The sequence below is a fragment of the Erythrolamprus reginae genome, chromosome 1 (genome assembly GCF_031021105.1).
Source record: "Erythrolamprus reginae isolate rEryReg1 chromosome 1, rEryReg1.hap1, whole genome shotgun sequence".
Classification (NCBI taxonomy): Eukaryota; Metazoa; Chordata; class Lepidosauria; order Squamata; family Dipsadidae; genus Erythrolamprus; species Erythrolamprus reginae.
The window spans coordinates 263684761-263756849 of record NC_091950.1 but is presented as its reverse complement, the minus strand read 5'-3'; the positions used below and the strand labels follow the sequence as shown (position 1 = coordinate 263756849).

General features: G+C 40.3%; 1 protein-coding gene across 1 annotated transcript; it reads right to left on the bottom strand.

Annotated features, from left to right (window-relative positions):
* Positions 1–13988: 13988 nt before the first annotated feature.
* On the bottom strand, positions 13989–70437 carry TPO (thyroid peroxidase). Its single transcript, XM_070762172.1, is given in 11 exon segments — positions 13989–14215; positions 17244–17452; positions 18527–18764; positions 23282–23452; positions 25196–25454; positions 46970–47482; positions 51694–51900; positions 54074–54203; positions 61394–61526; positions 64265–64422; positions 70364–70437. Coding segments are annotated over 11 exon segments (2319 nt in total).
* Between the last annotated feature and the right edge of the window lie 1652 nt (positions 70438–72089).

Below are 72089 nucleotides of genomic sequence, written 5' to 3'. Positions count from 1 at the left end.
CAGGTAAGTGTGTTATTTTATTGGAGATGGGCGGCCGGCCGGGTGGAGGAGTGCTTTATTTTTTATTTTCCTATCTGGTCGCCAGCCACCTGGCTGAGAAGATGGAGGGAAGCTGCTCTTCCTCCATTCTCCCCTATTGTTGCAGCCCCGTGTGGTGCCCCCATGAATTTCTTTTTATTTTCCCACCCCGTGTTGTGTCCCGTGAATTTCTTTTTATTTTCCCACCATTGCCAGCCATGTGGCTGAGAAGATTGGGGGGAAGCAACTTCCCCCCAATCTTCTCAGCCACGTGGCTGGCAATGGCGGGAAAATAAAAAGAAATGGGGCTGCGAAAATGGGAAGCGGGTGGGTTAGTTGAGGCCGGGAGACGAGGTGCCCCCACCTCCTCTGGCTTTTGCAGGATGGCAGTGGCTCACCAAGCCCCCTCAGCAGCCAAACTGCCCTCAGTGGAAGAGGCAGAGCGTACTGAATGAGGCAGTGAAAGAGAGTCACTGCTGGTGCTGGCACTGAAGAGGCTGAGGCCGGGATGGGTTGTGGCAGGATGGGCTGCAGTGGGCCACAGGAGCAACACAGATGCCGAGCCTAAGGAGCAGCCATTGCCCACTGCAGGCCTGGAGAGTGCCAATGCTCCAGCCTCAGGAAGAGCCCCGGTGAGTCAGGAAAGCACCGGGCTGGAGGAAGACCCGAAAATCTGCTCTGCTCAGCTGCCGCCCCATGGCGGCAGGATGGCCCTCCAGCCCAGAGAGCGCCACTGCCGATGCTGGCCTCAACAAGAGCACCTGTGAGTTGGGAAAGTGCCGGGCTGGAGGGCCACCCTGCCACTGTGGTGTGGCCACCAAACAGAGTGGATTTTGGGGTCTTCCTCAGGCTCTTTTTGAGGCCGGGGCATTGGCTCTCTCCGGGCCAGCAACAGGATGTGGGAACAATACGGATGCCGAGCCTTAAAAGCAGCCATTGCCTGCCGCCGGCCTGGAGAGCACCAATGCCACGGCCTCAAGAAGAGCCCCAGTGAGTCAGGAAAGCATCGCACTGGAGGGCCTCCCTGCCACCGAGTGGAGCAGATTTTCAGGTCTTCCTCAAGTCCCGCGCTTTCCCAACTCACCGGGGCTCTTCATGAGGCCGGGGCATTGGCACTCTGGGCCGGTGGCGGGCAACAGCTGCTGTGGAGGCTCAGCATCTGTGTTGCTCCCGCGACCGCCGCAGCCCATCCCAGCTTCAGCCTCTTCAGCGCCAGCACCAGCAGATGCTCCCTTTTGCCGCCTCCTTTGGCGCGTTCTTCCTCCCCCACCCTGCCGCCCCATTGCCTCAATCGGAGCTAACTTAAGGAGCCAATTTGTTGTTATACTTGGATCCTTTAAAATAAAAAAAAAAGATTGTGCCATTAAGCACTGTCATTTGGAATTCCATATTATAAACAAGGATTACTGTATAGATCTGCCATTGGACCTAGGTAAAAACCCCTACCTTTGGTAAGCCATTTATCAACAATATGGGTCTATCAGCTTTTGAGGATTTGTTCAAGGAAACAAGTGGAAACATCCAGTAGGATTAAACATATCGTAGTTATTATTATCACAGTGTATAACAGCAGGGATTAAGTTTGATTGGAGTCAAAACTTTGTGGGACTGTTGTGAAAATCCTCCTGATGTGGTACCAGGAGATGTTTTTGTCTCCTCTAACTGGAGTTTGATCATTTATAATAACATTTGTATTATTTTCATTGACTTCCGGTGGACTTTTCAGTGAGAACAAAGCCAAAATAAATAGTTTGAAATTGCAGTTTTATAGCATTTACACTAAAGTCCTTTATTAAAGTAGTGGTCAACCTGAAGTCAATATGACAAATTGGTTTAATATAGTAAGCTCTTTCTATGACCCACACGCTTACTTTGGACTGAAACTCCACTCTACAGTTGTGCCTGTAAACATTGTGATTCCCTGCGTTCTTTGGAAAGATGACCAGCTTGTTAAAGACAGTGTTTTTCTTTGAAATAGCTCCAGAAAGTTAGGCAGTTATATTCCTGTGTTCTATCTTAGAGTAAAACCCACAAATACAGGTAGTCCTCGACTTACAACCAAAATTAAGTCCAAAATTTATGTCACTAAGTGAAAATATTTATTAAATGAGTTTTGCCCCACTTTATGACATGTCTTGCCACAGTTGTTAAGTTGAATCATTATAGTTGTTAACTTGCTGACACTGTTGTTAAGTGAATTGCAAAAGGCAATCACATGACCCTGGGATACTACAACCATCATAAATATGAGTCAGTTGTCAAGCATCTGAATTTTGATCACCTGACTATGGGGATGCTGCAATGGTTGTAAGTGTGAAAAACAATCATGTCATTTTTTTCAGTGTTGTTGTAACAGTAACTAAATTAACTGGTATAAGGCAAGGACTAGCTGTATTTAGTTTAGACCAGAGCTGTCAAACTTGCAGCCGGAGGGCGAGATGAGTCACGTGCTGGCTACGCCTACCTCTAGTTTAGCAAAGGGAGAAAAACTCATGATATGTCACATGATGACAATATGATGCTGGAAGTTTGACACGCCTGGTTTAGAAGATCAACATGCTGAAATGTAACCTACGTACTTGTGAATGTTCTTGGAATGCAGCCTGTGCAATCTATAGTTGGTTCCTCTGCATTATTCCACCACCAACCTGAGTCACATGGCAGTTGTGTGATCCATGGAAAAAAGTTGTAGATGGGATCCATTTTTGCATGCACCGTTTGATCTTTGAATCTTATCAGAAATCAACAGTGTGAAATCTAAACCCTAATCCTTAAAGATTGCTCCAAAATATATTTGGATTCATAAACAACAATAAATTGGGTTGGTATAATCCACCTCTGCCGCCAGGCATGGAGGAATTGAGATACTCTTTCCCCCTAGGCCTTTATAATTTTATGCATGGTATGTCTATATGTATGTTTGGTTTTTATAATAATGGGTATTTTAACTGTTTTTAGTATTGGATTATTATTATATGCTGTTTTGTTATTGCTGTTAGCCGCCCCGAGTCACCGGAGTGGGGCGGCATACAAATCCAATAAATGAATGAATGAATGAACGAACAAACAAACAAACAAACAAACAAACAAACAAACAAACATTAGCTTGATTGGGAGCAGGGAACCAGGAACCTGATATCACATAAACTTTTATTTTCCATTTCTGGTTTGTTTTATTCATACATATAAAGACTCAGCTATTTGTACTAGGAAACCATGATAATCCAACAATCCTGAATTGTTATGCAGGGAAAAGGAAAAGGCTTTGCAGAATTATGTATAGCAATATTTCTCCCAGCAAAAAGCTCCCCCATTAGTCTGGCTGTTATGTATATTAGGCATTGATCCCCTTTAATTTTACTTTATGGATTAGAAGTACTGTGACCATTTGTCATGTCTAGTTGGTTCTAAAATAGTAGCGCTTTAGAGTATGTAAGAATAAATAGCTGTTGATTGATTGAAACAGAAAGGTTTAATGAAACACAAACAAATTTATAGGTTGTGGAAAAATATAAATGAGTCCTAAGGAAGATGGTTTGGTATAACCATTAATGAATGAAGTTTTATTAAGAATTTCATTCATACATGACTCACACATCACATACTTTTTTGGGGGGATTGTATAAATTTTTTATTGTTTTTCCACACCTTACAGAGATACAAATTCACATATCTTCAAATTAAAGTACAATACAATATAATATCAATTGCCAAATTCTTAATCAATTTTTTAATCTGTTTAATTTTGGTATACATCATTCATTTTGTGCTACCTCCTTTTCTAATTTTATGATCCGGATTTCAAAGATTGTTTTCTGCTTTCATTCGTGTTTAAAATGATGGATCTAGAAAGCAAAGTGACTGAGATTTTAAAATTTTAAAGGGAAATACAAATAATGAACGAAGATAATGATCTGGGTAACTTTTTCCTCTTGAATTTACAAAAGAAGCTTATTAAAGCCTCAAATAACTGGTGGCAATGGAACAAAGAAAAAAAATGAAAACAACAACATTGGAAGTAAAAGAAGGAGTATAACATTGGTTTATTTAATTAAAGTTAAAACAAGATATGTTGTTTTATGGCAACTTCTGGAAGCTTTATTGACTTTCTGCTGACATTAGGACTAAAATCTTATGGGGGATTTTTATAGATAAGAGATGGGATATGGGATGAAGAGATAAATATTGATAACCTCAGAGAGAATGAATTTTGTTTATACTGTGATAAACGTTAGAAGTCTCTTATTTTTATTATATTTCCCCTCTTCTTTCCTTTTCCTTTTTATTCCTTTCTATTCTCTTTTCTTTCTTTAAGTTTAATTTATATTATATTTTACTATAATAAAAATATTAATTAAAAACAGTATTGTGTTCCTGCAAGTTTAAATTAAACTTTTATTTTTAAAAGGGAAAATTAACATTGAACTTTATATTTTTAAAAATCCCTGGATATTGGTTATAATATACTGGAGATTAGTTTTCTTCTCCCATTCCATTTGATTTAAAACTTTTTTTTCAAAGTTTGTTCAGCCGTGTAGGTGTTCCTAATTTGTTTCTATCATAATGTTGCTTCACTGTGTGATTAGATTGTTTTCAAGGCATATAGTTTATGCTTTTAAAGTACTATTAGTATTTAAAAGAACTTTTATTCTTCAGAAAATAGATAGATATCTGTTCTATACCTTTAAATTATATCAAGAGATAGGAGAAATCTAGCAAATAAGATGTGCATTTGTAGTGCAGACCTTGGAATGGACAAATTTAGTTTACATTTCCATTCACCAAATATATTTACCAGGTGGCTTTGAACTGGCCACTGTCCTTCAACTAAGCTACTCATAAACATTTATTTTCTTTCTGATGCACCTTAAGTTATCACACAGCTCTCTATAACCATAAAATACAAAATGTTAAAGACAGTGAAACTAAGCATTTGTAACTTGTGTGAAATTTCCAAGGAACTTTGTAGTGCAACCTCTTAATTGAAAAAGCAGTGGAGCCATCTTACCTCTCTGCATGTTGCCATGTTCTGGATAGTGCCTTTGATGTTCATGCATTTAACCAGAGTGACATGTGAGATTGGCTTGGTTGTCACATCCATTGATGCCTTCAGTAACACGTAACAATGCCATTATAAAAATAAATTGAAGTCTTGAAATTTTACCCCAAAATGCCTTGAAGAAGCCCGCAAGAAGTAGTGAGAGCAGTTGAAGAGCAATAAGGGCAAGCTGTTTTGGGGGCATGTTGCGGAGTTATGGAGATGTAACTACTCCTCAATACCATAGTGGGAATTCTGAAAAGGCAGCCATAACATGTGGAGGAAGACATGCTGTGGTTTGTAGTAGGGCATCTATAGCTAGCAGTTCCTCTCACCCCTTATGTCATAGTCTCCCCCTAGAGCCCAGACTTGGACATCTTTTCACAAAATAATTACAACAAAGACACAATATTTTTCTTGTATTGTGAGCCATCCAGGGTAATGCCTGAACTGAATTAAATTAAATATTGGTTGACATTGGTAGCTATGGGAATTATTTACCCATACCTTTATTCCATTTACTCATGAACTTTCCTTCCATTGATTTTTTTTCAATTGCTCTTTACTTTTCTTTTATTGTAGGTTGGTTTTGTGTTTTATTGTTATGAACTGTCATGAATCAACAAGTATACGCATTTGCCAAGTCAGAAAGGGTAGGAAGAACCACTGCTTTTTAGTTGTAGTGATTCTGGGTAAGAATCAAATGCAACTGGGCAAAAGGCTACTTTACTAATCTGAACTTGCTTAAATCAGTTAGGTCATATAGGTTTTTAAAATGATCCTGTATTCCTTTGCTTCGGTGTGGGGTCGGGGTGGCTGAATGGACCTGAATGCTTACTGGCCAGATGCCCTTCCTGATGCCTATGTGCAGTTTGCAGATGTTTTCTCTTTGTGCCTTGATAAACATGTGTTGCTGCCTGGGATTGAACTCTGAACCTTCTGAGTGGGAAGCGAGCATCTTCACCTCTAGATCACTCATAGTTACTATGCTCTCTAAATTAATAATTTAGAAATGCAGAAAGGGAAGATCACCTGGAGACTGGGATTATTGGCTGAAGTAAATCTTAGGATAAGGTGACTAGATGTCCCGCTTATGGCGGGACAATCCCGATTTTTAATAATTTGTAATGTGTCCCACGGAATTTTAAAAAGTCCCAATTTTCCTTTCTCTGGACTGCTCAGAGTAAATAAAACGTTTCCTTTCTCTGAGCGCTGGGAGAAGCTTCTTCCTCCTGGTGCCCAGAGATCTGACCATTTGTGATATGCATGGTTTTTAACTGTTTTAAGTGTTTTTAATTGTTGGCTTTAAACTGTTTTAGATTGTTTTTAAGTGGTTTCAACATTACATTGTATATTTTATTTTTGGTTTTGGTTGTGAGTGACCCAGATTTCCTTGGGAGTTGGGTGGCATACAAATTCAAATAAATAAACTGAGATTGATTTCTATTCTGTCTAAAAAGATAAAAATGAATTCATGAAATGGAATGGACTTTTCAAAGTTTGTGAACTTTTACCTCAGGATGAGGATTACAGTAGAAATTCTGGAGCTTCAGATTTTTCAGGACGATTTATTTCAGTTTGACTAATTCTGGGCCAGTGGCCTATTAAGTATTTAATGTTATTCCCCTACAGACATATCTTTCTATATGATTCTGAATATGAGGGAAAAAATAGAATATCTGCACAGAACAACATCCCAGGTCAATGTAAATGGAGAAGGGACTGTTGGTTTCTCTGAGCTTCCCGTAATTTCAGAAAATATCTGCTCAGCTGATATTTATTTCTTGATTTGTTTTTTCCTCTGCCTGATTGTGTATGGAAGATGGAGAATAGGCTGTACAGGGAAGACGTCGAGGCTTCCTACTGTATAAATTAAACTATGATCTTTACCGACAGTCTTTGATGGTTGTTTTTCTTCTTATTTTGTCAAGTCCCATTATGCGGCTTCATTTTTATACAGGAGACACACTGCAGCTTATTTTGTTTGGACATAAACAATGTCTCGGAGAATAAATTACAGCTTTATGCAACTTGCCCATTCAGTTTGTTGTCAGAATATTACTCTGCTGAGAGGCAGAGAGAATGATATTATAAGACTATTAATGCTTCTGTATTTTGCCTGGCATTTTGGTAGACAGAATTTAGGGGGATATATACGATGTGAATAAAAGAGTCCCATCCCCTCCCCCCCAAATAATTTAAATCCCTCGGCAAACAGATCAAGACACAACAATATCCCATGTGTCACAAATTACATAATGAAGTATATGATGCCATTTGCTCCCTTTCCTGTCGTGTTATCTGAATCACTTTCTCCTCTCAGAAATGTTGATAAGGCAGCTTAATAGAGAATCTACTGACTCATGCATGCTAATGAATTCATCATCTAGCAAGGTATCTTCTTGAATGCTGTGGCTTATTAGAGAGTAATGTGAAGAGATGCAGCCACTCCAAGTCCTCGGAGTGGGGTGGCATACAAATCTAATTAATAATAATAATAATAATAATAATAATAATAATAATAATAATAATAATAGAAGAAGAATCACTTCTTCTTTAAATAAACTTTAAATTTCCTTAACTATTCCAGTTGGATATCAATACAGTAGTACCTCTAGATACGAGCTGCTCCACATGCGAGTATTCCAAGTTATGAGCCTCGACACGAGTGAAATTTCTGTTCGACACCCGAGCTCAAATTCGGGATATGAGCCGAGCTTCCACTAGGTGGCGCAAGAATCCTTGCTTCTGGTTATCTCGGCGCGAAAAACAAAGTCTAAAGGCATTCGTTCGAGATGCGAGTTGATCAACTTGCATCTCGGGTCAGGAACGAATTAAACTTGTATGTCAAGATACCACTGTACACTATCTTTCCTTACCTATATTCTTCTTTACTCATTTTTCCTTTTCACAAATCACTTTCTACTAACCAATATATATATATATATATACGTATTAGAAATTGGAAATTAAATGTATGAATTACAAATATAACATAAGATATAAACTGTAACAATAAGGATATCTTTTACTTACATAGAGAAATACATTATTGATACAAAAAATTGTATGTATTACTATGTATAATACTATCATTTCCCTAAATTATTTGATTTTGTATCCTTTCCCCTTCCCCTTTTTTTCTTCCTGTTTATACTCCCCTTCTTTTTTTATTAATTTAATAAATAAACTATTTAAATAATAATAATAATAATAATAATAATAATAATAATAATAATAATAGTATTGAAATAAAGGTGTACAAGTTTGTCTTTTGTGCAATTGAGGATAAGTTACCAGGCTAGAAACCAGGAGACTATGAGTTCTAATCCTGCTTTAAGCATGAAAGCCAGCTGGCTGATTCCCTTCTCTCAGCCAACCTCACAGAGTTGTTGCTGGGGGGGGGGGGAATAGGAGGAAGGAGGAGCATTAGGTATGTTTTCCGATTAAATTATTTCTAAAATTAATACAGGTGGGAGAAAATAAATTTTAAAAATTAAATTAAATCAAGTATTGAGGAACAAGTATGGTCTGCACTAATAGTTTCAGCATACAAAGGAAGAGATATTAGCCAAACACCTCTGGCTTTCTTAAGAAATGAATTGACTTAGCATTATGCAAATCCAAGTCCAACTCTTCCATCTGTCTTATGACCAAAAATCATTACAGATTGTCCCAATAATGAACTTGATCCAAACTGTCCATGGGATTCTTTCCTCCCTTTAAGGATGGGTAATCCTCCCACCACCTTTTCTCCACAGAAATCATTCTGACTACACCTTGGCCAGAAAAGGCACTGCCACTGTTTTCTGTTATTTTGGAAATGCCTGTTAATTATTTCAAGAAATTTGTCTCTGATTCACCCCCCCCTCTCTCTCCATCCATCCATCCATCCATCCATTCATCCATCCATCCATCTCTATCTGTCCATCTGTCTTTCTGTCTGTCTGTCTGTCTATCTGTTTGTTTGTCTATCTGTCTATCATTATCTTCCTTCCTTCCACCTTCCCTCCCTCCCTCCCTTCCTTCCTTTTTTAAAATCATCTAGTTATTTAATTTATCATCTAGTTCTTTAACATATCTATCTTTTAAATCTATCATCTATCTATCCATTTATTCAAGATATAGGGATCATAAATCTCACCCACTCTGTATTCAATCACCCCACAGCATTATGTGAGAGATTGATGTTTGAGGAGTTGTGATCTTATCAGCTAAATGCCTTGTTCCATCCAAGTGTAATTGTTTGGGCATTTGACCACCTAAAGCTAAAAGAAAAGTTCTGTTTGTATTTCCAATACAATCAACCTTAAAAACATAAGATGGATGCTCTTGTTTTCATCTTAAAAGAATGCGGGGGTGCTGTTCTCTGGCCATATGCTTTAAAGCTTCTTGGTTGCTATAGTATTGTGATTTGTTGCACAGTCAGCCAGATGTTCAGATTGGATTTGACACTTTTGTCTGCCTCTCGAGTGCTTCAGAAGGACCTGGGATAGGCAAATGTGGATGTATGGTGGTGATAATAATTATTATTAGTAGTATTGACATTATTGTTTTACCCAACATTTCTTTTCTTAGGGAACATGGTAAGTGGTAGTGGGCCCTATCTGGAAGCTGAATCAAGGTGGATAGAAACATGGGCCTACAATGATGATCAGGAGAGTGAGACTTTTCCACCCATCTACCCAACTTAGCTCCACAATCAATCTTTGTGTTTCTTGTTTTTCCTCACCTGTTTGAAATCTTTTCACTGCATACTCTTTCTATAATTCCATCATCTCATGACTGCAATAGCCTATAAAATGCTTTAGCTCTTAAGAATTGCTAGAAAAGAACTCTCTGCTTTTTGAAGATAGTTGTTTTTATGAATGGGTAGGGTTTGTTTTTAAAGTTTTAGGTAAGTAAAAAAAATCCTCCTCCCCTCCTCCACTTTACATCATTCAGTAGAGAAAATGAGTTTAGTATAAACTGACATGGATCCAATCTGGCAATTATCTTTAAGATTATTAATGAGAAATTGATGGACAAATCTGCAAGATTAGAATTCTCTCTCCTTTCAAGGAAACAGCTAAATAAAGTGATCTTTCCCAGGATCACTCTTCTCTGTGGTACCTATGTGTTTGAAATCTACATTTAGCATTGACAAATTTCTGAATCTATCTGAAAGCGAGGCTCTCTTTCTAATTTATGGCAAGTGAAGTTTAATTATAATAATGGCAGGGCACACAAAGGCAAATGGCTACCAGTACTGTAGTGATATAATTACTTGTGTGAAACAGGTTGTGGACAAATCCAACAATTCTACACCTTCTCCCTTTCATATAGCTTCCAATGGCAGATCTGTAGCTTTTCAATGGGACATTCTTTGTGGACATTTCTGTGAATGGAATATTTTCCCAATCCCATTTCAGCGAGCACCACTGTAGCAGAACAAGAACGACTTGTTGCCAATAAGGGAGCAGGTTGGTCATTCTGCATTAATTTAAAAAATAGCTTTGTGCCCATATACCCAGACGTGGGAAAATATGTAGCCTAGTGACTGAGAATTATATGATATTCCACTTTCTAATCACTAGTAGTCTTTCACAATTTATTGTTCATCTTAAGTCATATCTCTAGTGGACATTTAAATATGAGCCAGAAATGTCTAGCAGCTACCCAAAAAACCAACACAGTGCTAGGCTGCATAAACATAAAGTGATCAGATTTTAAGACTGGGAAAGAGGGACAACATTGGGGGGGGGGGCTAAAAAGTTCGCAAAAAAATTTCATAAAATAATATTTTTCTCTGTTGCTCTCTCTCTCTCTCTCTGTCTCTCTCTCTCTCTTTCTCTTTCTCTCCTTCTCTCTCTTGCTATCTCTTTCTTTCTCTCTTCCTTCCTCTTTTTTCTCTCTCTTCCTTCCTCCCTTTCTCTCTTTCTCTTCCCCCTCTCTTTTTCTCTCTTCCTCTCTCTCTCTTGCTCTCTGTCTCTCTCTCTCTCTCTTTCTTTCTCTCTCTCTCTCTCTCTCTTTCTCTCTCGTACACCATTTACAGGGGTTGAAGTAGGAGCGGGAGAATGCTGGCAGCAGTGGCACCAGGCAGTAGCCGTAGGGCGGCGGTGGGGTGGTCAGCTGTGAGCGGAAGCTCCAGGGCAGAGGCACGGATGGCAGCAGCTGAACATGTTACTGGACGCCGTACATGTGCTGGGCATGGGCGCGGGGCTGGCACTGGTCCACTGGCAGGGCCGGGACTAAGTTTTGTTTTGTTTACCACAATGTAAAAAGGATGTTGAGACTCTTGAAATAGTGCAGAGAAGAGCAGCAAAGATGATTAGAGGACTGGAGGCTAAAACATATGAAGAACTGGGTATGTATAGTTTAATGGAAAGAAGGACTGGGGAGACATGATAGCAGTGTTCCAATATCTCAGGGGTTTCCACAAAGAAGGAGTCAAAGTGTTCTCCAAAGCACCTGAGGGTAGAACAAGAAGCAATGGGTGAAAACTAAACAAGGAGAGAATCAACTTAGAACTAAGGAGAAATTTCCTGACAGAACCATTAATCAGTGGAACAGTTTGCCTCCAAAAGTTGTGAATGCTCCAACACTGGAAGTTTTTTAGAAGATGTTGGATAATCTTTGGTCTGAAATAGTGTACATTTTCCTGCCTAAGCAGGGGGTTGGACTAGAAGACTTCCAAGGTTTCTTACAACTCTGTTGTTGTTGTTGGTTTTGTTGTTGTTATTATTGTTGTTATTGTTATTATTATTATTGTTATTATTATTATTATTATTATTATTATTATTATTATTATTATTATTATGTCAGTACAACACAGCAAACGAGATCACTATGCTGGATTTCGTATTTCATCAGCAGTTGGGCGCTTCCCAAGCACCTAGGACTGCTTGATGTAGCGGCAAATTATGTTTGCCAATCCCAGTAAAGTGGCCTTTTGCAATTGACAGATGGAGATTTTGTCAATTCCAATGGTTTTCAAATGTCCGCTGAGATCCTTTGGTACTGCGCCCAGCGTGCCAAGTACCACTGGGACCACTTTCACTGGCTTATTCCAGAGTTGTTGCAGCTCGATTTTTAGATCTTCATATTTCACTAATTTCTCTAGCTGCTTCTCCTCAATTCTGCTGTCTCCTGGGATTGCGATGTCGATGATCCATACTTTCTTTTTCTCCACGATCACAATGTCTGGTGTGTTGTTATTGTTATTGTTATTGTTACTGTTACTGTTACTGTTACTGTTACTGTTACTGTTACTGTTACTGTTATTGTTATTATTAAAATGGAGCTTCTCCCTGAACCAGTGTGAATGAGGACACACCGTTACTTTGAACTTCAGGGAGGTTTAGTGAAAAAGAGATTCTGTTAATAAGTTATGTACGTTCACCCAAAGAACTTTATAAAGCATACTTTATTCAAACTTAAAATAAAGATAGCTATATAGGTCATCATGCCCTTAATCTACACAATTAAAAAGCAGCAAGAATATTTTCAGAAGTATGTGAGGCCATTTCAGGTCTACTCGGGAGCTAATTTTTTTAATGGTTGCAGTCTGTCCAGCCTGAGCTTGAACACAGAGAACCAGGTTAAATTCTGTTACCATGACCCTTCCTACTACAGGCAGTCCTCGACTGAAGTTAAAAAAGCACTGAAAAATGTGACTTATAACCAGAGGGGGGCTACTGCTTGGACGGTGGGGGGAATGCAGTGGGGCATAGTTCCCTCTAAGCTGAGCAGTGAGCAATCGCTCACTTAAAAATCATCATCAACTCAGAGTTTTCCAAACCTGCCCAGAAGCCGAGAGGGAAAGAGTGAGAGGGAAGGAGAGAGAGAGGAAGAGAGGAAGAGAGAGAAACAGATAGAAAAAAGAGAGGAAGGAAAAGAGAAAGAAAAAGAATGGGAGTAAGGAAGAGAGAAAGAAAATCAAAATCTAGTTTGAAACTAGCTCAACTATTTAAGTGGCATTTTGATATTGATAGAGTTGCCCTATTATGAGCTCACTGTTATAGACACACAGTACAGTATTTTATTTTGAAATTCTCTGAGGCAAAACAGGGTGGGTTTTTTGTTTGTTTGTTTGTTTGTTTGTTTGTTTGTCTGTTTATTTATTCATTCATTCATTCATTCATTCATTCATTCATTCATTCATTTATTTATTTATTTATTTATTTATTTATTTATTTATTTATTTATTATTTCTGTGCCGCCCAGTCCCAAAGGGACTGCCGCTTAGACACTATACTTTTCCGCCCACCCCCCCAAAAAAATTAGAGGGAACACTGCAGTGGGGTAGCAAAAATTGAGCTCCACCCCAGAGCACCCAATTTGCGCTGAAAGGCGTTGAAAGAAAATCAGGGCGTCCTGCATAAGCCACGCCCACAATGTGGTAGTAAAAATTTTGGTAGCCCTTCACTGCTTATAAAACACATTCACGCTTACAACCGTTGCACAATCCCCATGGTCACATGATCAAAAGTCAGACTGGTTTATTATTCCTGATGGTTGCAGTGTCCTGAGGTCATGTAACCACCTTTTGTGTCCTTCTGACAAGCTAAATCAAAGGAGAAGCCAGATTCGCTTAACATCATGTTATTATCCTAACAACTGCATGAATTCACTTAATAATGGTGGCGAGAGTGGTTGTAAACGGGGGGGGGGGGGGGGCAACAGAAATTTTGGACACTATTGAAGTAGTAAGTCAAGGACTACTTATAATTAAATCTGCCAAAGATTTCTTAAACTAAATTATATTTTCTCGAACAGCATGAAGGCTTCATATGAATCTTACTGCAACCTTTGATCCACGTTTATATTTATTTGTATAGTTTACGACACCGTTCTGTATCTTTTCCTTAACTTTTCCTTTACATATGTTCTTATATTTTGCTTTTGTTCATATAATTCTTTAAATAAAAGTATGTAAATAAAAACAAAAGGGCTATGTTGAAATATTTAATTGTGAGGAAAATATTAGGTTTTTAAAAAGAGAAGCATCTTGACAGACTGGCACTTCTGAATTCCATTTCCCTTTAGTGCAGAATAATTGTTTTTGTCCAAGTAGCTTATATCTTTGGTAGTAGGAGAGGGTCACTGAAGATTTTCCACCTTCTAAGCAATGGATGAAATCCTCATGTCCCTCTTTGATTGGAGAACCAGGTTGCAACTCTTAAAGTAAAGAAATGGAACATGAGGTGAAAACCAGGCACAGACTAGATTCAATGTATGAAGTCAAGATTACATGTTAGTGGTGTCAACTTATATCTGCAATTAGGAAACAGAAAAACTGTTTCTTCCCCCAGCTTTGGAAATACCAGGGCTACTACAGTAATCCATAACAGAGCATATACAGAACATATACAAAATACAAAAATATAAATATATATTTAAAATATGTATATATCCCTGTTATATATGCAATAAAGAAATTATTATTAGGTTGCAATAAGTCCTTTTAAACTCACAATATTGTTTTGTTTTTTGTACTGTATATATTTGTCAACTTTGATGGCTGGAACAGTCTGCGGAGAGGGGCGGCATACAAATCCAACAAATTATTAAATTATTATTAATTATTAAATTTGATTTCTTGATTTTCACGATTTCCTCTTAACTTTTTCAGCACTTTTGGTAACCCACTACCTACATCAAAGAGAATTCTGGAGAACCTGGAAAATTTGCATATTTTTTTACTGTTTTATTTAGCCATGATTAATGTATTATTAATTGGTGGCACAGTGGTTAAAGGTAAAGGTTCCCCACACACATATGTGCTAGTCATTCCCGACTCTAGTGGCCCAGTGGTTAACAATATTATAGGCAAATTCTGCCAATAGTTTAGAATTTGATCTTGACAGGCTTAAGGTTGACTCAGCCTTGCATACATCTGAGGTCAGTAAAAAGAGGACCCAGGGTGTTCGGAGCAATAGGCTGATGTTAGTAAACTGCTCAGAGAGTGCTGTAAAGCACTATGGAGCAATATAATATAAGTCCAAGTGCTATTACTATTATATATCTTTAGTTCTTTATCCTTAATCAATTTACCAAGAAGTCTAGCTTACCAGCAGCTACTAATTCTTTTGTTATTTACCCACTGCCTAATAAAATATAACAAATGATTTTATCTCCCAATGAATCTTCCATCATGATAATTATTTTAAAAGTTAGACAACACTTTTCCAGAGTTAGTATACTTGTTACATATACCTCAAAATATTCTTCACCATAACTTTGGGTATTTCTTTTGCAATATGTGTTTTTGTACAATTTGTGTTGAAATACTGTTTTTCTTAATTGCCTCATTCAGGTGCTCACATAATGATACATGATTTTACTTTATGAATGTCTTTTATGCAGACAACTTCTAAAGCTGTTCTAAAGAAAGCATGCTTTTAGTTGTTATTCTAACCATGTAATGTCTAAATTTGATGCTCACCATTGTAATTTAAATTTGCCCATATTTTTACAAGGGAAAAAGCACACAAATATATTATCTTCTAGCTATATCCTTATAAGCTATTTGCTGCTTTGTGGTTTATTCCAGAGAATGGATTAAGTCTTTTTTCTGAGCAAGGCCATAAGGAATCACATTTTTCCATAAAAGATCTTAAAACGTCCAGATAAGGAAATCTATATCTATAAATAATATTAAGAAACCAACTTTTTATTCACCTTGAACCCTAAATGTATGTCTATTGTATCAGAGTCTGCCTCTCACTGAAATTACTTTGGTTAACACATTGGTCCAAGCCATACAAAGTTTGTTTCATTTAAAGGAAGCGAGAACTTTGCTATTATGCTTTGTAAACCATGGTTTTGGCTTAACTTGTGTGAATCCAATTTTGATTTCTTAAATAAGCCATAATTAAACCAATTATGACCTATTGTGACTTGTAAAACCAACTCTGACCTATTTACGAAGTCATCCCATCATATTTATTTATTAAATTAATATATCCTGGATATTCTATCCAGGCTGTGTTGCAGCTGGAATAATGATGCCTTCTGAATAATTGTTATATATGGAGTGTTGTCTACTGCTATTTACTAACTGTCCATTTACCAGAGTTCTGCACTTCAGATCCAGTAGCCTTTGTTTCTGCTGCATTGTTCCAATAGCACCAGTGATGGGTTGCTACCAATTTGCACCAGTTTTGCGAACTGGTAGCCGCAGTGGTAGGAGGCTTTGCCCCCCTGCCCAGACATCATAAAAATGCTCTGCACATGTGCAGAAGCATTGCAGATGTGCAAAGTGCATGGGGGCACCCACAAACTCCCATTCCCGAAACAGTAACAAAGGTAAGTGGAACCAACTACTGAATAACACTTAGACTTATATTCTGCTTCACAGTGCTTTATAGCCCTCCCTAAGCAGTTTACAGAATCAGTATATTGCCACCAACAATCTGGGTTCTCATTTTACCGACCTTGGATGGATGGAAGGATGAGTTAACCTTAACCCTGGTAAGATTTGAACTGCCAAATTGCAGGCAGCCCACAATCAGTAGAAGTAGCCTGCAATACTACATTCTAACCATTCCACCACCACAGCTCCTATAGCTGGTTGTCGGCATGAATATATATACAATATTTTCTCCTTGCCAATATATTCACTCATTGGATTAATTGGCTTTGATTCCATTGTAGTGCCCCTGATTTTCTTTAAATTTGGCAGGTATATAAATGCTGCATTGGCAATCTTTTTAGAGATTCCACAACGTAATTAAAAGGCAGCTCTTGGTTTTAATCTAATCCTGTCCCATGCCTATACGTGAAAGAAAATTCAATTTGCTAGGTCTAATTTAGATTCTTAATAAGGAAAGTTTCACAAAAAGGTTAATTCTAAACCAGTAGCATTTGTAGGGAATCCACAGTTTCAGTGTGTGTACATTAAAAAGGGTGGCACTCTGTTAGTAGCACCACAGCTATTGGTAGTATTTTGAGCAATATTTCTGGCATAATTTCATCATCCTTTCATGCAATGGAAGAAGATATAATGGGTGGAAGAAGAAATTATGACATGTTGCTTCTGTCCTTCAAAACATTCAGTATACTTTTTGTTTGAAATATCTCTAAGTGGGAGATATTAAGGCAGCAATTCTATGTTTATTCAACTGGGATTACGCTCCAGAAATGCAATAGAATGTATTTATCAATAAACACTCATAGATGAATCTTTTATTAGTTTTGAAGTTACCTGGTCAAAGTACTTCATGCCAAGGTTCTAAATTAATGCTAGGTAGATTTTCACATGACACAAAATCCTTAGGAAATTTTGCAAGTAGGAAAGGATCAGGGGGTACTTCCATCAAGCCTGTGTTATCACAAATAAGTCTGGATAAAGAATATTTTCCAAGCTCCTGCCTTTGAGCGTCGGTAAAAATGTTGATGCTCTCCCACCAAAATCTGCACAGAAAGAAGACCCCAATACAATTACAATCTGTCAGTGTACATCCCAATTTCGTAGAACTAAATTTGATAAAATATGTATCCAAAGAAATGGTTAAAATTTGTGTAGAGAGTAGAGTATTGCAAAATATAATCTCATGAATTACTAAGGATTATACATTGCATCGAAGGATATGGAATAAAAGTAATATAATGGATTTAAAGAATACTGAATGCAATTCTATTTCACCATGTGGGGGAAATGCAGAGCTCTGAGCATGGAGTGCTCGTCAAGATTGCTCCAATGATATTTTTCTACTGCAAATTATGTGCATTCAGCGTGAACACTGAGAAGATGTTTGTCCTGTAATTGTATCCAGTTTGGCTTTGACCAAGCAACAGTTTCCTAGTAAAGCATGCTCCTGGTTCAAATGGACAGCATTATAGGTATAGTTGTAGATCTTTGTGCTCCCCCATCTTGTTCATGTCAAGCCCAGAGTATTTTTAAGACACTTCCAGGTTGAAAAGATTAGCTAGTGACATTACCATTGTCCAGGGGAGATGCCCAGGGGAGCTCCTATCATGTCATGGCCAAGGAGCTGGAGCGAATGACAGCAGCTCACCCCGTCATTTAGGTCTTGAACGTCGGCTTGTTTACCTCCAGCCCAGCAATCTTTGCAGTGATTTGTGAATAGCTGCCGAGAGATTCCCTAGTGCTATATTGGCAGAGGATGTTAGCTATGTACTGGGGCAATTAATTCTTGAGTTCTATTGGGTATCCTCAGTCTAATTTAGGTCACTCTCTAGCAGTTACTATACAATTCCTCAGTCCAATGAAGGAAGGGAGGGAGGAATCAAGGGAGGAAGGAATCAAGGGAAGAATGAGGGAGGGAGGAAAGAAGGAAGGAAGGAAGGGAGGGAGGTATCAAGGGAGGAAGGAATCAAGGGAAGAATGAAGGAGGGAGGGAGGGAGGAAGGAAGGAAAGGGTTCATTGTGCTCACCAACCTATTTAGTCCAGATATCTAAATGGCTCACTCTACCTGTTCTGTCAAAGCAAGTATAATCCAATAATGCAGGTACAGTAAACTTACCGATCACCATCTCTCAATGCTTTCATTTGCTTTCCAATGATACATGCAAACAAGGGACCTGTTCTGGCATCAGGATTAATATTTTCTACTATTCCCCCCAGCCAGACATCAATATTGTTGGGGCTTCTGTAGAGTTCCATAATCCTTTGAACAACGGTTTTATTCTCAATTGCTGTCATCAACTCCTGTTCTGTCCTTAGTCTTGGCAAGTCACAGAATTCTCGCCAGTCATTGTAACCTACAGATATTGCATACACAATAAGATTCAAAAGCATTTATGTAAGGGTATACAAAAGGATATACAAAAATACCCTTACTATGTTAGCAGTGCATTAGTTCTAAAGAACCTGAACCCCTGCCTCCATGAAATAATAATTTTTGTAGAAAAAGTTTTTTGTAGAGTGAAAATCCTTGGGACTACATGGATACAACTGTGTAGTTTTTGTGACAATGGTATGCAAGTGATATGGCAGTACTGACTTGTGGGATTTTTTTCAATTTCCCTGTCAAGCCTATATCCACATGGCTCCCAATCCATGTGTAAACTGAGCTTAGAGCAACAGTGGACTTTTTCTAGTATTTAAAAAATACTAGAAAAAGTCATTGCTTTCTCTTGGCATAAATAATATATTTGTCACATTGGAATCCCATCTGCTCACTCAAAAAATTACATTGGCTGTGTAGCCCACCTATCCAATGTAATTTTAGGGCCAAAAATTGAGCTAGTTTTGACTGAAACTAGCCCAAGAATCAGAGGGAAAAAAGCTTTCAGAGGGCATTTGAGATGCAGTAGGCTTGCCAATTCAAATCCACAACCCAAAGAAGACAAACACAGACTTCAATGGACAAATATAACTGCAGAAAAGAACAATTGCTACCAACCTTCCTTCCATTGAGGACCTGTATACTGTACAAGCCAACAAAAGGGCTCTGAAAATATCTACAGATCCCTCGCATCCTGAGCACAAATCGTTTCAACAAAGACCTTGATCATGTAGCAGAATGGTCAAACAACTGGCAACTTCAAATCTCAACCAGTAAATGTTCTGTATTATACATCGGCAAAAAGAATCAAAACACAAAATACAAACGTGGAGGATACAACTTTATAGATGACCATCACTCTGTCAAGGACCTTGGAGTACTCATATTTAATGACCTACGTGCTAGAGCCTACTGTAACAACATTGCCAAAAAGGCACTAAGGGTTATTAATCTAAATCCTGTGTAGCTTCTTCTGTGGCAATATTAATCTACTAACCAGAGCATACAAAACATTTGTTAGACCAATAAGAATAAGACCAATAAGAATACAGCTCACCTGTCTGGAACCAGCACTGCATATCAGATATCTATATAATTGTGAGAGTCCAAAAATATTGTACAAGAAGAGTTCTCCACTCCTCTGCTCACAACAGAATACCTTATTCCTCCAGACTTGAAATTTTGGGCTTAGCTAGCCTAGAACTTTATCCCCTTGATCTGACCTAAATGTAGTTCACAAAATCATTTACCACAATGTCCTACCTATCAATGATTTCTTCAGCTTCAACTGCAACAATACATGAGCACACAATCATTTCAAACTTAATCTAAACCACTCCAAACTCAACTGCAGAAAATACAACTTCAGCAACAAAGTAATCAATGCCTGGAATGCACTACCCGACTCTGGTTTCTTCCCCAAACCCCCAAAACGTTAACCTTAGACTATCTACAATCAACCTCACCCCATTCTTAAGAGGTGTGTAAGGAGCATGAATAAGTGCACCGTTGTGCCTATCTTCCATGTCCTACTGTCCTTTTGCCTAATTTAACTGTACCTACAGTACCTTGCTAATGTTTATGTTTATACCAATACCTACTACCTTGTACATGCTTGACAAAATGAATGAATGAATGAATAAAATCTACCCTCAAAGTGATGCTATAGGGCATTGTACACCAGAACAACTAAACACAAGGACAGATATTTTCTGAATGCCATCACTCTAATTCTCACAACACTGTCAAATAATTTACTAAGACTGTATTACCATTATTCTTTGCTTTCTTATTAGTATCTGTGTCTTCCCACTTATTATTATAATCATGTTGCTTATATCTTTCAATTGATATTGTTTGTATTTGTTTCCCAGTACAATTTGATAGCTTATTACTAATCTTGACTATCACTAAGTGTTGTATCTTTTTATTCTTGATGAATGTATTTTATTGTCCATATATACACTGAGACATTATGCACCGAAGGCAAATTCCTTGTGTGTCCAATCACACTTGGCCAATAAAGAATTCTATTCTATTCTATTCTATTCTATTCTAGCCTAGCCTAGCCTAGCCTAGCCTAGCCTAGTTTAATAAATCTGTGGGACAGTAAATATAGCCTTCATCTTACATTGCATCAATACAACCTTCAGACTCTCTCTGATTCATCAGATTTGTATATGTATATATAGATGCCATTTTCCTGCAAAATACGTTTGTGGAAATGTTAATGGCTGTGGTACAAAACTATAACTGGATTTGTTAATAAATCCCAGTTCACTTTGGCCCTGCTTATCACAATGGCAAACCAATCACTAATTTGATTTAGGGCTTTTCAGGAGTAAGAGGCTCAAAGATGTCAAGCTCACTATTAACAGCTAATCTTCAGGGTCAGAGTATTACGGCAGCTATATTCTATTAATTAAAACAGAGGAACATGTATTGAAGTGAATTATATAAAACATTGGAGAGAGAATTGTAAATTGATGGTAACAGATTGAAAAACTAGAGCCCTGAAAGCATGAACAGAATGTTTCATCTGATATTGAAAGTTTTAGTTAAGTAGGAAAATGAATAGTGTATGAAAGAGAGAACTCTACCCAGAGCAGATTAGGCCTGCATAGATTTTAGGACAAAGTTTGGAAAAGATGCATTAGAATGTGCAGGGGAGGTAGAACAGTCCTTGTCTGCAGTTCTTTAAAGCAGCCACACTTTTCATGTGTTCACATAGGTACTCGCTACACCCACTAGGTAAACTTTAAAGACTTACAGTCACATGATATACAGTACTTGCATACCTTTTTTAAAAATAGAATTTGGAAAGTAAATACAGGTAGTCCTCAACTAATGACTGTAATTGAGCCCAACATTTCTATTGTTATAAGTGAGACATTTGTTAAGTGAGTTTGCCCAATTTTATGAATTAATGCAGTTGGTAACTTAAAAACCCAGTTCTTAAATGAATTTGGTTTCCCCATTGATTTTGCTTGTCAAAAGGTTGCAAAAAGTGATCACATGACCTTGGGACACAGCAACAGTCATAAGTATGAACCAGTTGCCAAGCATCTGAATTTTGACCATGGAAACATGGAGATGCTATAAAGGTTGTAATTGTGAAAAATGGTCATGAATCATTTTTTTCCAGTGCCGTTGTAACTTTGAGTGGTCACTAAATGAACTGCTGTAAGTTGAGGGAATGACTAAAAATCATGCCTTGAAATCTATTCCTGTAAACCTTGGTTACTCCTGCACAATATACATCATGATGTTAGAAACAATGCATAGAAACTAATCAAGGAGACAAGCCACCTGGAATTGAACATACACTTCCTAACATGAGGACAATTAACCAATGGAACAGCCTCCCTCCAGGATGTTTTTAAGAAGACAGTAACTTGTCTGTAATGGTATAGGATGGTGATGGTGAACCTATGCCACACAAGCCATTGCCCTAGCTCATCTCCAATGTACATGCATGTGCTGGTCAGCTGATTTTTGGCTCACACAGAGACTCTGGGAGGGTGTTTTTGGCTTCCAGAGAAAAATTTTACCCTCCCCCAGGTCCAGGGATGCCTTTGCAGCCAGGGGAGGGAAAACATGAGACTACTGGGCCTACCAGAAGTCGGGTAACAGGCCATTTCTGGCCTCCAGAGGGCCTCCAGGGGGTGGGGGAAGCTGTTTTCGCCCACTCCAGATTGAATTATGGGTGTGGGCACTTGCGCATGCGTGAAAGAGCACACACTCACTCTTTTGACACCCGAGGAAAAAAAAGTTCACCATCACTGCTTGATCTGCTTGAGCAGGGGGTTGGACTAGAAGACCTCCAAAGTCCCTTCCAGCTCTATTCTGATTCTGAACTGCCACAGGCAAGAACTAGAATCTTATGACTTTTTTGCAGCAGAATCTATCAATCAACTTGCGGTGAAGGTGGCTGGGAAAAAAATGTTAAATTTTCTCCATTATATCCTTTGATTATCTTCTTAATCAAAGAAGGCTCTTCCTCATGAACAGAGCCATAGTTATGGTCATTTCTTGTAATTTTGCACTCCATTTCTCTGCTATCACTGGCTGTTGGTAGCATACATTGTGGTATCATCTACTTGATCCATCCCCAAGTTTGAACAATTCTGCAATAACGGAAGCCAGCATTGCGTGAAACTCATTTTACCAACCCCCTCAGGAAAAGAATAGCTCTAAATAATCATAACTGATATTCAAGTCATAGAGGAAATATACACTGTGTTCCATTCTAATGTTGACATAGAACATCTTTTTTAAAAACCCACAAATATACTAGTAGTGGGTTTCAAATTCAGTCACTACCAGTTCACTATTGGGAGCACAAGCATGCATGGGGCACTTCTGCGCATTCACAGAAGCTTCTGAATATTTGCAGAGACATCTGGGCAAGTGAGTGGACCCACCCGCTGCTGCTGCTACTAGTTTTCCCGATCTGGAATGAACCAGCCGCAACCCACCACTGCAATATACCTGGGAGCCCATGATCACGTCCCCGTTGTAAATCAAGTGATGATAAATCCAAGGAAGCATTGTTAGACAATACAAAGAGCTTCTTTGTTAATTCTTCATTCATCAGTTGGTCCTGGACCTGAAGTTTTGCTGCAGTTGTTAGTGTTCCTCTTAGCAAGGGATCCAAACCACCTTTGACCACAAAAAATAAGTAGCATTTATAAAAAGCTAAATTATTTGGGATGAGTGCTTACACGTAAGATTTCATCAACTATCCAAGAAAAATAAATTACCTGCATTATAACTTTTTCTTTAATGTCATTAAGCCAGTTATATCTATTTATGCATAATCTTTTATTTATAAATTGTATACTAAGCTCTTGATTTAACAGGCTGAGGAGGAAAAGGCTATGTGTTAAGACCAAAAGTTCACTACATCCAAAGGAATGCCTAAAGTGGCAAATTAGAATTCATGCCTGCACAGACATGTGTAGTATATGGATAGACTTTGTCCCTTGCATTCAAAGTCTTCTAAGTTAAGTTCCATTGAGCTGAGAAGTTACTATATAAAGTAGCAAAGGATGGTGGAGGCACCTATTCCACTGTTGTGGCCCACCAGCAGCCAATGGAGCTGGTGGCAGACTCGAACAGTGAGAAGGTTGGGGAGGATCATGGGTCAATCCTGGAGTCTGAAGAAATCTTGAATGAGTGCTCTGTGTCAGAGGCATAGATGGGGCCAGGGCCGTGCAACAGTTATCAGCTACCTTCGGAGTCAGAGATAAGTGTGGCAGAAGAATAGCTGGAGCCTGTTCCTGATGTGTGCATGCACAGTGCTGTCAGGAGCAGGGAAGAATTAAAGAACAGAGGTCAACTTGGGAGTAAAGGCACAAGTGGACACTGAATGGCCACTCCCATAGGGAACAAATAGGAGCAAAAAGAGAGTGGTGTTTGCAGGAGACAATTAGTTCATTTATTAGTGTGAAAATTTGCTTATTCTGAGTCCTTGCCAAGTATTTCATTGTACACTGTTGCACCTAGACATTATCAGCAATTATCCAAGGACTGATAAAGTCTGTTGTTGCAATTCACCCTTGAAAGGCTTATTGCTGGGACTTTTTTTTTGTGAATGATAGGAATTCACACTAGCCAAATAAAAAGGGTTTTTTTTTTTAGGACAAGGAGTCTTATTTCATGACTTTATGAAGCCTATGTTAGAACACTCACAGCGTTATACCATCCTATATGAAAGGTCCTTGGTGCTCTTTGTTCTTGTAGACCTTTCATTACTAGGTAGCTTCATCAGTGCTCTGTAGTTACATAGTTACTCCCTAGTTCTCTAGTTACCTAGAGTGATGTAATGAAACATCTGCAAGAGTAATGAAACATCTGCAAGAGTAATGAAACATCTGCAAGAAAACAAGCAAGCTCAGAGGGCATCGAGGATCCTTCATTTCAACTCTGAGCTACAAATATTTTTTCTTTATTGACCACACTATATGTACCTCTCTTCAGAAACAAGAAGTTTCCCTGCAATGTAAATTGGAAGTTTAGGTATTATTGGTACCCTCTTTATAACCTCACATTGCAAAAAATTAGTCTAGACCTTTGAAACAAATGAAAAATTATTGAAATAATTCAGAAAGTATGAGCTTTGATTGTATTTCATAAACACCTTGTGGTGTGTACACATATCCTTGATTCCACTCTGGATTGTAATCCATTTGACAAGCCAAATTTATTCAAAAAGTCAAAATAAATGAAAAGAGTGCGTAATTAATTCTACCAGCTAGAAGTAGAAAACCAAAATGTGTCAGCTAATAATTCAGCAGTCAGAACAATGTTGGAATGAAAACAAAACCTTTTCTTTGAAAGAAAATTCAATTAGGAAGAATATTGTAGCGATGTTAGTTGATGTAACTGCATTATCCAAAGTACCTTCTTTAATGAGTCTCCAGGGAGTGAAAAAAGCCTCATGCAAGTAAAGATTGGGAAGTGTTGAGTCTTCCTTATACTGCACATTGAGCCTCTTCACAAGTGGATGAATTGCAGCATGAGCAAAGCGAAAGGCTGCCGTTGAAAATACATTGGTTACTGTTGGGTTGATTGTAGGATCATAGCCTTGATAAGGACCAATGTATTGTTCGAAAGCATCCGGACCAATGATTTTGGGAATGTAATCCCTGATGGTAATAATCTAAAGAAATAAGAAGGAAAATAAGAAAACTCCGATAATGCTTCAGGAAGGATAAACTCTTATCAAGAAACGTTGGGCCACTTTCATCAAACTCCCAACATTCCCAAAGAAAGTGACTCCTTGGACAATATCAGGTGGCAGAGATGCCTTCACTGCAAGCAAGGCAGCATTGAATTCCATTGGAAACTCTGGCTTTGAGCAATTTGCTTTCAGGTTTATGGCCACTCACATGGTTTTTGATGAAAGGCTTCTTTCCTGAATGAAATTATGGGCAGATTTTAAGATAACATGCTTACGAAATCCATATTGTAAGGCCTTTTATAATTATCTATAGAAATTCATAGTTATCTAAAGCCTCATATTCAGTTACATAAATTCTTTAGCACATGCTTTTATAATGCCATAGGTTTATTGATGCATAAAGGTGGGGGACCAGCTCCCCCCAGATCTCATTGTGTGTGCTAGAAGTGTGAAGAGACATCATTTTGGCTCAGCAATTGAGAGCAATCAAACACACCTTCTATGCAAGTATATGAAAGCCTATCATAGTAATAAAGATTTGATTGATTGATATATGAAAGTTTCTCCTATGCTGTCAAGAAAATAAACTCATAAACTGATAAACTGGGTGAGCCAGTTGTAACAAGGTTAACCAATGAACAGGCATAGCAACTAAGTCAGCCAATGGAAGCTTGACTTCTAAGTCTGTGCAGAGAATCGAAACTGAAAATTAAGCTTAAGGCTGGGTGTCTTCTCTGTTCTGTTCTGCTGAAATGAAACTAACTCTCCTGATTGTGTTTACTTGAAGAATAATCTGCTAATGGTATTGTAAATTCATCTGTTATTATTTATAAAAAGTTATTGAATCCAGCTGAATCAGTCATCTGTGTGTACTTCTGGTTTCGATTTTTGCAACAAACCTTAATAAACCTTGCATGCAGTCCACAACTCACAACCATAACAGAACCTGCAATTACAGTTGTAACTCATTCCAGTCATTAATCAGGTCATCACATGACTGCACTTGATCTTACAACCAGGATGGATGTTTCTGTTGTATCAGCCTGATGGTCCTATGATAATTCTAACCCCGGGAGTGAGCAAGATCGGCTACTTGTGTCTTTTCTTAATCCTTAGAAGGCATCAATCAAAGAAATACTCCCGAATGACAAAGCAATCATGTGCTCTAAATGCTAAACCAACCATGTCTCCCTAAACACTCAATATAGAAAGGTGTTTTTTTAATCCAGGAACTGAGATCTAAGTCCATTGCTGATTAATCAAAGGGTTTTTCATTCCAGCAGCCTTAGCAAGGTGCTAATTCAGAATTAGAAACTCTGTAATCTATCTTCTGGCCATACCTGTTCTACTGATGGGGGAGAGATTAAGAAATCAATCTTGTTGCAACAGTATATAATGCTGTCTCAGCAGAGGCCAAATTACATTGCTGGAAGAGCCAATCTGTTAAAAAAATTATATTATTGCTGCCTTTATATATTTCTCCCCTCATTGCTCTGTGCGAACTCATAAACAGATCACTACAGTTGATAGGATCAACCACACAAGGCACAAAAAAACCCTGCTTCCAAGTTGGATTTAGAAGATTTCACATTTGAAAGGCTCAGCAACAACTGCTAACATTTCTGTTTAGCCTGTGCAATCTGGAGTAACAAGGATTTAATAACTTGTCAGGAAAATGGTGGTTTTCTTTGTCAAATGCAGACAGCTAGCTATTGGACCAACCAACTGCAGCAATCCCTGATCAGTGCCCACAATGAAAAGGATTTGGAATGACTGATGTGTAAAATATTGGAGAATCTCAGGTTACTGAGCTAATACATGGCAGGTTACACAGCCATGAGATGGTAAGCTGCCATAAGATGCTTTGAAGGATGGATTCCTTCAAAGCATCTTACCCCATCCAGGGGTGGATTCTAACTTACTTCATCACTGGTTTGCTTCCTTCTATGCTGTGTGGGCATTCACAAAAAGCATGCTTGTGCATGGACAGTACCAAAAATCCCACCCCAAAGCCAAAAAAAGAGATGGTGGCACATGCACAGTGCCAGAAACTCAGTTTCTGCATGTGCACAGAAGGAAAAAAAAATCAGAAAAACATGGCAAAAAGTTTTTTTTCTGCAACCCCCCCCCCCCCTAAAAATTCCAAATAAAACATGGCAGTGCCCCTGAATTGACACTGACTGAAATGGTTCCATGACGTTCACCAGTAGGTTGTTACCAGTTCAGGTGAACTGTTCCAAACTGGGAGGACCCTAACTTTGGTTACACCTCTGAAAAAAAGAGTATATTGTATTTAGAAAATAATCATGACATGGTGATGCAGTGGTCAGAATGAAGCAGGTTAATTTTGCTGGCTGACAACAGTTTGATTCTCACCAGCACAAAGTTGACTCAGCCATCCATCCTTCTGAGGTTGGTAAAGTGAAGGCCAAGATTGTTGGGGGCCATAGACTGACTCTGTAAACCACTTATGTTGGAGTAAGGTGTTGCAGAAGCTAATCCAACCAGATAGCCAAAGCAGCTAGCCAGTTTGCCTCAGACCAAGACATCAGGAACAGTAGTTTTGAAGATAATTAAAGACAAGTACGAGACTAGACTTTCAATCCTGGGCCTAGAAAGCTTAGAACTAAGATGCCTTAAACAAGATCTAAGTATTGCCCACAAGATCATATGCTGCAATGTCCTGCCTGTCGGCGACTACATCAGCTTCAACCACAACAACACAAGAGCACACAACAGATTTAAACTTAATATTAACTGTTCCAAACTTGACTGTAAAAAATATGACTTCAGTAACCAAATTGTCGAAGTGTGGAACTCATTACCGGACTCCATAGTGTCAACCCCAAACACTTTACCCTTAGATTATTTACGGTTGACCTATCCAGATTCCTAAGAGGTCAATAAAGGACGAGTACAAATGCACTATCCCCTGTCCTATTGCTCTCCTATATCTCCTCTTCTATTCCTATATCTCTTCTTCTATTCTTTCATTGATATATTCTATTACTATATCTTCTTTTCTATTATTTCTTAGATATATTTTACTATGAGTATCTCCTCTATAACCTTCATCATGTATTTTACTACAGTGGTACCTCATCTTACGAACACCTCTTCTAACGAACTTTTCAAGATACGAACCCGGTGTTTAAGATTTTTTTTGCCTCTTCTTCCGAACTATTTTCACCTTACGAACCCAAGCAGCTGCTGCTGGGATGAAGGGGTTTCTTCCCCCCCCTTTTTTTGAAGAAAGAAAAGGGAGGGGCAGCTTGGAGGAGTAAAGATTTTTATTACTTTATTTATTATTTATTACTTAGATTTGTATGCCGCCCCTCTCCGAAGACTCGGGGCGGCTCACAACACGTGGAACAAATCATAAATAATCTGACAAATTTAAAATATTTAACGATTTAAAACAGACCCCATATACTAACAGACATACACACAAGCATACCATATATAAATTAAACATGCCCAGGGGGAGATGTTTCAGTTCCCCCATGCCTGACGGCAAAGGTGGGTTTTAAGGAGTTTACGGAAGGCAGGAAGAGTAGGGGCAGTTCTAATCTCCGGGGGGAGTTGGTTCCAGAGGGCCGGTGCCGCCACAGAGAAGGCTCTTCCCCTGGGGCCTGCCAACCGACATTGTTTAGTTGACGGGACCCGGAGAAGGCCCACTCTGTGGGACCTAATCGGTCGCTGGGATTCGTGCGGCAGGAGGCGGTCTCGGAGATATTCTGGTCCAATGCCATGAAAGGCTTTAAAGGTCATAACCAACACTTTGAATTGTGACCGGAAACTGATCGGCAGCCAATGCAGACTGCGGAGTGATGGTGAAACATGGGCATACCTAGGTAAGCCCATGACTGCTCTCGCAGCTGCAAAAGCACTGAAACGGTGTCTTTTTAAGAAAGAAAAGGGAGGGGCAGCTTGGAGGAGTAAAGATTTTGCATGCTTGCAAAAGCACTGAAACTGTGTCTTTTGAAAAAAGAAAAGGGAGGGGCGCCCCCTTGCCTTTCTTCCTTCCCACTCACCATTTAGCCTAGCCTTGCTTCTTCCACCCGCCCCCTTTAGCTGCTCTTCCCTGCCCTCTGTTCGCCTCCCTTCTGTTCTGTCTGGGTTTTCCCAGACCTCAACACCAACTGAAAAAACAGCCAGACACTCTGGTAAAAGCCAAAAGTATTTTATAGCTGGAAAAAATAAGCACAAAGGAAAACCTGTCTTCACAACAGACAGGCTATAATACGTTACAGCAGGGTCCTGATGTCCAGTCAATACCATAAGCTTCTTGCTGGCACCCCCCCCCAAGGTTTCAATAGTTCAAGGCACAAACCAGGATTGTAAGCCACCAAAGTTCACAGACAGGTCTCACGAATCTCCAAGATAAAACTCCACAAGCCAGGAAGGGTGGGTCCGCCTTTTATCCTTTCCCAAGAGCACCACACCCAAACCCAGCTGTGACCCCTAATGCTGGAAATACCTAGCCAATTGAGTCCGTCTCTGATTAGCTCTCCTTTGTCGCATATCTATGATGTCTTGAGCATTTTCCCCTAAGGAATCCAGGCTGCTTGCTGGGGAGAGCTCCCCCTGGTGGGACTCTGGCTGTCCTTCTTCTCCAGCCTGGGATTCCTCTTCCTCGTCAGTCTGCACCTCCTGTTCCTCAGCCTCTCCCTCTGAGCTGGAAACCGACAGAAGGTCAGCCATTCCCGGAGGGGTCCCAGACTGAACCACAACACCATCCCCCCGCGGAAGGCCCCTCCCCACCTGCCAGCGGAGAGGACGCGGTTTCTGAGGGAACTGGGCGTGAAAATCCCGAATAAGGTCGGGAGCGTCCAACAACGCCGCTTCCACCCAGGAGCAATCATCAGGGTCCCCCTCTACCCATTGCACCTTGTACTGGAAACAACCATCCACCCAACGGGAATCCACAATGTCATGTACCATAGCTTCAGGGAGGTGGTCACGAACACACGGGGCAGGAAACACAGAACATTGGGACGGAGCGGACAATCGGGAGGGACAGGGACTAACAGCGAACGGTGAAACACAGGGTGAACCCGCAAGTTGGCCGGCAGGGTGAGCCGGTAAGCCACCGGATTGATCACCCGCTCAACGGGAAAAGGACCCAGGAACCGGGGATCTAATTTGTGCCAGGGTAATTCAGAGGCTACATATTTCGTGGACAACCACACCTGATCCCCCACCACCAAGGGGGGCACATCCCGTCTGGAGCGATCAGCCACTCTCTTGTAGTCCTCCTTGGCTTTATTCAGGTACCTCTTCACCATCTCGTGGACCGCCTGCAGCTCTGAGAGAAAGTCCTCAGCAGCAGGCACCGGGGAATCTAGGAGGGTCAAGGGAAAGAAGCGAGGGTGAAATCCATAATTTGCGAAAAAGGGCGTGAGCCGGGTCGATGAGTGACGGGAATTGTTAAAAGCGAACTCCGCTACAGGGATAAACCGGGACCAATCAGTCTGGCGATCCGCCACTACACACCGCAGGTATTGCTCCAGTATCCCTATAACTTTTTCGGTACCTCCATCGGTCTGGGGGTGCTGCGTCGATGCGAGGCACACGGACACATTCAGGGCCGACATCAATTCCCGCCAAAACCGGGCTGTGAATTGTGTTCCCCTATCAGAGATCACTTGATCCGGAAGCCCATGTAACCGAAACACGTGACTGATAAACATTTGAGCCGTGAGTTGGGCAGTGGGCACCCTAGTGCAAGGTACAAAATGAACCATCTTGGTGAGCATGTCCATCACCACCATGACTACCGTGAAGCGAGCAGAGGAAGGCAAATGAGTTACAAAGTCAATGGACATGGCACCCCAGGGTCTCTCAGGCGTGGGCAAAGGTTGCAGTAATCCCGGTGGCTCCAGTCACCCCCTTGGCCGTACGACACTGGACACAGGTGGCCACATAGGAACGCACATCATCTTGGAGGCGTGGCCACCAGAATGTCCGAGAGACTAGCTCCAATGTTTTGAACAGGCCAAAATGCCCCGCCACTGGACAGTCATGACACTGGGTCATAATCAACCCTCTCACTGGGCCGGCGGGAACATACAGCTGCCCCCGGTACCGAAGCAGACCGTCTTGAAACGTCCATGGGGAATTGGGTGTTAACTCCCGCACTCTCTGCGCTACAAACCCATCCTCCCGCTGCGCCTCCCGTAAACGGCGACGCAAGTCCACTGGGTCCTGAGTGGCAGCCAAAGCTGCAGGGGGTAAAACTGTCTGCAGAGGAGCCGGCTCCTTCGGGTGCGTGTATTCCGGCTTGCGCGACAAGGCATCTGCTCGAGGGTTCTGGGCACTGGGAGTGTACCTGATGCGGAAATTGAACCGCGCGAAAAAGAAAGACCAGCGGATCTGTCTCTGGTTTAATTTCCGAGCCGTCTGCAAATACTCGAGGTTCCGGTGATCCGTCCGTACCTCGATTTGATGACGGGCCCCCTCCAGGTAATGCCGCCAATGCTCAAAGGCGGCCTTCACCGCTAAAAGTTCCTTCTCCCAAATAGTATAATTCCTTTCCGAGGGAGACAACTTCCGGGAGAAGTAGGCACACGGAAACAACATGTCACCGGGACGATGGGCTTGGAGGAGCACTGCGCCAACCGCTACATCTGAAGCGTCTGTTTCTAACACAAACGGCCGAGCGGGATCAGGATGGCGCAGAAGCGGTTCCGCCATGAACGCCGCTTTCAGGGCATCAAAAGCCCGCTGTTCCGCCTCCCCCCAACCAAATGGGACTTGTTTTTGTAACAACCGAGTCAAGGGCGTGGTTAACGTGGCATACCCCGGAACAAAAGCCCGATAGTAGTTCGCAAACCCCAAAAGACGTTGTACGTCTTTCACCCGTCGTGGAGGTTGCCAAGACTGAAGTGCGGCCACTTTGCTCGGGTCCATGGAAATGCCACCTGGAGACAAAATGTGCCCAAGGAATTCGACGGTAGTCTGGAAGAATTGGCACTTCTCCAGCTTGGCATACAACTGCTGCTCCCGCAACCGGAGCAGGACCCGGCGCAGATGGTTCAAATGCAAGGCATGGTTTGGGGAATACACTAAAATGTCATCAAGGTAAATCACCACAAAATGGTCCAACATGTCCCGGAACACGTCGTTCATCAGATGTTGAAACACGGCCGGGGCGTTGGTGAGGCCAAATGGCATCACTGTATATTCAAAGTGGCCGTAACGCGTGCCAAACGCTGTCTTCCACTCATCCCCGGCCCGCATCCGGACCAAATTGTACGCACTGCGCAAATCGATTTTGGTAAATACCGTTGCCGTCCGCAACCGGTCCGTGAGTTCAGGGATCAAGGGCAAGGGGTACCTATTCCGCACCGTGATGGCGTTAAGGCGGCAATAGTCACAGCAGAGGCAAAGATCGCCTGTTTTCTTTTTCACGAACAAAACAGGGGCAGACAAAGGGGACTTGGATGGCCGAATAAATCCCTTGGCCAAATTCTTTTCCACAAACTCCTTGAGAGCCACAAGCTCCGGCTCGGACATGGAGTACAAACGACCAGCCGGGAGCTTGGCGTCAGGGAGCAGGTCAATGGCACAGTCATACGTCCGATGCGGTGGTAGCCGATCCGCCTCCTTTTCGTTGAACACATCGGCGAACTCCTCGAGGCAACGGGGTAATTGAATCGCGGGAACTACTGGGCCGTGGGCTGCGCACACATGTCGGTGATGGTCCACGCACTGCAAACTGGAGAATGTGACCAGGTTCTGAGACCACACCACCTGCGGGTCATGTGCACGCAGCCATGACAACCCCAACACGAGGGGAAAATGAAGCCCCTTGGTAACATAAAACTGTAGGGCCTCCTCATGAGTTCCGATGCACATCCGCACCGGCAGGGTCTGGAAACGGATGGGACCAGCCAGCAAAACCCGCCCATCGATAGTCTCCACAGTTAATGGCGGGGTAACAGGACAAAGGGGCAAGGAATGACGTTGGGCAAAGGCTTCGTCTAAGAAGTTCGTCGTCGCCCCCGAATCCACGAGGGCCAACGCAGTGTAAGTCCGAGTCCGTTGCGCGATATGCAGAGTCACCGCAAGCGTCAGGTGTCGAAACGGTCCGAATTCGGGAGTCGTGAAGTCAGAAGAAAGTGGGATCCCCGCCCGACCTAATGTTGCCACCAAGCCGGGGCCCCCTCGTTTCCCGATCGTTCCGGCGATGGAGGACATCCAGACGAAGGCCCCGCCATCGGAGAGTTCAGGGCAGGGACGGGGACACCAGGGGTTGTCTCCTGTAACTGCACAGGGGATGCCATGGGAAGCACGGGAGAACTGTAGGGTACGGGAACGACGGCAGCCACTGTGCTCCGCCTCTTGTGGGGACAAACGACAGCAAAATGTCCCGGGGCCCCACAATAGAAGCACAACCCAGCTGCCCGCCGACGCCCTCGTTCCTCCGGGGTCTGTCGGGGTCGGGCGTAACTCACGTCCATCGGCTCCCCGGCAGCAACACGATCCATCAAGCGTGGAGGCAGCGCTGGTGAAAAACGTCGGGGCGCAGGGACCGGAGCCGGGGTGCTTACGGTTGACAACCCCCGCCGCGAAACAGGTGTCGGCGGGACGCCTGACGCATGGGGGTTGGACCGTCCCGCTCGACGGACTTCCCTGGCCAACAGCCTGGCCTCTATTGCCAAGCAATGCCGCTCCAAACCGTCCAACGTGCCGGGCATCACCTCATGCACCAATGCATCCAACATCGTGTCTGATAGTCCATCCTGAAAGGCCTCGATCAGGGCAGCCTCATTCCACTGGACTTGCCCGGCCAGAGACCTAAAGTCAGCCATATAGTCCACCAGGGGGCGCGAACCCTGGCGTAATTGCTTCAGCGCCCGCGTGGCCGTTTGTTCCTGCACCGGGTCCGCAAATTGGTGACGCAGCAAGTCACAGAAAGCATTGTAGTCCTGGAGTAGCGGATCATCCCGGGTCAGGTAAGGTGCCACCCACGACGCTGCAGGGCCAGCCAATAAACTACACAGAAACGCCACCTTGTGGTCATCCCCTGGGAAGTGCATCATCTGGGCGTTGATAAAAAGCTGCACCTGGCTCTGGAACGCAGAAAACAGCCGCCGGTCCCCCCAGAACTTTTCCGGCATCGCCACAAAACATTTCCTTCTGGGCAAAGGTGCTGGAGGTGGTACCACAGGTGCCGCCTGGGGTGGGGCCGCCTGGGACAAAACCTCCACTTGACGTTGTAATAACAAGACTGTCTGGGTCAATTGACCAATGTCCCCTCGCAACTCTGCAAAGACAGCCTGCATGTCAGCTGCAGAAACATCCATGGTGACAGGCAAAAACACGAAGCCGAAAAACAAAAGATGTCCAACAAGGAACCAGCAGCAAAGAGCAAGGAAAAAAGCAACCAAACCACCCCTCCAAAATGAGCACCAGGTGTCTGGTGGTTGGTGGAGTTTTATACTGTTCTGTCTGGGTTTTCCCAGACCTCAACACCAACTGAAAAAACAGCCAGACACTCTGGTAAAAGCCAAAAGTATTTTATAGCTGGAAAAAATAAGCACAAAGGAAAACCTGTCTTCACAACAGACAGGCTATAATACGTTACAGCAGGGTCCTGATGTCCAGTCAATACCATAAGCTTCTTGCTGGCACCCCCCCCCCCCCCAAGGTTTCAATAGTTCAAGGCACAAACCAGGATTGTAAGCCACCAAAGTTCACAGACAGGTCTCACGAATCTCCAAGATAAAACTCCACAAGCCAGGAAGGGTGGGTCCGCCTTTTATCCTTTCCCAAGAGCACCACACCCAAACCCAGCTGTGACCCCTAATGCTGGAAATACCTAGCCAATTGAGTCCGTCTCTGATTAGCTCTCCTTTGTCGCATATCTATGATGTCTTGAGCATTTTCCCCTAAGGAATCCAGGCTGCTTGCTGGGGAGAGCTCCCCCTGGTGGGACTCTGGCTGTCCTTCTTCTCCAGCCTGGGATTCCTCTTCCTCGTCAGTCTGCACCTCCTGTTCCTCAGCCTCTCCCTCTGAGCTGGAAACCGACAGAAGGTCAGCCATTCCCGGAGGGGTCCCAGACTGAACCACAACACCTTCTAAAGTTTGGGATTTTCCTGAAGGATTTGCACACATTATTTGCTTTTACATTGATTCCTATGGGAAACATTGTTTCATCTTACGAACTTTTCACCTTACGAACCTCCTCCTGGAACCAATTAAGTTCGTATGATGAGGTACCACTGTATGTGTATATAGATATACACCCACTAAAACCCTCATTGGGTATTGGACAAAATAAATGAATAGAAATAAAATAAATAAAAGTACTGCAGTTTTTTAGGAAAATATTTATTTCTTTTGTTGTAAACCTACCCTAACTAATTACCCTGTAGCTACCTCTCTCTAGCAGTTACTATACAAAATACTATCTACTATTCTCCGTTACAATACTCAGTTACAAGTCTTTAGCCACGATATTCTTCAGCACTACCAGCCACACTAAGCCACACTAATTCAAACTAAGCCACAATATCTTCTAGCCACACCTATGCAAAAGTGCATCATGGTATATACTTTTGTCAACCAATCAGATTACATTACAATCTGTAGATTCATCGTGACTAAGCTTTTTACATTGTTAAAGTCATCACATTGATTACAGTTCTTCTCTCTGCAATTTGGAATATTATATCAAGTATGTCCCTGATCCTGACAACTTAGAGATGATTGTAAAGCACTATGAAGGGGCAAATAAGTCTAAGTGCTATTGCTATTGTGAAGTGCCATAGCTATTGGCATGGCCAACTGAAAATCACAGCAGTTTGAGGCTTTCCTTTGTGTTATCAAGTTTTTTTAAAAAATAAAATAAAACGTTCTGAGAATATATCTCTAGCTGGGTTTGGCTCTTGCAACTAGTTTTGTGCCTTTAGGGTTTCTTTTCTCTGCTCTGCCATCTTTGTATGTGGCTTTCATTATCACTCATTTGTAAATATTTTATTTATTTGTTTGTTTGTTTGTTTGTTTGTTTGTTTATTTATTTGTTTGTTTGTTTGTTTGTTTGTTTGTTTATTTATTACTTAGATTTGTATGCCGCCCCTCTCCGAAGACTCGGGGCGGCTCACAACACGTGGAAACAAATCATAAATAATCTGACAATTTAAAATAGCTCAGTGAGGGCTGTAAAACACTACAAACATGATATATAAATCTAAGTGCTCTTGCTGCAATGTCTCTATGAGATCTTCCAGTATTGGAACATCAAGTCTTTCAGCAAACAGGCCCATGACTGTGATGTGGATATTTCTTTCAATCAGGATGTTTTCAAAAACCCCATCTGGGCACACTGTTCAAACCGAGCTCAACTCTGCCTTACATTACTGCAAAAAGAAGAAAAAAATAGCTGATAGTCTTCATTCAGCTAGCCTTTCTGGCAAGGAATGGTTCGTATTGTACTTTGGAGACACCCAGTCTTATTCAGGGAAAAATAAATAAATAAAAGCCTTTATCTTTGCAATACAAGAGTGACATAAATTGAGTGGAGCCCTCTGAGAGGAAAAGCAAAAAGGCTGAAGAAATGGAAAGACTGTTGCAAGTGATGAACATCCGCTTCATTATGACTGCTGTTGCAAATGCCTTGGAAAATATAAAGGTATTTATTTGGAGAAGAGCAAATGGGAGATTCTTTTGCCTTTTTCGTGATATGAATTAAATGAGAAACAGTGAAGCCGAGATTAGATCTTTAGCAGACCCCCTTCCCAATGGAATGGGGTAGATCAAAAATGAGCATTTGAGCTTCTTGCAGAAATCACTAAATTCCAAAATGGAAGGATACATATTATGTTCCAGCAAATGCCTAGATGCTATCTTCCATGGAATTCTACTGGGTAATGACTCTGGAGCAAAAATGCTGGCAGGGTTTTAATTTTTAAATTATACACATAAGTTGGCTCATTAAAATATCAATTTAAACATGCATTTGGCCCTTCACTAAGCCACATGGATTTTATGGCTAAATTCCCTTTCTATAATTTTGAAGCTTGGTCCCTCAAGAAGACCTCATAGTTTACATGTACTGCTTCAACTAGAAAAATGGTATCGTTTAGATCAGTGATGGTGAACCTTTTTTTCCTCAGGTGTCAAAAGAGCATGCATACGCACTATCACATATGAGTGAGTGCCCACACCCATAGTTCAATGCCTGGGGGAAGGCGAAAACAGCTTCTCCCGCCCCCTGGAGAGCCTCTGGAGGTCGGAAATGGCCTGTTTCCTAACTTCTGCTGGGCCCAGTAGGCTTGTTTTTCGCCCTCCCCAGGCTCCAAAGGCTTCCCTGGAGGCTCTCTCGAAGCCAAAAACACCCTCCCAAAACCTCTGTGTGAGCCAAAAAGCAACTGGCCGGCACACACATGCATGTTGGAGCTGAGCTAGGGCAATGGCTTGTGTGCCAGCAGATGTGTGCCACCTGTTGGTTTAGACCAATGATGGCAAATCTTTTAGACACCATGTCCCTAAACTCTGTGTGTGTGCATGTCCAAACTGAAAGGTGCTTACACATGTGAATGTGTACATGCACAGACATGCATCTGTGCATGTGCAGACATGCATGCATGCACCAACATGCATGTACATGCACACATGTGCTGACATGCAAGAACATCTCCGGGACCACCTTCTGCCGCACGAATCCCAGTGACCAGTTAGGTCCCACAGAGTGGGCCTTCTCCGGGTCCCGTCAACTAAACAATGTCATTTGGCGGGACCCAGGGGAAGAGCCTTCTCTGTGGCGGCCCTGGCCCTCTGTAACCTGCTTCCCCCAGAGATTATAATTGCCCCCATCCCCCTCGCCTTTTGTAAGCTCCTTAAAACCCACCTCTGCTGTCAGGCATGGGGGAACTGAGATATTCCTCTCCCCTAGGCCTTACAATTTATGCATGGTATGTTTGCGTGTATGTTTGGTTTTATAATAAGGTTTTTTTTAGTTGTTTTAGTATTGGATTGTTACATGCTGTTTTTATCATTGTTGTTAGCCGCCCCGAGTCTACGGAGAGGGGCAGCATACAAATCCAATTAATAGTAATAATAATAATAATAATAATAATAATAATAATAATAATAATAATAATGTGCATGTTCAGATATGCACACACATATGCATGTACAGACATGTGCAGACGTGCATGGACATGCACAGACATGCATGCATATGCAGCAGAGACCCGAAGACCAGCTGACTGGCAGGAGGTGGAGCATCCCAACACCGGCAGTGTGGCAAGAGGTAAGATCTTTTTCTTTCATGAACTTCTGTTTCATTGTTTGCAGGGAAGAAGAGGCTCACAAAAGAAACGTCACGGAGATCTGAACTGGGGCGACAGTATGTGTGCCAGTAGAGAGGGCTCTGTGTACTATCTCTAGCATGCATGCCATAGGCTCTCCATCACAGTTCTAGACCATCCATCACAACCAGGGACAAGTATAATATCTTTTTCTGCCTCAGTTTTATCCCTTCTAGACTGAGTAAAAGCAACACATTTGCCAAACGTCTGTTCAGATCTTTACCTTCAGCATCTTGGCTCTGTTGGGCTCTCTTGTCAGCTTGAATGGCTGGCTACACGATGAAAGTTTCCTCAATTAGGGATCCAAAATTTTCTGTCAGAGACTTTTAAAAAGAAAGAGTGGCTTCTTCATTTGTCCTGAGCCAGAGTCCCTCAGTCAGCAGCTATGACTCGCCTTCTCCAAATAACAAACTCCCTCTTTAAATCAACTCCCACAGGAAACCTAACCAGAGTGGCCTCTTTAGCTGTTTCATAAGCTCACTTTGGTATTAATCAGTTAGTAAATATAAACAGTATGCGGAAGAGTGAAAAAACCCAATAAATGAAATTGTGAATGTATTGTGTTCTTCCTGCCTTTCAAGGCTGTCTGCCATTGAAGATCTTTCTTACCCTACTTTTCCTCTTAGTTTGATAAAATCTTCGATCCTCCTCCTCTCTTTTTCTTCCAAGTGTAGTTATGTCACTACTATCGCTTCTCTCCTCTCCTCTCCTCTCCTTGAATTTATCACAATGCTTAAAATCAAGACTTATGGCTTGTTCCTGAAACTACAGGCATTATAGCATTTCCCTGTAATGCAATTGCAATTTGGGAACACTGTTCCAATGGTTGCAATGTCCCATAGTCACATGACTACCATTTGCAACCTTCATAGCTGAGTTCTGACAACCAAAGAGAATGGAGAAGCCATCAGGAAGTCACAAATCATGGTCATAAGAGATTATTGCTTTGATTAGTAAGAGTTTTTAGTCCCTATTGTAAGTGAGGACTACCTGCACCAAATCTATCAGAATCTGCTACCGAAGCACTGAGAATCAGCCAGCATATGTATGCCTTGAGTAAACATTAAATTGCATGATATAAATTTTCCCCTCTGCTTCTTAACTTTAGATTCTCCTAGTACGATGTCATTTCAACAGGATGGAAAGACGTGACCTTGAGAGACCTGCATTTATACTGTCTTTCTACTTTAATTTCCCCAGTGATTTTATCTATGAATTCACTATGTTTTTATAATGAAGTGTTCACAATATTTTCCAGTGAGGGGAAATTTCCCCCCCCCCTTATTCTGTCATCCCTCAAAGCAGCTAAATCTATTATTGCAATTCGTATAAATATTCTGTATTAGGATTCAAAAAAAAAGTTAGTACTTATTTCTCAGCTTCCCTGTTTGTGCTGTTAAGATATTATACTTTCAGTTACTTTCCTCCAAGTTGTAGGGCAATATACTGTATTTTTTGGAGTGTAAACAGCACCAGAGTATAAGATACACCTTAGTTTGGGGAAAAGAAAACAAGGCGGAGGGGATTCTGCCTCTGCCTACTTAGTCTGGTCAGCTTCAGCACGTTAGTTCACTGTTTGTGAGTATGTGCATGGAGGCCGACAGGTGGGGGTCAGCAGGTGGACAGGGCTACATTTGGAGTATAAGACTCACCGAAATTTTCAGCCTCTTTTAAGGGGAAAAACGTGTGTATTTTACTCTGAAAAATATGATAGGTACGGGGCTCAATAAGAAAGTTTCACATTCATAGTTGATATGTTCAACTCTAGAGGCTGCTAGCTGCTAGTTAAGTACCCATAACATATTTCAGTTATGGATCTATGATTTATGTTACCAACTTGATGTTGGTATAGATGTAGTTAGTGTCCCTGAAAATGACAAGTCTTTCTAAACTGTTTCTAATGTGTCAAAGGCTGATCTCATTAACCTGAAATTCTCAGACAGATGATGAGTAGTACTTTAACCTTGTGGTGCTAGAAAAAAAAGGTATACAAAAAAATACAAAATACAAAAAATACCAAAAAATATTCCTTGGTCTACTTGTTGCTTTGACTTATTGACAGACTAATTGAGCGATCGGGTGTTGATATGGCTTTCCAAGCAGTGACATCTCCAAGTCTACAGCAAAAACAGTGAAAGAGGCAAGGGAGCAAAATTTAATGCAACGATCCATTAAAAAGTTTGGAAAGAGAAAAAGGAAAACCATACTATTCCTCTGTCACATTCACACATGGAAAAATACAAAGAACCAAGAATTCTCCTGTCAAATGTCTACTATGAAAGAAAAAGTTGACTGGAAAGAATGCTGGGGGACGACGACGACACGGGACGTAAGAAGAGGTAGAACTGGTTGGTAGAGATGCGAAGTATCAAACAGTAGTGCTGAGCCTGGGCCATCAGAACAGCATTCAAAACTCAGATGCAACCTGACAAAACAATTATCTGAAAACCTTTAGGTGGAAAAAGAAGAAAAATCGATAGGTGAAACATACAAGACAATCAAAATAAAGATTATTAAAAGAATGCTGAGAGAGAGAGAAAGAGAGAGAGAAAGAGAGAGAGAGAGAGAAACCAACATAGGAGGGAGAGGGAAAGAATCACATAGATAGTACAAGATGAAGACAGAATAACCACAGCCGTCTCCTCCTCCTTCAAGATATCAAAAGACATAAGGATTAGGCCAACACAAGACTCATATTGCTGGGCACTATCCTCCTGCCCCTCAAAACCTAGAAAAAACCTATATGAATAAAAGAAGATAGAGAAGAACTCTCAGATAAACTACTCTGATGAAATCAATATGCTGTAGGCTTCCCATTGTAAAAGCTTGAAGCTATTTGCTCTGCTGAGGGACTAACAAAATTACTGACTTGTTTTGAAAGGAAAGATCAAGTCAACAGATAATGTTGAAGCTAATTTTTTTCTGGAAAATGTGCTCCCAAGCAACCAATGCTGAACAATATGTTTGGTTAGCTGTACCAAGATGTAGGAAAATGGTACTGGAGAATGTTCCAGGCATATTCAAGACTAAGCATTCCTTTCTCAACTCACATATGAGGAATGGGGAGGATGAAAGTTAACCTGATTTCTCAGTCCCTTTAACTCCCACCAAATCCAATTATAAAAATATCCTCAAGTTCGGGCTTTAAAACTTGTTCCTTTAAATCTCTCTGTGGTATTTACAATTGCTAGTTAGCCGCTCACTCCATTTTGAAGCCATTTTTACTTCCTTTTAAGTTTTAACTTTTCTTCTTTATTGCTACATCAGCCAAACACTCACCCAGCTCAGGTCTTCTTCACTTCTCTCCAGCAAAAATGCTTAGATCTTGTCACCCAGGCAATCCACAATCTCTCCATTTAATCAATCTGATCGTAGCCAACCAAGCTATGGTGACAGAGTCGTTCCTTCAGCTGTTGGCCGAGAGGCTGGTGCCAGTTCTCTGGGAGATTTGCAACCCCCAACACCAACTAGTGCCTCTCTTCTCCACTTTGCCTCCAAGGCAGAGCTGACCTGGTTCCGGTTCAGTTCCAGGTCAGCTGTGGTTTGGGGTTCCCTACAAGGCACAGGAGAAGCCGGTATCGCTTGGACATTCCACACCCCCTTCCAGGTAACCTGATTTCTGATGAACTACATATTTCATAAGGGAGCACGGTGGCTAAGTGGTCAAAGACACTGAGCTCATCAGCTGGAAATTTGACAGCCTGGGTTCAAGACCTGAACATGACACAACAAAGTGAGCTCCCATTACATGTCCCAGCTCCTGCCCACATAGTAGTTCAAAAGCATGTGAATGTGAGTAGATAAACAGGTACTACTTTGGTTAGAAAGTAAGAACATTCTGTGTGCCTCAGCCTATAGTCTTGCTGGTCATATGACCACAGAAGCTTCTTTGGAAATACTGGCTCCCTCAGCTAAGAGACAGAAATGAGCATTACCCTCTAGAATCAGACTCAACTGGAAAGGGAAACCTTTATCTTTACTTTTATATATGTCACAGCCAATCAAATAGCATGTATAAAATAACCTGAGGAATCTCACGAGTATCCATTTAGCAATAACACACAGTTCTTCTTAAGAAACTAAGGAATCACGGAAGGAAAAACCCAGAGCCCAAATTATGGAATGATCTTCAAATTCTTCAATAATTTCTTGAAGAACTTGTAAAGTTCTATTGTTTTCTCTGACATAGGAGAGGAATAAGGAAAGAAGGACAAAAAATGTTCAGAAAGGCTAGAATGTAGAACTGGTAATTAAGAACCAATCAATAAAGAAGTAACATGGGGAGATTAAGCACCTGTTCGGTAGTTAGTGGATGGAAAGAAGGAGAAAGAAAAATAATCAAATTTTGCTTAGACTTAACAGAGAATCCAGTTTCACTTGGGAAATCTGAATGAATAATGAAATCCATGGTGATCACACAGGAAATGATTGGGGAAACACGTATGATTCCTTCTGATAGCCTTGGGGGATTGTAAAACAGCTTGATATAATGAAATTCAAACAAAGATAACCTTGGTTTAGGCAGGCAAGGGAGAACACCAGCCTTCCCTGTGTATCCAACTACACAGAATTGCAGCACCGGACTTACCCAGCAGCAGGCTTTGCTGGAGGGACCGGGAGACACCGGACCCTCATGGCAGCAGCCATCTTGAATCCCGAGCGAAGTCTCGTGAGATGAGACTTCGCTCGGGAGTTCGGGCCTGTCTGGCCCGGCTGCTGATTGGTCCGGGCGGGGCCTGCTTGCCCTATATAAGGGCGAGCAGGCCCGGGGCTCTTCCTTTTCGCCCGGACAGCAAGCCACGAGCAGACACCTGCCCGCCCTCCCTATTTTGCAGTGTGCTTAGGGGTCGCCATTAGGGGGCCGAATGGGAATTTTTTGCAGTTCTGCCTTTTAGCCGGGCTGTTTTTTCGCCCATTCCACACTGAGGAGATGGATGTGTGGTTAGGGGGTGCTTGCATTTATTAGGTTAATTGGCTTACCTTTGGTCATTTGGGCAGGCAGGTTAGGGGCGGAAAACTGGGGTGGTTTAGCAACCGCGCGTTCTCCCTTGGGCATCTTTGGGGATGATTGACAGGTTCTCCGCAAGCTCATGGAGGGAGTGCCTGCCTGAGCAGCTGGGGGGAACCTGTCTTTGGGTCCTGCACCTTTAATTCCCGGATTCGGGGTAGCCGGTGGGACCCCCCTCATGCAAAGCATGGCAGGGTCGCAGGTGATGGACTGGTCCCTCACCTGGACTTGCATCGAGATACGCCCATGAGTTGCCCAGGAAGTTTTTTGTCATAACGTCATTTCCGCCCCGGAAGTATTTGTTTGACCCTGCAGGTCCATTTCCGGGTCATAGTTGATTATGCTAATTTATGCAAATTTAATGAATAAATTATGCAAATTTATGTTAATAAAAATGACCCAGTTTAAATCCAGCTCTTGTGTCCGTGTCGTTACTCCGTCTCTCCAGCAATGAGTTAAAGCAAGTATAATTTATTGCTGAGACAGCTCTTAAGTGCTATTGACTGCAAGGAAGAAAACAATATTTCAGATGCAATAGATAAAAGCACATGACCATCAAAAATATATATAATAATAAAACACTTTGAGCAAGAAAAAAATCCACTGGGTTCAAACGGCAACTTACTTCACACCAAGATTGAATGCAACTTATGTTTAAATAATTCTATTTCTACTTTTTCAAAAGTTTGATCTTAAATAAAAGATCACCTTTTGCTTATGGCACAGTTTTGCTTATGGCTATAGGTGCTTACATTAAAAAAATATAATGCAGGAAAAATACATCTTAGAATTGAAGGAGGATTCTATTGATTACGTTTTACCACTCTGGCTGGTAGTCCTTGACTTACGACAGTTCATTTAGTGACCATTCAAAGTTACGACGGCACTGTAAAAAGTGATTTATGACTGTTTTTTCACACTTACAACTCTTGCAGTGTCCCTATGATTACTGATCAAAATTCAGATGCTTGGCAACTGCTTCATATTTATGATGGTTGCCATGTCCCCAGGTCATGTGATCAACTTCTTTGACCTTCCGACAAGGCAAGTCAATGAGGAAGCCAGATTTACTGAACAACCATGTTGCTAACTTGACTGCAATGGTTCACTTAACAAGCATGGCAAGGAAGGTTACAAAATGGGTCAAAATTCACTTAACCAATGTCTCACTTAAAAACATAACTTTTGGGAGGCCCATTGGTCATAAATTGGAGTAAATCCCGTGGCAATCCACACAATCCAGAAATATTTCACAAGAAGGACCCAAATCATTGGACCCAAATCAGCATGGCTTTACTGAAGGCAAATCATGTCAGACTAATCTCATTAATTTCTTTGACTATGTCACAAAGGTGTTGGATGAAGGTGGTGCCGTGGATATTGCCTACCTGGACTTCAGCAAAGCCTTTGATATGGTTCCACATAAAGAGCTGATAGATAAATTAGTGAAGTTTGGACTTAATCCCTGGATAGTTCAATGGATTTGCAGCTGGCTGAAGCGTAGACATCAGAGAGTTATTGTTAACTGCGAGTATTCTGAGCAGATTACAAGCGGTGTGCCACAAGGGTCTGTTCTGGGTCCTATTCTTTTTAATATGTTTGTGAGTGACATAGGGGAAGGTTTGGTAGGGAAGGTTTGCCTATTTGCCGATGACTCTAAAGTGTGCAATAGGGTTGATATTCCTGGAGGCGTCTGTAATATGGTAAATGATTTAGCTTTACTAGATAAATGGTCAAAGCAATGGAAACTGTAGTTTAATGTTTCCAAATGTAAAATAATGCACTTGGGGAAAAGGAATCCTCAATCTGAGTATTGTATTGGCAGTTCTGTGTTAGCAAATACTTCAGAAGAAAAGGATTTAGGGGTAGTGATTTCTGACAGTCTCAAAATGGGTGAACAGTGCAGTCAGGTGGTAGGGAAAGCAAGTAGGATGCTTGGCTGCATAGCTAGAGGTACAACAAGCAGGAAGAGGGAGATTATGATCCTGCTATATGGAATGCTGGTGAGACCACATTTGGAATACTGTGTTCAGTTCTGGAGACCTCACCTGCAAAAAGATATTGACAAAATTGAACGGGTCCAAAGATGGGCTACAAGAATGGTGGAAGGTCTTAAGCATAAAACGTATCAGGAAAGACTTCATGAACTCAATCTGTATAGTCTGGAGGACAGAAGAAAAAGGGGGGACATGATCGAAACATTTAAATATATTAAAGGGTTAAATAAGGTCCAGGAGGGCAGTGTTTTTAATAGGAAAGTGAACACAAGAACAAGGGGACACAATCTGAAGTTAGTTGGGGGAAAGATCAAAAGCAACATGAGAAAATATTATTTCACTGAAAGAGTAGTAGATCCTTGGAACAAACTTCCAGCAGACGTGGTAGATAAATCCACGGTAACTGAATTTAAACATGCCTGGAATAAACACATATCCATCCTAAGATAAAATACAGAAAATAGTATAAGGGCAGACTAGATGGACCAGGAGGTCTTTTTCTGCTGTCAGACTTCTATGCTTCTATGTTTCTAAGGATCCTTCACTTGTCCGCTCACAACAAAATACTTTATTCCACTAGACTTGAAATACTGAGATTAGACAATTTACATCACCTCTGATCTGATCTAAATGTAGTTCATAAAATCATATACCAAAGTATACCAACACAAGCACATAACAGATTCAAACTAAATGTAAACTGATCCAAACTTGACTGCAGAAAATATAAATTTAGCAATAGAGTGATCAATGCCTGGAATGCACTACCTGACTCTGTAGTTCCTTCCCCAAGCCCCAAAATTTTTAACCTGATATTGTCTACAGTTGACCTCTCCCTGTTTCTAAGAGGTCTGTAAGGGACATGCATAAGCGCACCACTGTGCCTACCATCCCTGTCCTCTTCTATCATTACTTTTTACTTATGTTAGGTTTTACAAATTGCTACTATACTATCATCTATCTATCTATCTATCTATCTATCTATCTATCTATCTATCTATCTATCTATCTATCTATCTATCTATCTGTTTAATTGGATTTGTATGCCACTCCTCTCCGAGGACTATACATGTTTGACAAACAAACAAACAAACACATTTCTCTTGATGAATTGGGCAGAAAGGAGACATTAGGTTCTGAAAGGAAGACATTGGCAAACCTTAGACTGACCTGATGTAGAGCACCAACCATTTTGCGAGTCTCTTGATAGACTGTTTCAGAAGTCCAGTGTGGGTTCAGCTTCTTTAGAGCTTTCGCCAGGCGGTTGTGCTCTCGCAACCAGAGCGTGTGCAGAGCTGCCAAGGAAAGCACTTCACTCGACCTTGTATCCCCAGCAAAGAAGCACTCAATCCTTTCTGCTTTGTCATCCCTTGGATCTTGGGTGCATGGAGAAGGCACTTGGTCAACAAAAGGAAGATATTCAAGCCCTTTATCAAAATGCCGCAGGTTAATTCGTAGGAGGCCTTCTTCGCTGGTCAGATTTTTCAGCTTGTTCTCCATGGCAGCCGTACTGCCATAAACAGTAGAGGCATCCAGGAAGGAAGTAACTATATTCATTTGTTGTCTCATATTTATCACCGATAGATTTCCTAACACTCCCTGTTGACCAGTGATGCATGCAGGCATTGAACGATAAAAAGGGATGCAATCCATCCTTGCAGAGAATGTATCGTCGGAGAAGATCTGTGAATTGAATGAATTATTTTCATGAACGAGCATAGCCTATTTTTTTTATCATAAATGTGGATCAGATTTATAAAGTTTATTATTCAAGGAGGTATAAAACCACACATATTAATTACTGTAGAAAGACCTTCCTATAGTAGGTCTTCTCCAGTACAAGTTGATAATCCTTGTTGCTGCCTTGTTTTACAATTTATCTCTATTTTTATGCAATGTTTTGTAGTAAGGCCCAATGCATATAATGGGGATCATTTGTTTTATTTATTATTTATTTATTAATTGAATTTGTATGCTGCCCCTCTCCGAGGACTTTCATCATGACTGAAAGCAAAAATAGCAAAAATAGCATTTAGACTTATATACCACTTAACAGTGCTTTACAGTTATGGACAGAGTCCTAACAAAGGGTATCCAGCCAGTAAATACTGCGCTCCATTCAATTGCCCTGACTCCACCCAGATGTAAGGGATTATAGGGTCATTAAAACACACACAAAAAAGGTTTCTTTTCATATTTGGCATTAAAGCAAAGCAATATAGTGATACCTCATCTTACAAATTTAATTGGTTCCGGGATGAGGTTTGTACGGTGAAAAGTTTGTAAGATAAAACAATATTTCCCATAGGAATCAATGGAAAAGCGATTAATGCGTGCAAGCCCAAAACTCACCCCCTTTGCAAGCCGAAGTGCCTGTTTTTGCACTGCTAGGATTCCCCTGAGTTTCCCCTCCATGGAAAACCCCACCTCTGGACTTCTGTGTTTTTGGGATGTTGCAGGGGAATCCCAGCAGTGCAAAAACGGGTGCTGCACTGGCAACAGAAGTCCGGAGGTGGGGTTTCCCAGCGAGTGGAGCCTCAGCAAAATTGCAGCATCACAAAAACATGGAAGTCATCGGAACTCCACCTCCGGACTTCCATGTTTTTGTGATGCTGCGATTTTGCTGAGGCTCCCCTCGCTGGGAAACCCCACCTCCGGACTTCTGTTGCCAGTGAAGCACCCATTTTTGCGCTGCTGGGATTCCCCTGCAACATCCCAAAAACACAGAAGTCCAGATGTGGTGTTTCCCATGGAGGGGAGCCTCAGGGGAATCCCAGCAGCACAAAAACGGGTGCTTCGCTGGCAACAGAAGTCCAGAGGTGGGGCATCCCAGTGGTGGCAGCTTGGGTTTGTAAGGTGAAAATAGTTTGGAAGAAGAAGCAAACAAATCTTAAACTCCAGGTTTGTATCTCAAAAAGTTTGTATGACAAGGGGTTTGTAAGACGAGGTATCACTGTATTTTGTTTATGAGTTTTGTTTATGAAATGGGCAAATAATATCTGATCTGAGCTACAAAATTCTAGCTGCAGAAAACTCAGGTCTGTTGCTAACATCCAGAGATTGTCCAGTTTTTTTGCAGCGCCCATTTGGGTGGCTGTAGTTTAAGGTGCAGATTTTTAAAAAAGAAAATATGCAAAAATATCAGTGGTGGTTGGTACTTATAAATCTAAATAAATAAATCAGGAGCACAGCAGATAAAAGGAGAGAATTTAAGCCTCTCCTTTGATCTGGGGTCTTAAAGAAGATTTCACTAAATGTCAGTTGCTTTGTTGGCTTTATTTCTTTGTCTGGAGGGGAATCACACTTACACATTTTCAAGTGAGAAGCCTTTTGGGGCAGAGCAAGTTGTCATACGCCACAACTAGGAATGTCTTTTCTGTCATGTTATGCATGCACAAGTAAAATTTCCTTTTTTAAAAAACAAACAAACTCCATTGTGTAGTTAGAGGAGTCTTGTGGAAAGAAAGGAGAATCAGGCATTTCACGATCTCTATGCAGGAGAAACCATTCTGTACACAGAGGGAATTTTTATACAGATAGTCCTCGACTTACAACACTTCATTTAGTGACCATTTGACATTATTGAAAAAGGGACAGTGTTTCACACTGGCAACCACTGCAGTGTCCCTGTGGTCACATGATCAAAATTCAGCCGCTTGGCAATCGAGTCACATTTCTGATGGTTGCAGTGCCTTGGGGGTCATGCGATCGGATTCTGTGACCTTCTGAGAAGCAAAATCAATGGGGAAGCCAGATTTATTTAACGACTGTGGTATTAACAACCTCAGTGATTCACTTAACACCTATGGCAAGAAAGGTTGTAGAACAGGGCAAAACTCATCTAACACATGTTTCACTTAGCAAAAGAAATTTTAGACCCAATTGCGGTCATGAGTAGAGGACTACCTGTATTTGGCATCTTTAGAATATAACTTAAAATGCAGGAATTATGGTGTATTCAGAAGTCTTCCCCAATTTTCCCTTTTTGTCACTGTGGAAATCAATTGACCAACTCAGCTATGGTTGAATTCTTGAACCAAAATATGGTACTTTGCCATTTTCAGCTACTTTGCAGGAGGAAGGTGGAACAAATAAGTGTTGATTAAGTTACATATAACATTGCCATTCTTGTATATTACCTTTGTTCTGATTAGTAATATCAGTAAAGTTACAGGAGATAAATATGCTGACAAGTTAAAGAAAGCGATGTAGATTTCCCTACAGCTATTTTGGTGGAGCTGAAAATGTTAAGCTAAAATACGTTTACACATTTGGAATGACACTTAATATTATGCCATGAGATTTTTAAACACTGTGGTATCAAAATTAGTGGTGTTGCACAACAGTTTTTACACTGAAACTTCTTAATTTTTCATTCAGGAGAAATACATTGGGGCTGACATGTTAGTTTGAAATTCTGTCATAATTCCACTGTATGTTAAATGCTAAAAGAAGACTTCTTCTGCTAATGATTTGATGATGCATGTTCATAGAATGTTTTATCCTTAATTATTAGGAAAAATATTTCTAGCTATTTAAGTATATTTATTAAAACGGCAATTTAAATAAAATATAATTACCATGATGCCTTTAGAAAAATTAATTACTGTCAGGACATCAAATGCTACTAGCTATTAAACTCTATCTCAAAATTATAATTATCACACTCAAGAGGATTCTTCTGTTTTGAGGGAAGAAATTCATTCTTCTGAGGTACTTTTCTTATTCTTATTCTTCAAAGAAATGATATATTAAATGGAGATGGATAGAATAAAAATACAGAGACCAATTGCATAAGTGAGGAGCTCACCTGTGCCTTCATGGATATCTATCTATCTGTCTGTCTGTCTGTCTGTCTGTCTGTCTGTCTGTCTGTCTGTCTGTCTGTCTGTCTATCATCTATCTATCTATCTATCTATCTATCTATCTATCTATCTATCTATCTATCTATCTATCTATCAATCATTATATTTTCAACCCCCACCCCCCATAATAGCATTCTTGACCATTGGGTTGATTAGACTAGCAAAAAGCTTGACATGTATATTAGCATTTGAATTTGGAATATTTTTATTTCAATGTTTCATACTTTTTAACCGTATATGTGTTCATACTTAGGGTGGAGTGAACAAGAACAAAGTTTACTCCATGGTAAACCAAAATGTGTAGCTATTTAACATTGACACAGGATGTTACTACTTTATGGCTTAATTTATCCTGTGAACTCAGTCAACAAGCCATGGTTAATCAAGTTAAAATATTTGAATACAGCCAAAAGTTTGTAATGGCTTATCAGTTTGATAAGACATAAAATAATGGAACAAATTGCTAGAAAAACACATATTATGCCTCCTATGCATGTTGTGGAATAAATGCATATACCCCTCAATTATCTAATACAAAGTCAAGATATCTAACCAAATAACCAAGTCCTGTCGGTGTCCTTCATACTATAACATCTGTTTGCAGTAGTTTAAAACAAATGAAGATATTTGGGATGGATTTCTTGAATGTAAAACATATCCTCAAACCCAGAGGGACAATTTTCATTACAGATGGGCTGGATTTTCATTATAGCTGGTAGGTCCCTGAAGAAGGATTGATATTTCTTTAACGGACTGTCTCATTTTTAATAACCATGCTACACAGGATGGCGAGACTTCTGAATATGCTCACCACTGGAATTTCATATGTCCAATACATCTGCTTGCACTGATAGGGCTCAGAGGACACCACTCGAAGTCCTTCAAGAGTGATGTAGCTTAAGGACATACACGCATATATATGTAAAATATGCAATGACAGATTATTTGGTCACATCCAGATACACATCTATAAATGGGACTCTTTTTTAAAAAAGTATTTAAAAGTTTTTTTAAAAAATTAAATGGTACCTCTATTGGGAAGCATGGATTTTGGTTTGCACAGGTCATTTGGCAATTGATGGCTCCTTGGAAGGAAGGTCGGTTTTCACTTTGGGGAGTAAAGGCAAGGTCATGGTCTATATATTGGCCCCACACAGTGATCAGATCAGAATATAATTCATCTTCAGTGACAGCCTCATTAGACGCCTCAATAATTTTTCTCGTCACTTCGCGTACCTGGAGCACAATGAGTTAACAAATCTCCATGTTACACTAATATTTTTTGTCCTAAAGTTATCTCACCCCTGAAAAAAACTCCACCCCCAAATTGTTGGCTTGCTTCTCTATATTTTGACAGGCTGGTGTTTATATGGAGGTGTAGGAATTAGATATCACAGAAGGTTGATTACACATTTACCAGCACATTATTCATCCTTTTGGAAAGTAAGAAACTTGTGACTTAGTATCTTGAGGGACACTCACATAACTTGATTATTTGGTAACTACTAAGTGCGCTCCTATACATGGCTACTCAGAGGTGACCTCCATTTAGTTCAATGAGACTTATGTTCAGATACAATTACACTCTAAGAGGTCTTACATAACTTCCTCAATCGTATAATGAGAGTACTTCTATCCATCAAAAAGAAGAAGAAGAAGAAGAAGAAGAAGAAGAAGAAGAAGAAGAAGAAGAAGAAGAAGAAGAAGAAGATGGAGAAGATGGAGAAGAAACTGAAAAACAGCTTCTGAGGGGAAGGGTTGTTTTCTGGCACTTGGATGAGAACCTAGAAGCAGTCAGGCAACCAGATATTTGTCTTTCAGATGGTATTCATGCAGATTCTTCCCCATGCAGAAATACAGAAATTGTCTTGCCTGTGATGCAGTGAAAAATTTGCCCATTATGTATCTATTATTAGTGGATTGCTAATAAATACTGGTCTTGTCGATCGACAGGACAACAGCTTGAAAATGAAAAACAGCACGAACAGGGTGAGCTCTCCTACCTGCTCCAAGTCTGCCAACCTGCCAACCTAGCAGTTTGATATCAGGCAAATACAAGTAGATAAATAGGTACCACCAATGGGAAGATTACAGCATTCCTTGCAGCTCACCTATAGTCATTCTGGTCATGTAACCACAAAAACCATCTTCAGACAATGCTGGCTTCCTTGGCTAAAAAACAAAGGTGAACACTGGCCCTACAGTCATACATGAGTGGAAATGGGAAACCTTTACCCTTTCAGTTTGCAGGCTCTAGCAGTGCAATAAAAATAAACAAAAACCCCTGTGTTTTATTTGTTCTAGTATTGCTGCTGGTGTTATACAGTATTTACAGACCTCCTTTCTACAATTTATGCATGCAATCTATGGAAGTAGCACTGTTCACGGACTTGAGGGGAACAACTTTTATTCTAATATGTTCAAAAAGGTGTAAGATAAAATACATCTATCCAGCCCCTAATCATATCCATAATTTTACATATATCTAATGTTCATGAATGAATAATTATATATCAACATTTCCCCAATCAATTGGATCTTGGCTAGATAGGAAGGGAAGCACCATGTAGAATCTTATCTTGCTGAGTTTCTTAACCCTTACCCCATGTAGTGTATTTTATATCATTAAAAGGCAGGGAATCTGTGGCTCTCCAGATATTGATGGAAGCAACATTTTAGCAGTGTGGAAAAATATGAGGACTGCTAGGAATTTTAATTCACCAACATACAGAAGGTTGAAACCCATCCCTATAACCCTATAATCTATGGATTAGAAGACAGTACACAAAGTTGTCCCCAGCTTTGGGCTCATCAAACTGTTTTTCCATATCCCAGTCAGGGTTTTCACTCTGCATCTGGACATGAAGAGAGTGACAAAAATGAAAGATGTAGAATGGCACTTTGGTACTCAACTACTTTGAAAGTGATCGGATTTCATACTTGATGCATTTTGAGATGAACATTTTGTCCCGGTACTCATCATTTGTTTGGCACTCGAAGCACAAATTGGAATAGTGACTCACTATATTATTCCTTATGGGGAAAATTGTTTAGTGGTCATTGTTTTTGGTCATCACACCTCCAGGAACCAATTAATGATCAGTACCAAGGTACCACTGTAGTATCTGTTTCTTGAACTTTTTATGTTGGTATATGGTACGTATCATCCTCAGGAAGACTTTTCTGTTCTTCATTAACTTTGGAACCACTTTGTCTCTTTTAGGCTGGGTTTGATTACTATTGACAGCTGTCATTTGACTATGTTGGATTGAGTATTGTTGGATTATAGAAAGTTACTTCTCAATGTGTTTCCTTATTTTTTTTTCTTGCCTAGAAGCTTATGTTTCATTACAGTAGAGATGCCTGCTTAGCAACTTTATTTTGAAAAATGACTTCATCCTGTACTGACCGAAGGCAATGGAAATCCATTATGTAAGAAACCGAGATTCCATCCTCTGGGCTGACTTAGTTCATCTTCATAAACTGGAGGAAGACATCTAGCTAGAGCGGTGTTGGCAGCTCCCCAACTAGGATGTTCCCTATGTAATTAAAATAATTAAATTAAAATAATGTATATCATTACAATTATTCACTATAACAGTCTATCCCATGTGTAATTTCCTTTCTATTCTTACAAGCAGTCCTCAATTAATGACAGCAATTGGAATTTCCATCACTAAGGTGGTACAGGTATGTCATGTGGCTGCATCGCTGAGTGATGACAATCTCAGCAGTTATCTTTGCCAATGTTAAGTGAGAACAGGGGTGGGCTACTGCCCGGATTGGGGGGAATGCAGTGGGGTAGCTAAAATGGAGCTCTACCCCAGAGCACACGATTTGCACTGAAAGAGTTGAAAGAAAATGCAGGGTGTCCTTCATAAGCCACTCCCACAGTGTGGTAGTAACAATTTTGTTAGCCCTACACTAAGTAAGAATCAACCATCATTAGGCAAGGTTCCCCTTGTAATTCCCTATCAGGTTCCAGCAAGCAAAACCAGTGGGGAAGCTTTGGGAAGTCACGGGTCCTATATGTCTGCAAGCAGGCTGGTGGGGAGGTAAGTGGTTGCTATGGGAGCTGCTGCAGCACAGAGTGAGTGCAGTTAGTGGTGGCTGGAGCAAGCCAATCAAGTTGCACAAGGTGTTCCATAGCCTTGAAAGAGTCTTCAATCCTTGCCTAGCTAATGTCCGTCTCATGAAAGGCCAGGCTGGGCATGCCTCATCAGCAGTGGGAGGAAGAAGATGGAGATGGTCGCTGGGGCAACAAAAGCAGTGGAGCACAGGGCAGATTGGGGAAAGTTGAAGCTCATCCTGTGATTGTAAATGTGGGCAGCTTGATAAGCACTATAATTTTGATCATGTGATCCCAGAAGCACTGCAGCAGCTGGCATACGTATCACTCATTCAGTCCTGTAATAAATGACTGTTAAATGGGGCACTACCTGAACTTATATTTTTATTACAGCCAAGCAACCCTACTTATGTGGGTACCAGGGATGGGTTGCTATCAGTGTGGTAGGCAACTGTGCACTGGTAGCAGACACCAGATTGTGCATGACTGCTCCGGTGCTAGTCATTTGGGCGCCACCATCTTTTTTCTTTAATTTTAAATATAATTTGCTTCCTACACATGTGCAGAAGCCAAATCCCATAAGGGGACACTCACATGTGTGTGATTTCAGCAATTGTTTGCTTTTGCGCATGTGCAAAAGCAAAAAATTGCCAAAATCTCACTTGTGTACGCATCCCCTTATGAAATTTCAGTACGATTTGCTTCCTGCACATGCGAAGAAGCAAAATCAGGCTGGGTATGCACGCATGCACACATGCATAGCGCATGCGAGACTCTCCATGCTGCATATGCAAGACACCGGTAGCAGGAGGTAAGAGCAATCCGCACCTGGCCGGTACATCTTGCCAGTGGGAGAGAAAAGACTCTGAACATTGGAGAAAATGACTAGGTAATGCTGAAATATTTAATTTTATTTATTTGTTTGTTTGTTTGTTTGTTTGTTTGTTTGTTTGTTTCTTTGTTTATTTGTTTATTTATTTATTTATTTATTTATTTATTGGATTTGTATGGCGCCCCTCTCCGCAGACTCGGGGCGGCTAACAACAATGGTAAAACAACTTGTAACAATCCAATTTAATAAAACAACTAAAAATCCTTATTATAAAAAACCATACATACACACAAGCATACCAGGCCCTAGGGGAAGGAATATCTTAACTCCCCCATGCCTGGCGACAAAGGTGGGTCTTGAGTAATTTACGAAAGACAAGGAGGGTGGGGGCAGTTCTAATCTCTGGGGGGAGTTGATTCCAGAGGGCCGGGGCCGCCACAGAGAAGGCTCTTCCCCTGGGGCCCACCAAACGACATTGTTTAGTCGACGGGACCCAGAGAAGGCCAACTCTGTGGGACCTTATCGGCCGCTGGGATTCGTGCAGTAGAAGGCGGTTCTGGATGTATTCTGACCCAATGCCATGTAGGGCTTTAAAGGTCATTACCAACACTTTGAATTGTGACCAGAAACCGATCGGCAACCAGTGCAGGCCGCGGAGTGTTGCAGAAATGTGGGCAAATCTAGGAAGCCCCACGATGGCTCTCCAGATATTTTAAGGGAAAACAAAATTGAATGTAGCCAAATGTATTATGGACTTCCCAAATCAGATGTTAATATACCCAAAGTGATGCAAAATGGAAGGAAGAAGCAATGGGTCCTCACATGGGTGGAAGTCCTAAAGCATGAGGTAATAGAAGCACAGTTGCATATAATTTTAATCAGGAGGAATCAAAGAAAAAGTCGGCATGATTGTCCATAAAATTTAATGAAGAGTTGAAAACGCACACAGAGAGAGAAAAAAATGGAAAGAAGGTCAGGCCACAAAGGACAAAGAGACAAACAATCCTCACTTTAACTGAGGAACATGAGGAAAATGAGAGCCCAGAATGTGCTGACATTAGGAAAAAGATGCTAATAAAAACAAAGGGGGCTTCTTTAGATGTGTTCAAATGAAATTCCAAAGAAAAAGAATCAATATATCAACTGTCCAGGGAAGGCTGTAAAATGCTAGCAGGTAAGTGGCAAAGTAGGGGCAAATTTACTCTAGGCATAGTACAGCTTGATTTTGGTAAAGCAACAACAATCATACAGGCTGGGGGCCCCCTCAAAATTAAGTGGACATATGGCTGGCCTGAAAACTGCACTCAAACAGTGCTCATCAGCCCCTTATCAAATGGGAGAGAGGTATAAACTGGGATGCTCCAAGGATCATCCCTTTATTCCAGGAGTCCCCAATCTGGGTCCATGGACCAGCACTGGGCTGTGGCATGTCAGAAACCGGCTGGGACATGGAAACAAGTGAAGCTCCATCTGTGGAATCAGGCAGCACATGAAACTACACCCCCTTGGGTCCGCGGAAAAACTTCTCTCCACAGAACCAGTCCCGGAAACTCCTTAAAACCCACCTCTGCCGTCAGGCATGGGGGAATTGAAACATCTCCCCCTTGCCCATGTAGTTTCTGAGTATGATTCGATTGTGTGCTTGTTTTTATATATTGGGGTTTCTTTTGGATTTTTAACCTAAAACTGTAATATAGATTGCTAAATATTAGATTTGTTACTATGTATTGTTTTTTACCATTGTTGTGAGCTGCCCCGAGTCTGCGGAGAGGGGAAGCATATAAATCCAACAAATCTAATCTAATCTAATCCCTGGAACCCGAAAAGTTGGGGGCCACTGTTCTATTCTTATTATTTTATTAATTATTCAGAAATGGCTGTAGCTTGCCAATGATATCACAATGAGTAGGATGATTAATACCACTGCAAGCAGAAACAATGTTCAAGACAGAACAAAGTTTTATTCCAGGTAACATTTTAAGACAGATTTCTGTAAAATTCTTTACAGGTAGTCCTCAACTTGAGACCAGAATTTCCATTTTTAAGAAAGTGTTAAGTCAGTTGAACCTGATTTTTTGACCTTTTTTTTTTGCTCTGGTTCTTAAGCAAATCACTGCAGCTGATAAATGAATCATGCTGTCATTTGCTTGTCATCTGGGAACATTGCAAATGGTGATTACATGCAACCATTAAAAATGCTGGTTGCCCAAATTTTGGTCTCATAGCCATGGAGATGTCACAATGGCAGAAATGTGAGGATTGATTATAAGTCTTTCTTTTTTTTTCAGTGCAGTTGCAATATTAAGCAGTTACTAAACAAATGGTTGTAAATTAGCTCAGGTTTGGTGCCCAGTTATGGACACCAAAAAGTTCAGAGAAATTGAAAAGCCTCAAAGAAAAGCATCAAAAAGTGATCCGAGAACTAAAAACTGAACCCTATAAAGAAAGCTTCGAGGAGCTGGGTATGTCTAATTCTGAGAAAAGATTATTGGGACAGCTATGATAACCGTCATTGAATACCTGAAAGGGAGACCCGTATCAGGACCTGTTCCAGAATGCGGAAACACAGAATAATGGATTTCAATTACAGGAAGGCACACCACCATTCAACTTTAAAAAGAAAAAGAACTTCCAACAATAAGAATAGTAGAACCAATTATTCAGAGAGGTGATGGCATTCCTGTCCGCAGTTCTTGATTATTCTCATCATAGCCATTATTGAGAGTGACTGTGGAGGATGGCAAGAAAGAATCAGGAAGAATGCTTGTCATGAATAATTCACACATAACAGAGGAGTTCATTAGTATCTGCCCATCTGCCCATCTACCTGCCCGCCTGCCTGCCTGTTCTGTGTAGGCCAGGTCCTATCAGAATAAGAAGCACACACACACATTCAGATAATCTATAATAAAACTACATTATTGTAAAAATCCAGTACAAAACAGGTTAAATTTCAATCCATGCCAGCAACGTTCCTGGCATAATGATCCTGAGAAAAGAAAACTTGGGCTGTGAGCCAAAGGGTCATTAATCTCAGTCCTTGAAGTGTTTCTGGCAGTTTGAGCAAACTTACAATTCAGTGAAGCTCTGTAGAACATGAAACTGGCAGGGATAAAAGGTCTCTGGAAGTACAAAGGTCTCTCAGCTTTGATTCACCAACCATCATGATTACAAAATTGTTCACCACACCCACTTCCCGCAGACTGTCTCTTATATGGTCAAGCATCCCATATAGCTACTAACACCAAGACCCTCTTCTTTTCAGATACTCTTCTCTGGACTTAAATTTCTGACTCTGGCATCTAACATCATCTTCCTCTAACTCACTTAATACCATAACTGGGGGTGCTACACTGTCTGGTTGACCCTCAGTCTCTAACTCTTCCTCACTCTCACACTCAGGCTCAGATAGCAAAAACACTGGCCTAGGATACTAATACACATCTGTCTCCTGGTCCTCAAAATCTGTGACCAGCTGAACTATCTATCATCTATCTATCTATATATATATATATCCATCCATCCATCCATCATCTATCTATCTATCTATCTATCTATCTATCTATCTATCTATCTATCTATCTATCATCTAATCTATAATTACATAATAATTATAAACTATTTCATAAATGGCAGCACAGTCCAGGCTAAAAAAGCACAGTAGGAAAAGATTCAAAATATTCAAACCCACTCCACTTTGACGAACTCTAACAAAAGAGGGCTTGAGATATTGATGACAATTTCCAACTTTCAATACTTTATTGTGAAACCTTGCATTAAACATCCCACCAAAGTCTATGTAATCCTTAGTTCTTGATCATATCCTCCTTATGTTTTTATTTTTCTGTAGGAACTTTAGATGGGACAATGAACGATCACTGAAGTTTGCCATGCAGGCAGAGCTGAAGGGGATGGGGGTGCAGAGGAAATGAGGTCATGGTTTCAGAATACAGAGGCTCAAATAGATTAATCTGGGTCTCCAAAGAAGAAACAGTATATAATAAAAATAATAACAATTGGAGAACAAACAACTCATTTTAAAAGCATTATCTATAAGCTGAATCTCCAAGAGAGGAAATTGGGGAGAAAAAAGTCAAATTGAAAACTGTTATTCATACAAGGATTTTTCTCTCTGAATGGACACTCAGTATAGAACAATTATTTTATTAATACTTGATTGATCTTCAGTATACTAAAGGGCTTAATTTGCAAAGCAGTGTGAGACAGTAATACACTTAATTAACTGTGATAATTCACACTTGAAGGTTGACATATGCCTTAATAAAGCATTCATATTAGTTACAGTTGATTTGTCTTTATTGAAATGGCATAAAGATTGGCATATAGTGCTATTTCACTCAATTAAAAATAATGATATGTTAATTTAACAGCTTAGCCAGTTATTTTCTTCTTGATTGCTTTAATATTTTAGCAGACAACTGACTGTTTCTGGTAGAAGAAGCTTTCCAATAGATTTCTGGGAAAGAAGAAGTGTGTAAATATTTTTTTAAAAAATGATTAGATAGATCACTTGAAAGCATCATAGGCCAGATAGTTCTGCTATTGCACATAAAAATCCTGTATTCATTTAAAATTTCTCAAGTGAAAGCAGTTAAAAACCAGTGATACAGTCCGCAGTCTGCCAAGTGGCGATCTGTGTATAAAAAACCTCTTGTTCACTGATTTAAAATAAATTTGTACCTGAACATAATTATGATTTATATGATAAATTTCTCCAAATGATTGTATAATGCAGCTACAGTAAATTGACAACCTACAAATAATTTAGGGTTTAAATGTAGCTGTATCTATGCTTGGAGACTCATGTCTTCTGAACCTGCCAAATGCCCATTATTTCACTGCCGAGGCTTCAATTTTTACAAGAAAGCACATCTCTGTTGACACATTATCAAATGAACCAAACCTCAACAGTTACAAGGGAAAAGCAAAGCAAAATACACCATGATCCAGTTTGTACATTATACTAAACCATAATTTAATATTCTGCATCCAAATGGGAATGAGCCTAGTGAAATGCCAAAGTCCACTGTTCATTTCTCTTTGACTTCAGCAAATTCAGGAATGAAATGTGTTTACCCTCTGTGCATGCACAAAGGGTAAAAGAACCCAAATGGTGGCATTCAGGTGGGTGGGCGAAACATAGAAACATAGAAGACTGACAGCAGAAAAAGACCTCATGATCCATCTAGTCTGCCCTTATACTATTTTCTGTATTTTCTCTTAGGATGGATATATGTTTATCCCAGGCATGTTTAAATTCAGTTACTGTGGATTTATCAACCACGTCTGCTGGAAGTTTGTTCCAAGCATCTACTACTCTTTCAGTAAAATAATATTTTCTCATGTTGCTTTTGATCTTTCCCCCAACTAACTTCAGATTGTGTCCCCTTGTTCTTGTGTTGACTTTCCTATTAAAAACACTTCCCTCCTGGACCTTATTTAACCCTTTAACATATTTAAATGTTTCGATCATGTCCCCCCTTTTCCTTCTGTCCTCCAGACTATACAGATTGAGTTCATTAAGTCTTTCCTTATACATTTTATGCTTAAGACCTTCCACCATTCTTGTAGCCCATCTTTGGACCCGTTCAATTTTGTCAATATCTTTTTGTAGGTGAGGTCTCCAGAACTGAACACACGTTTCCTTCGTGACCAGCTCTTTGATGACTGACAGGCACGAGCGAACAAGGAACATTTCGCCCCTGAGCAAATTCCTCATTTGTTGCTATGCTAAACTCTGAAGTGATATAGTAGTAGGCTAGCGTTTACTTTAAATGAGAAATGTAGATATAGATACTAAGATTTACCTGTTGTTGCAGGCTCCATTAATACTTCTATACTTATTTGTTGCAGGGTTGTTTTGACACTTAGATGGTAGCATTTCAGGCATACATCCAGATATGTTGGAAACCACAAGGAAAACTTTACTAGATAACTGATCTGGAATTTTAAGAAAAATTGCCATAATTCTTCCCATCAATAATATTTTATGAATAGCAAACCTTATCACAGAGTATGATAGATTGGTTTAAGGATTCAATTTCAAAGACATGATCCTATAAGGCCTATATTATTTTTTTTGAAACTGCCTACTGCACCCAAGGCAGGAGCAGTAGGCAATTTTGATAGTTTGAAAACAAACCATTAGTCTATTCTAAGCCACAAACAAAGTTATGAGCTAGTGCCTTCATCTTTATTATTTTAAAATATCCAGCTTTTCAAAATTTGAGTGCTTGACTTCAACAGTAGGACAGATTTAAGATTGTGTTGGCTTGTTCCTAGTTTCCCTTCAAATAATTTTAGCTGTGGTAGGAAGATTTTCAAGCTCTGGAAAGAAAACAATGCCAAAAACGTATCTCCATCCGAACTGGATATTATAGATTGTTTCTCCTGTAGAGAGATAAATCATCTGCATATCTGTGTATCCTTTAATATCAGTACAATCCAAAGAACCAAGCCCAATGATGTATTTGAGCACTTGCTATAAGGGAAATTCTTCTTTATGGAGTGAAAATGGTCAGTAGTGCTTGATCAGGATACACATCCTTTCTGTTCAAGTATTTGTTGAATTGCTTAACTGCCCAAACCAAACACAGCTGTTTCCTGTCTGTTTGTGCATAGTTCTTCTGTACAGCTATAAGAGAGCATTATGGGAAGGCAGTCTCTCATGACATATGAGATAAAGATAACCGTATTAGTTGTGAAGAATCGCATGCCAACTTCACCGATTAATGTGGGTTATATGGTGGTAAAAGACATCATATATGATGTCACCATTTTCTTTGCTTCTATGAAGACTTCTCATAAAGCTCTTGATAACAAAAAAAAAAAGATTCCTGATTCTTGTGAAAAGAAGTCTTCTATAAACAGATTCATGGAAGAGAAAATGGATTAGGTAAAGAAATCTTGATGACTAGATATTTCTGATTTTAGATCCCAGTGTATCTCTGAGTTGATGATACTGGGTAGAGACAGTATTCATTTAGTTTCCTGACAAGGAAAAACAAATATGATTTTTCCGAAAATCCCCAGGTTGTGAGAAAATCAACACATCTCTTCTCCATGTTTCTCTACTATCATGTCCTCCCCAATTGTAATAATGTATTCAAGGACTGACACATTAGCTTGATGTCAAGAATTTGTCATAATAATTAATGCATACTAAAATGAATTATGGCTGTGACGTATTTTGGGTCAATCACAAGTATGTGATTTTTCTCTGCACACTTCTGTAGGCCTGGCACACCAATGATAGGACTCCCATTTGTTATCCTAGTTTTAAAGATTTGGCGTTTGTTGTGTCTTGCTCAAATACCTTGTTCTACTGATCTCGGCAAAGCTGCCTTAAGATTACGAAGATTCACCTAGCAATTTTCTTCAATAATTGTGATGTCATCTAAATAGCTCTAGGAGCCTGGGCAGCATTAAAATACTTGGTTTATTGCTTTTTGCAAAAGTATTTATGCTGTTGCAGATCTATTGCCATTACTGCATACGTTTCATGGAAAATATATAAAAACTTCATCCATTTCTATCTGTTAAAAATTGTTTTAGGTCTATTTTGTGAAACATTGTTCCCCAATGTGATTACCAAAATATCCTCAATTCTTATTGTTCCACTAGTAGAAATGATTTAATGGTAACTTTAAAATATCCACAGACATATATCTGACATATGCTCTGTTTAGCTGTGGAAACCACAGATGTAGAAACATGGGCTCTTATAAACTTTTCAAGGGATTCTTTCAAACTTTCTTCTGATTCACTTCAGCTACCATTTTCCTGCATGCTCCTCTGTTTTATTTTTGATGTCCTTAAGTGGGCCAATGCTATTTTTGAACAAATAGTCTTTGTGGCAGAAAGTATAGCATTATATGCAGGCTTGAATGGGGTCTTAAGAACTGCAACCTATAAAGGTGGGACAAGGGAAATGAGCAGCCATACAAGGTCACAGCTCTGCTTCATTAACCTCTAATAAAGTAGCCCAATACTGAATGCCAGTGCATAACAATTTAGGGTCAGTGGAGTTTTTTTCTCTTCTTGCTTGGCCATAATTCTATGTACACATCAAGAGATTAGCCATTTCTGACAAAGCTGTTACATTCATAGCCTGTTGACTCACTATATAGAGAGCAAATGGTTTAAACTATGCAAATAAATAACATAAGCACAAAAAGCTTAAATGCCAATTGCTAATTTTCATGAATGTCCCTTGGCATTTAGAGAGATAAAGGAAAATATATTTAAAAACCTCAAATGCTTGTTAATATCTGAAATGTCTGAATATACAGCTAGAAACTGAGCAACCCTTTTATATACAATAAACTATATGCAACCAACAACAATAACTATTTAAATATCCTGAAAAAGAAATTATATTCATAATCATATACAAGATTCATGTGTCCTTTTTATTTGGCAAACTTGATTTTTCCTCCCCTCCTGAAGTACTAATATAGTTTTATAAGAGTTTTCTTTTCACTCTCTCATTTTCTTTCCCTAACACATTTAAAGTGTTTAGCTGGGACTTCAAGTTCTGCTATAAATTTAAGACTGACCTATGGCAATGGTTTTTTTTAAAAAAAAATAAAACAGTACCACTTTAATCTAAGAGACACAACCCTCTCAAGCAAACCACATGGTTCCACTCCCAGTATTATCCTTTTGTATTTATTCACCGTTTGGAGACAGCATGCGTTTACGTTTCTGATGTTTTCCTTTCAAGTGCTTTGTGGAAGTTTCCATTTTTTCAGCAGCTTGAGATAAAGCCTTGATTTCTTCTTCCGGGTAGTTAGAAAATGGTGTGTAAGCCACTGTTTGACTTCTTTGATGAAGACTACAAAGAATTGTTTTTAAAAATGAATAATAGCATTTTAATTACACTGGTTTTAGATGTGCATTGGGAAAGCAAGAAATAGAAATCTTTTCTATTATTGGCAGGGGGGAAAATGCTTCAATAAACATATTTGTCCAATAGAAAGGGAGGCATTACCTGACTTATATTTCTGTGAACCAGATTAGTGTTCATCAGCATGGCTTTAAGCATGCAACTTAAAAACTGAAATTGAATATATTTTCTGCTAACTTTTAATATGAATGTCAATATTTGATGTTTGACTTGCTCCTTTGAGTATTAACAATAGTATGCAAGAAGAATGGAATGGACCCTTCCCTTCCATTAAATATCTAACTACTGATTATTTATTGAAATTTGATTTTCTTTTTATTCTGTCTATATATTTTGGCATCATTTCCAAAAACTATTCCAGGATGGAAAAGTTGAGATCATCAAGATTACTACATGTGAGTAATCTTTTTTGTATGAAGGTAGATTGAAGCATTTGGCATGAAATGTTAGAGAGTTAAAATGCACAGGCACAGATCCAACTGAATTATACGAAATATAGTACATAAATACATTAGAAAGTATCCAGAGATAGTTTAATAGAAGAGCCCTCCACTTCTCTACTCGCAACAGAATACCTTACACTACCAGACTTGAAATCCTGGGCTTAGAAAGCTTAGAACTAAGCCTAAACATAGCTCATAAAATTATCTGCCAGAACGTCCTACCTGTCAACACCTACTTCAGCTTCAACCATGACAATAAATGAGCACACAATAGAATATAAACTTAAAGTAAACCGCCTCAACTTGACTGTAGAAAATACAACTTTAGCAACAGAGTAGTTAATGCCTGGAACTCATTACCTGACTGTGGTTTTGTCACCAAAGCCCCAAAACTTTACCCTTATTATACTGTCCATTTTTGACCTCACCCGATTCCTAAGGAGTTAGTAAGGGGCATGCATAAAAACACCACCATGCTTACCATCTCTGTCCAATTGTTCCCTCTTATCAGTACCCATCTTATGTACTATATATAAACAATGTTATATCGTTGTATATTACAAATACGTACTTGACAAAATAAATACATAGAAGAAAAGAAAACTCTTACCAAATGTGACACAAAACTTTTCTATTTCATTCATAACTTCTAACGTTGATGATTGTAGAATAATTCACAATGCTTACTGACCTTCTGAAATATCATCTGCTTCTTTGGGGCATATAAATTGATTTTTCCACTTCTTTGAGCGCCATATGGCTCTTTTGTAACCTCATCGGGATACAAAGCAACGACAACAACAATCAGCTGAGAGGATGAGATATAAAGGGACATTGTCTGCAGAAGCAGTTGCAGAATAATCTTTAGTTCTGCTTTTGTCTCATAAGTACATTATTTAGTACTTATACGGGATGGGGGAGAAAATCTGAACAACCTTTCACCAAAGTATAAAGAGACAAATTTTGTGTGCAGTATATTTTATCAACTCCGATCAAAACTAGGTTTTCAGTTACTAATAAGAATAAACTACTTGATGTATCATATTGCTAACACACAGCTGCTCTTCTATTATTATGTTTCTTTATACTAGAGAAAAAGCATAATCATTTGATCTAGTTTGGGGCATCCATTTTCCTTCAGAAATTTACTTCTATATAAGAATTTTTTTAAAAATTCTCCTTGCAGTCCAATGACTCTCAATTGCCACTTGCTTTTTGAATCACCAGCAAGGAGACTGCTGATAGACAATACTGTTGCCCAGGTCATCCAGACCCTGGCCCCTGACTGTGGGAGCTCAGAGCCTGGTGATCTACCACCTGTCCACCCATCTGCGAGTATTCTGAGCAGAGTCAGGTTACAAGCGGTGTGCCACAAGGGTCTGTTCTGGGTCCTATTCTTTTTAATATGTTTGTGAGTGACATAGGGGAAGGTTTGGTAGGGAAGGTTTGCCTATTTGCCGATGACTCTAAAGTGTGCAATAGGGTTGATATTCCTGGAGGTGTCTGTAATATGATAAATGATTTAGCTTTACTAGATAAATGGTCAAAGCAATGGAAACTGCAATTTAATGTTTCCAAATGTAAAATAATGCACTTGGGGAAAAGGAATCCTCAATCTGAGTATTGTATTGGCAGTTCTGTGTTAGCAAATACTTCAAAAGAAAAGGATTTAGGGGTAGTGATTTCTGACAGTCTCGAAATGGGTGAACAGTGCAGTCAGGCGGTAGGGAAAGCAAGTAGGATGCTTGGCTGCATAGCTAGAGGTATAACAAGCAGGAAGAGGGAGATTATGATCCCGCTATATAGAATGCTGGTGAGACCACATTTGGAATACTGTGTTCAGTTCTGGAGACCTCACCTACAAAAAGATATTGACAAAATTGAACGGGTCCAAAGACGGGCTACAAGAATGATGGAAGGTCTTAAGCATAAAACGTATCAGGAAAGACTTAATGAACTCAATCTGTATAGTCTGAAGGACAGAAGGAAAAGGGGGGACATGATCGAAACATTTAAATATATTAAAGGGTTAAATAAGGTCCAGGAGGGAAGTGTTTTTAATAGGAAAGTGAACACAAGAACAAGGGGACACAATCTGAAGTTAGTTGGGGGAAAGATCAAAAGCAACATGAGAAAATATTATTTTACTGAAAGAGTAGTAGATCTTTGGAACAAACTTCCAGCAGACGTGGTAGATAAATCCACAGTAACTGAATTTAAACATGTCTGGGATAAACATATATCCATCCTAAGATAAAATACAGAAAATAGTATAAGGGCAGACTAGATGGACCATGAGGTCTTTTTCTGCCATCAGTCTTCTATGTTTCTATGTTTCTATCTTATCTCACAGGCCATACACAAAGAGGTAAGAGGCTGGATTTGGTCCAAAGGCTAATGCGTCTCTATTTTCTCTGGCAGAGTTTTAGAGAATTCAATTATTTCTGTATCGAAGTGAATGCAGAGTCATTTCTGAATTAAGATGAACGTGCCCATTGATATTGGCAGCCTTTGTAATGATTTCGGCAAATAAATGCCATGTGCCATTCACAGATGCAGCATTGTGTTTGGGTTTTCAAAATGTAATTAATGAAATAGCTAGGCTACAAAGTAAATCCATTTGGCGGACAGGGTCCTCCTTCAAGTTCAAATAAAATGAAATCAATTTTTGTACACTTGGCTGAAGTACTTTCAAGTCTTAGTCCATAAAAATCAGCAAACGTAACCCTGAGATCTTGTGCGTAGAATTATTAAGAGGTTTTCGGGCTATAACTAAATCAGAAACTGCCTCTTCAATTCAAGAGTCCTTTTTCACTCTCAAGGGTAGCAGTGAAACTTATTGGGTTGCACTGCTGCAGTCTTTCAATGAGAAATCTAAACATTTGAGTTTTCACAGTACTGAGAATGCTATTGCTTTGTGAAGATCCGATTTAAAATAATACATCTCCTTCCTTTCTTTTCTTTCCTCTCCTGTAATATTTGGCATTCTCATAATACATTCCTGAGAATTCAAATAAAAAAATTTCTCAATCTGGACAATAATATCTTCATTAAAGAACAAGTATCTTCCAAAATCCTTTCAAGTCTTCCCAGATTTCCACCACCACCACCAGTTTCAAAAATATTTTCACGTTACCTGGCTGATATTTTATGGAATATGTGATTATTTAAAGTAATTATTTTTATTTATTTATTTTTATTTATTTATTTTGTCCAATACACCATGAGGGTTTTAGTGGGTATATATATATGGGTATGGCTAGCTGATGAGGCCAAAATAAAGCTGAACTAGATCTATCCTAATCTCCCTTAATTTTCAAATTCAGCAAAAAAACATGGGACACATACAGATAGAATTGTCAGCTATCAATAAAATTAACTGCCTTGGAAATGGCCCTGGGTTGGGCCGAGAGGCAAATAAGGAGCTGTGATGTTCCTTCAATACACCAGGGTGATTCGACACAAAAATATGTAACCCTTCCCTGGTGCAGAGCTGAAGCGATTGGATACATGGGGCTACCTTTGAAAAGTGTTCGGAAACTTCAGATCGTGCAGAATGCAGCTGCGAGAGCAGTCATGGGCTTACCTAGGTATGCCCATGTTTCACCATCACTCCGCAGTCTGCATTGGTTGCCGATCAGTTTCCGGTCACAATTCAAAGTGTTGGTTATGACCTTTAAAGCCCTTCATGGCATTGGACCAGAATATCTCCGAGACCGCCTCCTGCCGCACGAATCCCAGCGACCGATTAGGTCCCACAGAGTGGGCCTTCTCCAGGTCCCGTCAACTAAACAATGTCGGTTGGCGGGCCCCAGAGGAAGAGCCTTCTCTGTGGCGGCACCGGCCCTCTGGAACCAACTCCCCCCGGAGATTAGAACTGCCCCTACTCTTCCTGCCTTCCGTAAACTCCTTAAAACCCACCTTTGCCGTCAGGCATGGGGGAACTGAAACATCTTCCCCTGGGCATGTTTAATTTATATATGGTATGCTTGTGTGTATGTCTGTTAGTATATGGGGTCTTTTAAATCTTTTAATTTTAAATTTGTTAGATTATTTATGATTTGTTTCCACGTGTTGTGAGCCGCCCCGAGTCTTCGGAGAGGGGCGGCATACAAATCTAAGTAATAAATAAATAAATAAATACTATAGCCTAGAGAATAATTCTCTGCCTTACAAGGCAAAGGTTGCAGGATCAAGTCCCAGTGGGTATGGCAAGTTGATGAGGCCAAAATAAGGCCGAAATAGACTTTGTAGATTTTCATGGGCACAGGTATGATGGCCTTGGCATATTCGGGTTTCTTCCCATGTAGGACACACATAGTAAAATACATGATGAAGGTTATAGAGGAAATACTCATAGTAAAATATATCTAAGAAAGAATAGAAAAGAAGATATAGTAATAGAACATATCAATGAAAGAATAGAAGAAGAGATATAGGAATAGAAGAAAGGAATAGGAGATATAGGAGAGCAATAGGACAGGGGGCAGAAGGCACTCTAGTGCACTTGTACTCGCCCCTTACTCTTAGGAATCTGGATAGCTCAACCGTAGAAACAGATTTGAAAGGCCAATAAGTTGCATGAAAGCTTGTAGTTACATTTCTAGACAGCAATGTATATGCTACCAAGGAAATACAAATATAAATGTTTGGACTTAAGAGTTCATATATTTTTTAAAAATTATGTTTATATGGAGAAGGATAAAATAAAAACACACACAATGTTCAGTGTGACAATTTTATTCCTCATATTTGGGGTAGTTCTTTTGAATAGTTGAATAGTTAAAAGGTATTAGAATGCCACTGAGTTGGGCTGGAATACTATGTTATCTATACCACATGGACAATACCTGCCCCAGCACCAATCCATAGCTTAACAGAATACTTGAGCTGGAAAGAACCTTGGAAGTTTTTTAGTCCAATTCCCTGCTCAATCATGAGGCCCTAGACCAGTGGTTCTCAACCTTTCTAATGCTGCAACTCCTTAATACAGTTTATCATGTTGTGGTGACCCCCAACCATACATCCAGCGCCAATTCTCCCAATAGAGCTTTAAGATGATTGGCAGGAAGGTCAGAGGGACACCCTGATTGGTTGGATTGGCCTGATTGGTCGGATTGTAAAAATATGTTCCAAAGCGCCAGAATAGAAGCTTTAATTCCTAACACAATGGGAAATTTATCTTTTCCCATGGTCTTAGGTGACCCCTGTGAAACAGTCAAAGGAGTCCTGACCCCCAGGTTGAGAACCACTGCCCTAGATCCATGATGGAGAACCTATGGCATGCATGCCAGAGGTGGCACTCAGGGCCCTCTCTGCTGGCACGATACCATTGCCCCTTATCAGATCTCCATGGTGTTTCTTTCATGAGCTTCTGTTTCCCTGGAAACAACAAAACAGAAGCTTACGAAAGAAAAAGATCTTACCTATCGCCATGCTGCTGGGGTTGGGATGCCCCACCTTCCACCAGCCAGCTGGTCTTCAGGTCTCTGTTGTGCATGTGTGCATGTCTGTGCATATCTACACATGTGCATGAATTCTGCATGTGTATGCATGCCTCTTTCCGTTTGGGCATTCAGTGTCTAAATGGTTCACCATCACTGCCCTAGACCATATTAGACAAATGATTTTCCAATATTTTCCTAAAATTCTCAAGTGATGGCACACCGACACCTTCTGGAGGAAAGTCATTCCACTGATTGTTATGTCAAGACATTTCCCCTTAGTTTCAGGTGATTTTTCTCCTTGATTAGTTTCCATCCACTTGATTAGTTTCCATCCATTCCAACCAATGGATTAGTTTCCATCCAATAGTTTCCATCCATCCATCCATCCGTCCATCCATCCATCCATTAGTTTCTTGTCCAGGTCCTTTGGATAATAGTTTGAACCCTTAGATATTGGAGGACTGTTATCATGTCACCTCTAGTCCTTCTTTTAATTAAACTAGATATATCCAATTCCTGCAACCATTCTTCGTATGCTTAGCCTGAAGTCCACTTATCATCTTTCTTGCTGTCCTCCTCACTCTTTCTTAGAGTCTCAACATCTTTTTAATATATCCTGTCCAGCCATCTTATCTCTTGTCTTTCCTAAGTTTAACCAAGCCCAGTTGCTTTCTTCTTAATCATCTTGTATCATATAGCCAAAGTCACAACAGCAGTCTGTCTTTAGTTGTCTAGGACTCATTGACTGGTTCCGTTTGTACTCTACAGTATTCTTAATAATAGTGCCCAGATCCCTAACTCAAAAGCATCGATCTTCTTTTCTTATTTTTTAAAATGTATTCAATTCTTTACCATTGGAAAACCATTGCCTTGTCTAGTGTTGTTATAGAAATATTCTTGCCTTTTAAAAAAAATGCCAATTCCATCTTCCCACTGCCTGTCCTATTCCTGATTCCCTTTACTGCATTGGTTCTCAACTTGGGGGTTTGGGACTCCTTTGGGGTCAAACAACCATTTCAGAGGGGTCACCTAAGTACATGGGAAAATACAAATTTCCCATGGTGTTAGGAACTAAAGCTTCTATTCTGGCACCTTGGAACATATTTTTACAATCCAACCAATCAGGTGTGTCCCTCTGACCTTCCTGCCAATCAGCTTAAAGCTCTGTTGAGAGAATTGGCACTAGACTTATAGTTAGAAACATAGAAACATAGAAACATAGAAGACTGACGGCAGAAAAAGACCTCATGGTCCATCTAGTCTGCCCTTATACTATTTCCTGTGTTTTATCTTAGGATGGATATATGTTTATCCCAGGCATGTTTAAATTCAGTTACTGTGGATTTACCAACCACGTCTGCTGGAAGTTTGTTCCAAATATCTACTACTCGTTCAATAAAATAATATTTTCTCATGTTGCTTTTGATCTTTCCGGTTGTTGCTTTTTCCGGTTCCGGTTGAGCAGTGGGGAGAATGGTGGGTCCGCTGCTCCTCTAAAACGACGGTAAATCATCAGGAAATGGATCAGTCCAGGTCCAAGACGGTCAAAGATAGGTCAGAGTCCAGTGCCTACTTTGTCCCTCTATTTTAAGAACTTGAGGGTTGGGAATATTTCCGCCTGTTGGAGGGACGCCGAGAAAGACCGCGGCGAGGAGAAGTGGCCGATGGAAATGGCGGCGGCGGCGGCTGGCGGAGCCTCGCGGAA